General features: G+C 36.2%; 1 protein-coding gene across 5 annotated transcripts; it reads left to right on the plus strand.

Annotated features, from left to right (window-relative positions):
- Window positions 1–31,578: 31,578 nt before the first annotated feature.
- On the plus strand, window positions 31,579–45,379 carry LOC127814110 (uncharacterized). 5 transcript variants are annotated; one of them, XR_008026279.1, is made up of 5 exons: window positions 31,579–31,722; window positions 33,376–33,476; window positions 34,941–35,022; window positions 35,118–35,165; window positions 45,156–45,379. XR_008026279.1 is itself a non-coding variant. In XM_052355372.1 (5 exons), exons 1-5 carry the CDS (start codon window positions 31,645–31,647, stop codon window positions 45,178–45,180), a joined length of 339 nt encoding a protein of 112 aa, XP_052211332.1. In that variant the 5' UTR covers window positions 31,579–31,644; the 3' UTR covers window positions 45,181–45,378. The 5 variants fall into 5 exon arrangements, 3 of the variants coding, with proteins under 3 accessions (XP_052211332.1, XP_052211334.1, XP_052211335.1); XR_008026278.1 differs by lacking the exon at window positions 45,156–45,379 and adding an exon at window positions 35,324–35,808; XM_052355372.1 differs by having other exon boundaries at window positions 35,113–35,165; window positions 45,156–45,378.
- Window positions 45,380–72,089: the final 26,710 nt, after the last annotated feature.

Genomic DNA, 72,089 nt, shown 5'->3' on the forward strand with positions numbered 1-72,089 from the left:
GCATGTGTGTATTCCTATGTAGGTGTAACATGGCCTGATACTTGGTTTATGAGGTATAATACCCCATATTTTCGTAAGGTTGTCACGTATTTTATGTGAGTTTAAAATACCAAAAAATGGGCAACAAGTGACCAAATTAGTTGCAGGGAGTGCCCTAGAGCCGAGATGTCTAAAGAAATCAATATGGTATTGACAAGTGTCTCGAGGCGAGATTTATGATGCTAAAAGAAGTCAAATCAGAGACGATTTTTCGGTTAAGCTAAGTTGTAGCCTAAAAAGGCCAAATGATGGTAAGGGGCTTCCGGGAAATCGTACATATCGAGTAATTTTGAGTTATTAATTTTGAGATTTTAAGTATCTCGATAAATTTGATGTTTGAGGGTGTAATTGTAATTAGAGAATTATCCAAATGAAATAAGGATGAATTTAGGAGTTTATGTGGTAAACTAACAAAGTTTGGAAACTTGAAATAAGGGCCAAAATGTCATTTGGAAGAAGTTTGGGGTATTAGCTTGTATTTTAAAAATTAAATCCATTCTAACTTTAGATTTGAAAAGCCATTCAATTATATCTTTGAGTCTTTGGAATCCAAGTGCCATAATATGATTGGTTCAAGAAATCTATAAATAGAGACCATGAGTTGATCTCAAATCATTCCAAGAAAGTTTGAGAGTTGAGACATTCTAAGTGGAGGAGCTTGCTCTAGAGAGTGGGGAGGAAGTTCTGCAAGAAGGCGAGAAGAAATCGGAAGAGGAGCGGGGGAGAACGAGCCTCGCCGGAGTTGCGGGTCTTCACCGGAGTTCGCCAAAATTAGTTAGAAAAAAAAAAAGCCACTTAAGTCCATTTTTTTTTTTTTTTATAATCCTGTAGAGGGGGAAGAGAGGGTCGCGTAGGTTCAAACGGGGGTCGAATCAGAGTTAAAATGAGGAAGTTATGGCCGAAAAACCAAACCGAGGCGAAGCTGTTCGAATCTGGTAGGCTGGGCGTGAGTTACACATGCCAGGAAGTGGCTGCCCGTGAAGGCGCGTGGCCCACCTTCCCAGGGCGCGTGAGGGGCCCATGTTTCTTAAACTTTTCCAGCTTTGTCCCTAATTTAATGCCCCTCAACCCTATGTAAAAATATTTGAGGTTAGATTTACCAAAATGCGTGCTTTCTATAGAAACCTAGGCCGTTTGTTGTGAAATTGTATCTTCCAAGAGATAAACCAACAAGGTGAGACTCCTATACTCCAAATCCTATTTTTTCTTCTCTTATGAGAGACTTCTATTGCATGTGACGTATTTTGTGAAGTTCTTGTACGTAAACTCTTATTGTTCTCTTACGTGAAATCATGTTGCATATATGAACTGTATTTTTCTAAAAATATATGCTGTTGGCTTTTAACTATTGCATTTATAAAATTCGTGTGGCCATACTATTGCACTTATTTGTTGTTGGTCGAGGAAAAAAGTCAGATGTCCCCCGAGAGGTGCTATGCATGCACCATCGAGAAACCTCTCGTGGGGAAGACCGTGAGTGTAAGGAACAACGAATGTGGTGTTTGCATGAGTTCTATGAGGTCGGGCCGAGGTGACATGGTTAGGGACCTCCCGAGAGGTGCTATGCGTGCACCATTGAGAAAGCTCTCGTTGGAGGAGGCTGACATGTTCACGAGGCACTTCGGAGTAGTCCTCGTTATTTTTCTCATACGTTTTATACTTATTCATGCATTGATATAAACTATTTTGGAGTTTCTCACTAGAAGATTCATCTTCTAATTGGACTATGTCCCTGGAATATTCAAACGTTCCAGGATCGACAAGCGGCTCAAAGGGAAAGGAGGTAGCGGAAGAATAAGCTTAATTTGCTGCTTGTAGCATGTTTAGCATATCTATGTTTATGTGCAAATCTATGTATGTTTTGGATATGTTTAAGACGTTCAGTTATCACTTACGAGAGATGATGTCCATGTAATACATTTTGTAGACGTTTTGAACGATTTTATTTATGATAAATAAAGCATTATGGGTGTGAACCATATCAGGTTCGATCTAGCTTCCGCGTTTGAAATTTTAACACCTGTCTTAGCTATTCGATTATTGGGTTTGTTAGGCTGAGAATGTGATAATTAGGGTTTTTGGGAATTTATGTGATGTATGTCAGCGATTGTGTTAGGGAAAAAAAATTTATTCCTGAAATCCTAAGTTATAACAAACCCGAAAAATTTGGGGTGTTATAGTTGTTATCAGAGCCTAAGTTTTTTGGAAGACTTAAGTGACTCTGGTATAGTTGATATTAGAGCGGAATGTTATTTGGAGACTTAGGAGAAGTTTGACTTGGAGACTTAAGAGGATCAAATATTGATAGAACTAGTTAGTAGGAACCCCAAGTGAAGGCTTAGGGGAAAGAGACTAATGGTTCATAAGACGAAACCCCTATTTGGAGATTCGGGGATTGACAGCTGAAGTCTTAAAGGTTATGGATTTAAGTGTGGTGTAGTGAAAGTGCATGTCTAGGAAAGTTCTGGCTAAGGAAAGACTTGGTATTTAAGTGTGTCCATTTGTGACCCACCTCTCTTTCTTGAGAACTTACCTGGTGTACTATTCACATACATACACTATTCCAGTATACAGTTACTATTCTCAGCAAATAGTGGAAGCCTGATGGAAGTTAGTTCAAGCAAAATGATCTAACTATTGAAGTTAGGATCCGACGATATGATTCGGGTGTAAGGTTGACTCGGTAACCATGATTATGGATCCGAGAGATTTAGAGACTGTTGATTTGAGGTCACTAATCAAAATCCTCATAGTGAAAGATAAGATAACTGGTAGTTATTGAGGATGACCGAATCATGAATGATTAGTCTAATGTGGCATGGCTTAGCTGATAAGTTAAGGATCAAATGATAAGGATTTTTTTAGGATCATTTAGTGCCACGAAAATAAGATTTATAGATAAGGGATGCAATGGATTTGAGGGATGGCGTGTGAGTTACCTCAATTAAATGAGGTGATAGTGGTGCAACCGATGTGACTAGTAAAGACGGGATAAGAAACCTTAGTAGCATGACAGTACTGCTGGTTCGGTGTTTGCAGTGACAGATCTGGATTTAGGGACCTGCGTACAGAGGGCTGATGGATGGCTTGCAGTAAGGTACGGGAGGCCCGTCGACCGAAGCATCATAAGCAGACTGCATGGGAGACGATCAGATGCTAAAGATTTGAGAAAACCCAGTAGGGTCTATGCCTTGTAGAAGGGTTTAAAGTCCCAATGGTCTAGGATGCGAGATATGCCACTAGCTGTGATTGATCGAGGCTGGAAGTCTCGGGAATCTAAATGTGATGAATTGAATATAGACTGAGTGTCTTATTTAAAGAATTGTATCTGGGTTCGTGGTCATCTTGGGAATGGGTGACACGACAAACAGTGCAAGGCTTGAGGAGTAGAATACCTCGATGTCCAGTACGGTAATACTAAGTGAGATCATGGGATGGTCGTGTTTGTAATTGCCTTAGAGAAAAAGTTGGGTGGCGCGAAGGAAAAGCTACCCGATGTATGAAATGGACGGGAAAGATGCATGGAATCATCGGCCGCAATGAGGCCTAGAATGAATGTTCTTGCAGAAGGAGTTAGACTCATGGTAGCGACAACGATTGATAGTTCTTGGAGAACTACGATGGGACCATGCAGTTTCACCTGAGGCGTACCCGTGTGGGGGTCGACGCTTGGTGTAGGAGCAACCCTATTATGTGACCGGGTTAATGGTGACAACTTGTGTGCTGGCTGATGGTAAATGTAGTGCCTAAGAGAAACTAATTTGATAGTCGCAGGTCGATAGTCAGCTGGATCTAAAGAATGAAATACAAGAGTCAGTGAATTCTTGGTAAGTGAAATTTCAAGTAGTAGAGCATGACTAGCCTAAAGCCTTGACGATGAGTTGTGAGATGGAAATCTCAGTTCAAGGAAGAGTTTGTGTGCCAAAAAGGCAAGAGTTGCTTGATAGGTCGTAACAACCATAAAGGGAATGATAAGATACCTAGTCAACAGAATTTGTGACTACGGTTTAGTGTGCCAAGGGGGCTTAGAGATTTAGAGATTGTGGACTCAGAGTAAACCTAAGAGAAGGTTTACATGACGAATACCATAGAGGTTAACGTTGTTAGAACCTGATAAATGAGCAGAAAGTTGTATGTGGCTAGATGCACAAAGCCACTATGAATCTTGGGATTTAGGCCAAGAATTTTGAGGAGCCTAGTGAGTTCGAGGATTTGAAACATACTGAGTGTACGCAAGGAAGTCACGTCTCAGAGCTAACTTCCAATAAGCTGAAGGGCGACCCTAGCCTTGTGATCACCTATGCGAGAACCTTGGTAGTGTGATGGGGTGAGGGAGGTGTGATGACTTGCCCAAAAGTCTGGTAGGCCTAGAACCTTAGCCATGATAAGGTGAGGGAGGTGTGAATGCAGCCCAAAAGTCCTGTAGGCAAGGTGCGTAACCCCAGGTTCGTCATTTGAAAAGGGTATGTGTGAACGCTGGCCCTGGATGGGGGTGAGGGAGGTGTGGATGCCACCCAAAAGTCTGGTAAACCCGAAGAAGTTGGGGGAGAAGGTTTCTGAACTGTCTAAATTGAGGTAGGGAAAGTGCCTTGGATTTTGGAAATTGAGGTAAGGTTACTTTGAGGAAATGACTCATGGGAATGAGTTATGTCAATTTGTTGTCAACTTAGATGATGAAGTGGCCAAGGTGAAGTCTTGAGCCTCTAGAGGTTTTGAGTTGGAAATTTTGATTGTCCATGATTTGAGACATGACAATTTGATTGAGATGATAGTATATCCATGTAAGGAAGACACACAATGATCAAAAGTCTGGGTACGATCTGTGAGATGGGACATATGGATAGGTTATGCCTTAGGCAACCACATGGGACCCAAATCATTATCAAGATAGCCGAAAGGCAGATCTTTGGAAGATTTATGATTCTAAGGTATATAGCTCTGATCATAGTGAAATTTCGTTGAGAGTAGAAATTGAACCTATGGGAAGGAATATGGAGGCCTCGAAAGATGAGTAACCTAAGGATTGTTGATCCATGAGAGTTGGAGTTAAGTCTAGTACTGGAAGTAGTGTCAGAAGTGACAGAGGAAGGGACCATTGTAACTCTTGGAGACAGGATGGGAAGTTCTAGCGTAATGATAACACCATGGGTGTGTGGCTTGTAGCAGCAGATCTGAGCCTAGGGACCAAGGCAGAGGATTGGTGATGGGCTTGTGACGATGACCGGAGCAGCATGTGGGCTGGTTGGCGGTGGAGCTGTGAAGCTCTTGGGTCAGAGAGACACGGTGAATTGCGAAGACAGTTAGATACCAAAGCTTAGGTAACACTGTGGCTATTATGTTTGGACTAGAATCCAAGTCCCAAGGGACCAGAGCTTTGTGATAGGATCCCTAAACTGTCTATGAAAAGGTTAAAAGTTTGTTAAGATAGTCAGACTATTATAGAATATTCGTGAAGAGATTTTTCGGGATAGTTGTATCCACGACATGACTCGCGAGGTGAGTCAAGTGAAAGTGGTCTACCAGATACAAGGAGAGCTTGTGAATAGCTCAAAGGTTTGGGTTGCATGTTAATGCAACATGAATGAGTGATCGTGTGTGGATCACATCAAGGCACGAGGTGAACTACCCTATGTATGACTTGGAGCTGGTAGTTGAGGTATGTGCTCTTAAGGTTATGGAGGCACTACCATTATGATGAGACGTATGAAGTGCTCACGAACCACAAAAGTCTGAGGTATGTGTTCTCACAGAGAGAGTTGAACATGAGACAACAACGGTGGATGAAGTTCCTGAGGACTACGACTGCACCTTTTATATCACAGAGGCGTGCCAATGTGGTAGCCGGGTTGATGGCCTAGGGGTGGTCGTTGATTGAGGCTTTTATCTTGATGTCAATGAGTGTAGTGCCGAAGGGTTCGTTCGTCCTAATAGTTGGCCTAACGGTTTGGTTAGATCTGGAGACCGAGATACGGGAGGCTAGTGGAGGTGACCGGTGTATACATCTATGGATAGATGAGTGTGGCCAGGCCAAGGGTTTTGATTTTTGAGATGCGAGATGGCATTCTCAAGTTTTGGGGTAGGATGTGCGTGCCTAAAGTTTGGGAGGAGCATCTGTCGTGGGTAGATAGTTACCACGACAGTGTCGAGATCTCTCCTTATGAGGTTTATGGTGGAAGAGCACTATCGGTCGCCCGATGTACCAAAACTATCAACCATTGGACCCTCGATCAAGCAGACCCTGGGGTTGAACCGAGTGAATGGGGCAATCCATACCTATGCTGGGAATGCCAAGACTGCTGGAGGAGAGGAGGCCTCTGCCAGCTGGTGCATTGGATTCCTTGGGAGATGAGCGATCCCATATCAGGCCAACGGGCGGAATGCTAGATGCATGGGTACTAGTTGTCGACTGTTGAGGTATGGTTGTCGGTCGTTCTTGTTTGCTCACCATCGAAAATTTGATTGGAAATTTGGAATTTTGTGGATTATGAGATATGTCCTAGGCTGTGAAATGGCTAATTTTGATCTTCAGAGATTGCAAGCATGAGCCAAATTTCGAGGACAAAATTCTTTTAAGTAGGGGAGAATGTAATACCCCATATTTTCGTAAGGTTGCTACGTATTTTATGTGAGTTTAAAATACCAAAAAATGGGAAACAAGTGACTGAATCAGCTACAGGGAGTGCCCTAGAGTCGAGATGTCTGAAGAAATCAATATGGTATTGACTAGCGTCTCGAGGCGAGATTTATGATGCTGAAAGAAGTCAAATCAGAGATGATTTTTCGGTTAAGCTAAGTTGTAGCCTAAAAAGGCCGAAGGATGTTAAGGGGCTTCCGGGAAATTGTACATATCGAGTAATTTTGAATTATTAATTTTGAGATCTTAAGTATCTCGATAAATTTGATGTTTGAGGGTGTAATTGTAATTAGAGAATTATCCAAATAAAATAAGGATAAATTTAGGAGTTTATGTGGTAAAATATCAAAGTTTGAGAACTTGAAATAAGGGTCAAAATGTCATTTGGAAGAAGTTTGGGGTATTAACTTGGATTTCAAAAATTAAATCCATTCTAACTTTGGATTTGAGAAGCCATTCAAATATATCTTTAAGTCTTTGGAATCCATGGCTAAGCTTGTGACAAGTGGCATAATATGATTGGTCCAAGAAATCTATAAATAGAGGCTATGAGTTGATCTCAAATCATTCCAAGAAAGTTTGAGAGTTGAGACATTCTAAGTGGAGGAGCTTGCTCTAGAGAAAAGGGAGGAAGTTCTGCAAGAAGGCGGGAAGAAATCGGAAGAGAAGCGGGGGAGAACGAGCCTCGCCAGATTTGCGAGTCTTCACCGGAGTTCTCCAAAATAGTCAAAAAAAAAAAGAGAGATAAGTCCCCTTTTTTTTGATAATCCAGTAGAGGGGGAAGAGAGGGTCGGGTAGGTTCAAACGGGAGTCGAATCGGAGTTAAAATGAGGAAGTTATGGCCGAAAAACCAAACCGAGGTGAAGCTATCCGAATTTGGTAGGCCACGCATGAGTTACATGAGCCAGGAAGTGGCTGCGCGTGAAGGCGCGTGGCCCACCCTCCTAGGGCACATAAGGGGCCCATTTTTCTTAAAATTTTCCAATTTTATCCCTAATTTAATGCCCCTCAACCCTATGTAAAAATATTTGAGGTTAGATTTATCAAAACGTTTGTTTTATGTAGAAACCTAGGCCCTTTGTTGTGAAATTGTATCTTCCAAGAGATAAACCAACAAGGTGAGACTCCTATACTCCAAATCCTATTTTTTCTTCTCTTATGAGAGACTTCTATTGCATATGACGTGTTTTGTGAAGTTCTTGTACTTAAACTCTTGTTATTCTCTTACGTGAAATCATGTTGCATATATGAACTGTATTTTTCTAAAAATATATGCTGTTAGCTTTTAATTGTTGCATTTATAAAATTTGTGTGGCCATACTATTGCACTTATTTGTTGTTGGCCGAGGGAAAAAGTCAGATATCCCCCAAGAGGTGCTATGCGTGCGCCATCGAGAAAGCTCTCGTGGGGAAGACCGTGACCGTAAGGAACAACGGATGTGGTGTTTGCATGAGTTCTATGAGGTCGGGCCAAGGTGACATGGCTAGGGACCTCCCGAGATGCGTTATGCATGCACCATTGAGAAAGCTCTCGTTGGAGGAGGATGACATGTTCACGAGGCACTTCGGAGTAGTCCTTGTTATTTTTCTCATACGTTTTATACTTGTTCATGCATTGATATAAACTATTTTGGAGTTTCTCACTAGAAGATTCATCTTCTAATTGGATTATGTCCCTGGAATATTCAAACGTTCTAGGTTTGACAAGCGGCTCAAAGGGAAAGGAGATAGTGGAAGAATAAGCTTAATTTGTTGTCTGTAGCATGTTTAGCATATCTATGTTTATGTGAGAATCTATGTATGTTTTGGATATGTTTAAGACGTTTAGTTATCACTTGCGAGAGATGATGTCCATGTAATACATTTTGTAGACGTTTTGAAAGATTTTATTTATGATAAATAAAGCATTATGGTTGTGAACCATATCAAGTTCGATCTAGCTTCTGCATTTAAAATTTTAATACCTGTCTTAGCTATTTGATTATTGGATTTGTTAGGCTTAGAATGTGATAATTAGAGTTTTGGGGAATTTGTGTGATGTACGTCAGCGATTGATGCTGTACAAGCTATTACATTACTTATTTGTTACATTGCATGGTGAGGACGAGCGACCCTAAGAGGTAGGTGCAGCCCACACCGGTGCGTAAGCCCATGGAAGAGGGTCACGATAGCATCAAGTTATAGTGATGTGTTATATTGATGAATGATAGGAAAATGCATGTTATGACAGGAAAAGCCAATTGATGAATGACAGGAAAGTGCAAGCTAGGAGTGATTATATGGTAGCCTATAGTGAGCTACTAACAGGTTTGTATATGAGACTTGGGCATCAATATGTGCATCTTACGTAGGCCCCAAGGATCGTATGTGTGTAGTTTACCTTATGATTATGCACGTGAAGCTAACGCATGTATGGTTCATGGCATTGTGTGTGGTTGCATCGGCATGAAACGCATGTGGTATGGGGGGGGGGGGGGGGGGGAGGCCCTTTCCTTAGTCCAATGGCTTTCTTCCATTATACTTGCTAAACCTTACGACTCATGTTTGCTTGCGTCAGTGCAGGTAAAGGCTGGGCACTTAATGGAGGCACGCTAGACTGTGCTCAAGGTGGAGGTTTAGTTGTGTACAGAGCATCCCAACTATAAGGTCTTGGTGGTGTCATGTTCCGATAAACATTTTACATTAGAGTAACATGTCAGCTATTGTTTTATTCCGTGTAATTGAACTTAATGTATACCTAAAGATATGTTAGAGGATGTATGAGGCATTGGTAAGATTTTAGGTATCAGAAATATGTATGTCGGCTATGTTAATCACATTTAGACTCTGACAGGTGCCAACAATTCTGACACTTCCCCTTGAATTCCTCGACTGGGGTTTCCAAAGAAGAGGTTGCCATGAGTTTTTGGTAACCGTGCTGACATCGAGTCCCTGGGGAAAATATATATATATATATGTAACCATTGATTATTAATTAGGGGACCTTACAATTTTCTTTCAAAGGCTATTGTTATAGCTAATGAAGATATATCTCCATAATTTGATTTTTGTCTAATAAAAAAACTAAAAAGGTACCAAACAAAACGAAGATGCCACCATTTGTTTCATTAAAATATTTTTTACCTTTTCTTTTGTTTTTGTCAATAGCAATTTGTTTCTTTATTGTAAAACATTTCCATACATAATTAGTTCTTTTTCTTCATGATTTAATGGAAAAATGATTAAGTTATCAATGAATACTGTTAGAATATAATTTATATATGACTCCTTTTAGTATGTACAATTTTTTAAAATTTTAATTATTAACTAATTACATATCAATAAATTAGTTAAATATAACCTTGAAGCATTAAATTACAAATCATCAAAGTACATCAAAGAAAAAAAAATGGAGCCAACAAGTTGAAGAAAAATCTTAAAAGACTTATGCACGTAGGAATCGAATTTGTACACTCTATTGCAAATTTTAGTAACAGTAACATTTCTTCACAAAAGTGATAAACACTTTTAGGAAGAAATGTTACTAATTTAATCAAAGCATACCATGAAGTGTACGAACTCCATGTAAATGGAAATAGCACTTTCAATATAATTATACCAATTTTTTAATGAATAATAAAATATTTCTGTGATTTTTTGGTTGGATATGAGAGACTTAAGTAGCTAAGTAATAATATAAGACATATATAGGTTAAAGTTAGAATTAAGATGCACCAAATAAGAAATGCATGCATATGAATTTCTAGTTGTCAAAATTATAATCATATTCATAGAAATTACCCATTACCACGTCGTTAATGAATAATGAGATGATTTGTGTTGTTGCACGGCTACAACAATAAATTTATGTATAGGAAACCGTCTTAAGATGGAAAAAGAATGGCTTGTTCTGGCGATGAATGACTAACCAAGGGGAGGGTGACAACGATGAGTGACTCACTCGGGGAAGTGTGATAGCGATGGATGACTTCTCCAAGCGATGGATGACTCACTCGGGGGAGAGTTACAATGATGGATGGCCCTTCCAAGCGATGGTGACTTGTTTAGAAAGAGAATCGGTTAGGGTCGTGGCTATGGATAGCCATGTAGACCCTCTGATGCCTAAGTTAGCCTCTTAAAAGTATGGGATAGTTGAATGAAAGAAGGAAGTGTGAGTGTCATAGATTGCATACCCCATGGGGAGAGGACTCTCCTATTTATAGCGATGGAAAAGGAAACTAAGTGTCATGTGACTTGATTTTTTTGGTGAGTAACTCAAAGCTGGTCTTGATTGGGTCTTGCAGGAGTGATGGCGTGCGGATCACCGGAGTGCCCATGGCACCCCCAAGTGAGGGTCATTGGGTGAGGGTCACTCGGGGGGTGCGTGTGGGACACCCCCCGAGTGAGGGTCACTAGGGGTGCGGGAGCAAGCATGCGCGAGCTGCACATGGCACCACCGAGTGCGGATCACCTGAGGGCGCTGGTCGTGAGGGCGTGCAAGCACGGGTTAGCACGGGAAGGCACATGGGGCTAAGCAGTAGTGCAGTAGCGCTGGCGCACGTGGGGTTAATGCAGTTCAGAGCATGGGCACATAGGGCTGGGTGGTGATGCGGTCGTGCACGAGGTTGCTGCATTGCTTGCGTGGCGGGTTACGACCATGCATGTGGGGTCCCCCCACCTGGCCATGTGGCGTTTTCTCCTTCTTTAGATTCTTTTGTTTATTTTTGCTAATCCACTTGTTTTCAGGGCACATCAATTTGTATATAAAAATTATAATATGTGGAATGGCAATTTCCCATGAGAAATATATGAATAATGAATACTTGATAAATTCATTAGGTTGAAAATTTTCTTAGAAAATCAAAATTAAAGTGCATAGCTTAAACGACCAGACAACTAGGTAGAGCAATTAGTCAAATGGGTAAAAAAATTTCTTAATATAGAAAACAATAGAGAGAAAATATATACATTCAATGGGTGGCCTAATTTAGCATTGTTTTTTATATAATTGCTTATAAAAGAACAATGTGACCTGTATATATAGAGCATAGTGGAGAAGACAATTGCATGTACATCATCATTCATCATTCATAAAGCTTTTTGTATACCCGATAATGGAAATTTTAAGCAAGAAATTTTGAATGAAGCACACAAGAGTCATTATACTATTCATCCAGATGTTGCGAAAATGTACCACGACCTGAAGCGACAGTATTGGTGGAGTGGTATGAAGAAAGATATAGCTAAATATGTTTCGCAGTGTTCAGTATGCCAGCAAGTTAAAGCGAAACATCAAAAACTCGCAGGTTTATTACTTCCACTGCCTATTCCAGAGTGGAAATGGGATAATGTTACTATGGATTTCGTGATGGGTATACCCAGGACGACTAAAGGCTACAATGTTATATGGGTGATTGTTGACCGTTTGACTAAATCAACCCATTTTCTTCCTATTAAGAAGACTTATCCATTGAATAGATTTGCTAAAATATATATTGAGGAGATCGTGAAGTTACACGGTGTTCCATCCAGCATTGTATCAGATCGAGATCCTCATTTTACTTCTCACTTTTATGGAGCTTTGCACGATGCATTAGGATCTCAGTTGAAGTTCAGCATGGCATTTCATCCGCAAACAGATGGTTAGTCAAAGAGGACTATCAGGACTCTTGAGGACATGTTGAGAGCTTGTGTTCTAGATTTCCAAGGTAGTTGGGATGAGCATCTACCTTTGGTGGAATTTGCCTACAATAATAGTTTCCATTCAAGTATTAGAATGTCACCGTATGAGACTTTATATCGGCGACACTATCGATCACCAATATGTTGGGAAGAGATTGGAGATAGGGCTTTATTAGGTCCTGAAATTGTTGAATAGATGACCGGAAAAATTCAAGTTATCAAAGCAAGAATGAAGACAACCCAAGATAGACAAAAAAGTTATGCAAACAAACGACGATGAGACCTAGAGTTTAAGGTAGGCGACCATGTTTGGTTGAGAGTCATGCCTATTAAAGGTGTGCAAAGATTTGGCGTAACAGGGAAGCTTAGTCCAAGTTACATTGGTTCATTTGAGATTTTGAGACAGATAGGGACTTTGGCATATGAGTTAGCTTTGCCACCTCAGTTATCCCATGTTCATAACGTGTTTCATGTTTCAATGTTAAGGAAGTATGTGCTAGATCCTCATCATGTGATTGATTTTTAGAATCTTGAAGTTAGAGAAGATGTGTCTTATGAAGAGATGCCTACCAGTATTTTAGAGCGAAAGGAAAAGACTTTGAGGAACCGATCAATTCCTCTTGTGAAGTGCAATGGCAGCAACACTCATCTGAAGAGGCGACGTGGGAATTAGAAGAAGAAATAAGGCGTCTTTATCCCTCATTATTCGAGTAATCAGGTACGAATTTGGAGGACCAAATTCTTTTAAGGAGGGGAGAAATTGTAACGACCCATTAGAGGGTCTAGATTTTATTTAGACATTATTTAATTTCTTATTTATTTTATTTAAGAGATTTTGTCAATTAATAGTTTAATGTGGAAATCTAAGGATTTCTTGAGTGAGAATTAACATTTAGATGGCATTTATTTAAGAGGAAATAAATGCAAAAGCATGAAGGTAATTGAGGAATTTAAGGATATTTATTCAAGTAATAATTCCTTATTGTTAGAATTATTAATATCATGTGATATTAGGAGATTAATGTTTCCGTGCAGGAGTTTGATTAGGAAGAGTCTCCGAGTTTTAATAGGAGATTGAGATGGCTTCTAAGGCTCCCTATATATTATCCATAAAGCCTTAGTTTTCTCTCACTCTGTAGAAAGGAAGATTTGTGAAGAAGTAGAGGATTAAAGAAGTTTCAATAGTGAGACTTGCATAGGAGAAGTTAATTACAATTGTGCGATTCGATCAGAGTTTTATAAGGCAAATTCTTCTCCCCGTAATCCTTTCTTGCGGGAGTTCGTTTAGCATTCGTTATCAATTCATTCAAGTCTCTTTGATTGAGTCCTCAGATTTATGTAACAGACATCAGATACGTAAATATATATATATATATGGGTAGAACTGTGAGTGCATGAAGAAGATATGCATAATTCTTTATAGCGATTCTTATAAATATGATCTTCGAATCATGTTAACATACGTTTTAAGATTTAACGAGACACTTCGTTTTTGTTCCCAGATCTTTATCAGTTTACATGCATATGTATATTCGTAGTTATATCATTATCCAGTGAGTTATGATAAGCTATGCATAATTTTTACAGTGTTTTTATTTCAGAAACGATTGATTGATCCATCTTGATATTATTCTATATCAATTGGGATTGTTCTCCTAAGATTTCTTTTGGAATGGTGTAGTAATGTTAAGTTTTTGATTCAAGATATGGTCTTTGTTATTGTAAGCTTTGTTTCGTATGAGTTTTTAGTCATTCGAATGAGCCTCTTTGTCATTCGAATGAGTCTAGTAGTATCCGAATGAGTTCTTAGCGTTATCGTATCATTTGTATGTGTTCTTGAAGTTTTGAGTGTGTCATTCGAATGAGTTTTCTTGTCATTCGAATGAGTCCTTGAAGATCTGAGTAAGCCTTTGCTTTGTATCGTGTAGCATTCGAATGAAGTCTCATTGTCATTCGAATGACCCGTGAGAATTCCATTCATTCATTCGAATGGGGTATTGTTGCATTTGAATTAGTTGCTTTCTGCCCATTTAAATGCTTGAGAATTGCCAAATTCATTCGAATGAATTTGTGAGTCATTTGAATGAGTCCTTAAAAGATCCAAATAGCCTTTGTTATATATCATCTATCATTCGAATGAGTTTTTGTCATTCAAATGACCTTGGTGTAGTCCATTTATTTCATTCGAATGGGTTGCTGATGCATTCGAATTTCTCCCTTATGCATCAGCTGTCATCCACATAGTATCATATGGCATCCGAATGACCCATATCCCATTCGAATGCATCTCCAGTGTTATACCTTATATTCGAATGATCTTCCTTGCATTCAAATGACTCTCTTGAGACATCCGAATGACTTCCAGTATTTCCTTAATGCAAATCATTAATTTAATATAAATATTGAATTTTCATGCTAAGATATTATAAAATCCAATACCCCATGCCCATACTCAAAAATTACAAAATCTTGTATCTCAATATAGCTGATGAAGATCATATACCATGTTTAGCAATTATTATGGCATATTCAGCATTATTTTGTAAGATTATGTGCATACATATTTGTATGAGCATTGAGCATAACTTTATATGGAGCACTACATATCGTGTGCTAGCATTTATATGAGCATTGCATTATGCGCACCAGGAGGCTTGTCTGCGGGGATCCCACTAGTATCAGTTTCAGTTATATCTCAGTTATGAGTTGCTCACCTGATGTCAACCAGGGGGCTAGGTCTTTGCCCATAGTATATGCTTATAGTTTTTATGTTGTAGGATTCAGACCAGTCAGCTATGTATTACAGTTATGTGGGCCTATGAGCCAAAGTTGCATTCCTACATTTACTTTACAATTTATGTGCATTACATTTTGTAAATGCAACCTTACATTGATTCTTATATCTCTCAATACAAGGATAGTTATAATCTTTATGAGTATCGATATTTCTTGATTCAGCTTCAGTTATTTTTACTAGCTTATTACTTGCTGAGCTTTGTAGCTCACCTTGTACTCTTCACCATTCTAGGTCCTAGCGGGGGAGTACCATATGTGGGGCCTAGCAGCAGTGGTCAGTAATGTGTGTACGAGGAGCCACTCAAGGTTAAAGATGTCTGGGAGTTTGTTAGTTTATGGTGTTTGTCAGTTTAATATTAGTTTATATTTTGGTTGAGGGATTTTCCCTTAGACAGAGTTTATGGTTTTCAGTTATTTAACTCAGAGTTTTTATTTCAGTTGATTGAGATATTCACTTATGGTATCAGATTTCAGTTTATCAGTTAGTTTTATGTTATTTCCCCATAGCACTTCTTCTCGGGCAGTTCTAGGAGAAGGGGGTGTTACACCTACCCTTACACCACTTCCCACACCTGCTACTCCAAGGGAGTCTACAGTAGAGTTATGACAGGAGGTGAGTAAGCTGAAAGGTACAGTGGCCACCATGTTGAGACATTTTGAGACCTTCATGGAAAACTAGGAAAGACAGGGTCAAGTACCTTAGGGGGTAGGAAATGAACCAGCGTTGAATGAAAATAATAATGGGCAGACTTCAAACCTAGTGAATCAGGGAATGGAGCCCCAGGGGACAGATGGACATGCGGGAAGCCAGCTGGTAAGGAACTTTATGACTCTCAAGCCTCCAGAGTTCCATGGAGAGGCAGATGTATAGGTAATAGAGGACTGGATGTTGTTTATAAAGAAGCACCTCCAGACTATAGGGTGTAGTGATGCTCAGAAGGTCCAATTGGCGACATTTCCGTTACGAGGGGATGCTCAGAGGTGGTGGGAAACCACTAGGCAGAGATTCAGGGGTAGAGAGCCATCATGGGCAGAGTTCAGGGAAGCATTCAATGGTACTTATTTTCCCACCTGGATCCGTGATCAGAAAACCTACGAGTTCATTGAGTTGACTCAGGGGAATAAGTCAGTAGCACAGTATGAGGTGGAGTTTACTTCTCTAGCAAGGTTTGCTCTAGACTCAGTATCTATAGATGAGAAGATGGTAGCGAAGTTTCAGCACAGACTACGTGTTGAGATTAGATATCAGTTGGCAGGTGCTCAACTCACAGATTATGCTATAGTGGTGCAAATGGCCTACATAATTGAGACGGAAAGAAATGAGTTGAGAGCAGCACATGCAGCTTCACGAGGAGCTAGTTCATCTCATGGACAGGGCAGTAACAAGAAGAGAAATGGTGCACCAAGTTCTACAGGTAATGCATCTGATACCCATGTACGACTTATGGTAGAAAACACTGAGGTCAGTGTTGGACATGTTACACCTACGGGCAGATTGGGCACCTATATAATGATTGCCCACAAAGTTCAGGCATGACAGGCGACAGAGAGTTGATTTGTTACCAGTGTGGCTGGAAGGGCCATAAGTCCAATGTTTGTACTCAGCCACCACAATAAGGAGGACATAAATCTAGGAATCAAGGTTACAGGCAGGGTTAGAGATCGACAATACCTAGAGTTCAGGGGACGGCTCCACTTTTGGCACTACCACAGGGACCGTACATCGGGGATGCTGGCAGACCCTATGTTCAGGGGCGAGTGTTGGCTTTGACTACAGCTAATGTTGAGAAAGGGAAGGAAACGGTGCAAGGTATTCTCTCCTTATATGATATTGATGTGCATGTTCACTACAAAAAAATTGATGTTTTGCAGAGGTTTCAAAACCATCGCAAAATATGTTTTTTGTAGTGGTTTTTTTAAAACTTTGCGGGGCTTTCATAAAATCGCTGCAAAATTCAGTAAAACATTTAATTTTGCGATGATTTTCAAAGAACCGTTTCTAAATTTAAAAATAATTAAATAATTAAAAAATTAAATTCAATTTTGTGGTTGTTTTTGAGAAATCGTAGCTAAATTCAAAAAATTAAATAATTCAAAATTAAAATTAAAATAACATTTGCAGCGATTTTCAAAAATCGCCACAAAATTCATTAACAAATTAAATTTGGCGGTAGTTTTGGAAAAATTGCCACTAAATTCAAAAAAAATTAAATAATTTAAAATTAAAATAATATTTGGGGCGATTTTCAAAAGCTACCGCAAAATTCATTAAAAAATTAAATTTAGCGGCGGTTTTTCAAAAATCGCCACTAAATTCAAAAAAATTAAATAATTCAAAATTAAAATTAAATTAACATTTGAGGCGATTTTTATAAACTGCCTCAAAATTCATTAAAAAAATTAAATTTTGTTTAAGAAAATAATTAAAAATTAAATTAATAAAAACAAATATAAAATCTTAAAAGTAAATTTAAAATTGAATTTAAATTAATAGAAAAATTCATTAAAAATTTAATTTAAAAAAATAAAAATAAATTTAACAAAATTTTAATAACTCTTGTTGCCAAAATACAACAATCTATTTTTAATTGGGGATAGACGCAAGAGTCTCGGGAGTCGTGCCTTCACTAATGGGAATCTTGACGAGCAACTGGATCTGGCAGAGGTCCAAATCTGGTAATCCAACAGAGCTGATGGTCTGACTAGACTGATGATCTGGTGGCCTAAATAATCTGGCGGCCAAATGATCTGGTGGCCTAAATGACCGAGTGACCTGAGGGTGACGAGTGGCCTTGGTGACCGAGTGGCCTGAGGGTGATGAGTGGCCTGAGGGCGACGAGTGGCCTTGGTGACCGAGTGTCCAAGGTGATCGATTGGCCTTGGTGACCGAGTGGCTTGGGGGTGACGAGTGGCCTAAGGGCGACGAGTGGCCTTAATAACGAGTGGCCTTGTTGTCGAGTGGCCTGAAGATGACGAGTGGCCTTGGTGATGGGTGGCCTTAAGATGACGAGTGGCCTTGGTGACCGAGTGGCCTGAGGGTGACGAGTGGCCTAAGGGCGACAAGTGGCCTAGATGACGAATGGCCTGAAGATGACGAGTGGCCTTAGTGACGAGTGTCCTGAAGATGACGAGTGGCCTACAAAACGAGAGCATCGTTAGGACCCGGGTGGGGGTCCCCGCGCAAACCCTCCGATACTTGAGTCAGATCTCAAGAGAAAATGAGAAAATTGTACTTCAATTACTCAAAATTGCATACCTTGTGATGAAGGCATGGTCTCATATTTATAGCGAAGGAGAGAGAGAAGATGTGCGAGAATCAGGGCGAGAATCTCGCGGCCCATTTTGATGATTTCGCGGCCCATCCAAGAGGGAAAAGAGGAGAGATTGGCCCAAGCCCACTCAACCATGACCGAGTGGGGGGGCCACTCAGTCATGACCGAGTGAGGGGCCACCCGATCATGCTTGCTTTTGCCCTTTTCCTTGGCTCAATTTTGAGTGGTTCCCATATCTCAAGTTCAAGCCAGATTTTCACATTGATTCAGCTCGAATCTCTCAATACAAAAAACATAAAAGTTGTATATAATTCTATTATCTTTCCCTATAACTTTAAATCATCTCAATCAGAGCTCGTATGAGAAAGTTATGGCCGAAAAACTAAGGCAGTGTCATACTCACTCGGCATAATCGAGTGGGTCATGAAAAGTAAGGGAAATTCGGTCTCCCTATGACCGAGTGAGGGTCCACTCGGTCATAACCGAGTGGGGGGCCACTCGGTCATGCCTTCTTTTTGGCTTTTGTCTTGGTTCGGGTCCATCTTCCTTCAATACTTGACTCTGAGCCTTAACAGTGCAGGTGCATCAACTTCATACCCGATTTACACCTTGATTCAGCTCGAATCGCTCAAAACTCAAAACATGAAATTGTAGATAATTATATTATATTTCCACAGGACTTTGATTCAGCTTAATCGGAGCTCGTATGAGAAAGTTATGGCCAAAACATTAAGGTAGTGTCGTACCCACTCGGCATAACTGAGTGGGCACTCCCCACTTGGTCTCGGCTCGACCTCTTGCTCCTTCGGCTTATTTCCTTGATCTCCTACAACCCATTGGGCCTTTGGCCTTCATTTCCATGTCTTACAAATTTTTTAGGTCTTGTAATACTCCAAGTTTGCAAGGCATATCAATTGCTCCCTACTCTTTTAGCCGGAAGGTTCGGGTGAAAGAGTATCTTATCCTGTAAACTTTTGAACATTACTTCTATTTTAGCTGTTTCATCTTCTACACATCCTCTCGAGCTTGTTTGCACACCATGCTTTTAAATTTATGGGCTCTAGTGATTTTCAATTCCTTTGCAGAAGTTTGAGGTAGATATACTAGTAAGTTCTCTTTCCATAGATGTCTAACTGTGCACCGAACAATGAGTTTGATTCTACTCCCAGTTATGGTGTTGTCCATAGGACAGTAAATTTGCACTTTCTTTTCCTTTGTTGTCGGGCGGTGAGCAGGACAATGGGTTTGAGTTCTTTTTTCCCTCATTGCCGGGCTGTGAGCAGGGCAAGAGGCTTGAATGTACTTTTACCTTATTGTCGGGCCGTGAGCGGGGCAATGGGTTTGAATGTACTTTTACCTCGTTGTTGGGCTATAAGCGGGACAACGGGCTTGAATGTACTTTTATCTCATTGCTGGGCTGTGAGCGGGACAATGGGCTTAAATGTACTTTTACCTCGTTGTCGGACTATAAGCGGGACAACGGGCTTGAATGTACTTTTACCTCATTGACGGGCTATGAGTGGGACAATGGGCTTAAATGTACTTTTACCTCGTTGCCGGGCTATAAGCGGGACAACGGGCTTGAGTTTATTTTTCCCTAATTGTCGGGCCGTGAGCGGGGCAACGGGATTGAGTTTATTTTTTTCTTATTGCCTGGTCGTGAGCGGGGCAATGGTCTTGAGTGTACTTTTACCTCGTTGCCGGGCTATAAGCGGGATAACGGGCTTGAATGTACTTTTACCTCATTGCCGGGCTGTGAGCGGGACAACGGGCTTGAGTGTACTTTTACCTCGTTACCAGGCTATAAGCGGGACAATGGGCTTGAATGTACTTTTATCTCATTGTTGGGCTATGAGCGGGACAATGAGCTTAAATGTACTTTTACCTCGTTGCCGGGCTATAAGCGGAACAACGGGCTTGAGTTTATTTTTCCCTCGTTGCCTGGCCGTGAGCGGGGCAACGGGTTTGAGTTTATTTTTCCCTCATTGCCGGGCCCTGAGCGGGGTAATGGGCTTGAGTTTATTTTTCCCTCGTTGCCGGGCCGTAAGTGGGGTAACGGGCTTGAGTTTATTTTTCCTGTAAGCAGAGCATAGCAAACAAACTTTCATAAAGCAATGTGTAATGAAAACGCTTACATTTTTTAAAATAAGTGAGTACATCCACTGTTTCATTTTGGGTCTTATTGTTGCCTCTGAGCACGAAATGTTTAGTTTCTCGTTCTTTAACATAGGCTCTCTTCGATGTGTCTAAATTTTGCTCCCAATTTTCACTTTGATGGCATTAATGGTGGACGACTGCCTTCTTCTAAGGGCATGTCCTTTCATGGCTTATCTTGATGGAATAGGAGGAGTCCCCTGCCATAGTTTCACCGCCCGAGATGACATGTATGGGCTTATGAACTGGTTCATTGTCTGGAGGTGGATTCTCTCCGTAATCCCTTCCTCTCTCTTGACATCTCTGATTTGATCTCCCCCGCTCTTCCTGTTTATCTTCTCCTCTTCGAGGCTCACTATCTTTGACCTGTACGTACCTTTGAAGATGTCCTTCATGAACTAGCATCTCAATCTAATCACTTAACTCTCGGCACTAGTCAGTGCAATGACCACGGGTTCTGTGATATCTACAATATTCTTCTCTATTCTTCCCCATGGGATGGTCAACCTTTTTCGGGAGTCTAATGAGACCTGACCCTTCAATGGCTGCAAGTATGGTTGACCGAGGTTGGAGAAGTTTGGTGTAATGGCGGAACTGGGGCTGAGGTATATCTGATCCCCTAACCCGCTTGGAGTCCTCTTCAACATCACTTTCCTTTCTTTTTCGTTCTCTACCCTCATTCCCACCTACAGCTCTCATAACTTTCGTATGGAGCACGTATTTATTTGCTCTAGTAAACAAATCTGCTAGGGAAGTTGGTGGGTCCAAAGATAATGATTCTTGTAGGGGAGTTAGTCGTGTTCCGTGTAACATAGCAGACACTGCCATTGCAATTGGTAAATCATGAACTTCGAGGGTGGCGTTCCAAAATCTATCCACATACTGACGTAGAGTTTCCTTGTTTCCCTATCGAATACTGAGCAAGTATGTGGCGTCCTTTTTTCTTCAACTATTAATCATAAATGCTTTAATAAATTCTGTTCTAAGCTGACTGAATGAAGAGATAAAGGCCTCAGGTAAACTGTTGAACCATGTCTGGGCATGCCCTGATAGAGTTAAGGAGAAAGCTCGGCACATTATGTCATCGTCCCATTCGTGCAATATCATCAACGACTCATAGCTTTGAATGTGATCATAGGGATCATCCTTGCCGGAATAGGGGGTGATTTGAGGCATCTTGAATTTTCTAGGCAGTGGTTTATCTAATAAATCTATAGTAAATGGACATTTTCTACGTTGTTGCTCCTCCGTAGCTGGGATCAATTTCTTTCGTTCAAGTACTTCTTCAACTACCCTTTTCATGTCATCTCGTATACTTGCTTCTGTTTGGTTATCATGTCTTGTTGGCGTGCCGGCCCCAGTTTCATGGTATCTCCGTCTTTGGGCACTTCTAGCCCTGTTTTCCTTTCGTGGGCTCTCATTTCTTCGGGGCATGGCGTGAGGATTCTTCCTTGGTGGTGGTGATCTATCCTCCCAACAAGGAATGGATCGGAAATGAGAATCGGGAGTGGCCTCTTGATAGGAATCAACTCCCACCTCAGGCTGAGGCTCAAGTTGTGGCATAAACTTTTTCAAGGTATCGGGCAACGTCCCTCTAAGCATCATACCTTGGAGTATACCATCCATGTCTCGAAGTGCCTGCATGCCCTCAACGTGTTGTTGTCTCAATGCTTCATACTCTTCCCACTAGACGGTACGTGATGGCTGTCGTGAAGTCCCCGCTTGATCAGTAGGAAGTGGCCTTGAGCCAATGTTAAGTGGAGGTGGGACTGATTGGTTCCCCACCTGCTGGCTCGGGGAAACGGAGTGATCACCTCCTTGGGGTTGAACATTATGACGGGGAAGAGGTGCTCCTAGTGGGTGAGAATCGAGAATAATGGGAGGCGCTCCCTATTGTTGAGAATTCCATGGTGGTAGACGTGTTTCTACGCCTTGAGAGAGAGTTCGTCAGTGTCCACGGGTGTTTGCCATTCTTAAGTTGACTTTTTGTCTTGCATTTCCCATAGATGGTGCCAATTGTTGTTGCCAAAATACAATAATCTATTTTTAATTGGGGACAGACGCAAGAGTCTCAGAAGTCGTGCCTTCACTGATGGGAATCTTGACGAGCAACTGGATCTGGTAGAGGTCCAGATCTGGTAATTCAACAGAGCTGATGGTCTGACAAGGCTGATGATCTGGTGGCCTGCTAATGATCTGGTGGCCTAAATGATCTGGTGGCCTAATGATCTGGTGGCCTAAATGATCTGGTGGCCAAATGATCTGGTGGCCTAAATGATATGGTGGCCTAATGATCTGGTGGCCTAAATGATCTGGTGGCCAAATGATCTGGTGGCCAAATGATCTGATGGCCTAAATGATCTGGTGGCCAAATGATCTGATGGCCTAAATGATCTAGTGGCCAAATGATCTGGTGGCCTAAATGACCGAGTGACCTGAGGGTGACGAGTGGCCTTGGTAACCGAGTGGCCTGAGGGTGACGAGTGGCCTTGGTGACGAGTGGCCTAAGGGCGACGAGTGGCCTTGATGATGAGTGGCCTGAAGATGACGAGTGGCCTTGGTGACCGAGTGGCCTGAGGGTGACGAGTGGCCTAAGGGCGACGAGTGGCCTTGATGACGAGTGGCCTTGGTGACGAGTGGCCTTAAGATGACGAGTGGCCTGAAAATGATGAGTGGCCTACAAAACGAGAGCACTGTTAGGACGCAGGTGGGGGTCCACGGGCAAACCCTCCGATGCTTGAGTCAAATCTCGAGAGAAAATGAGAAAATTGTACTTCAATTACTCAAAATTGCGTACCTTGTGATGAAGGCATGGTCTCATATTTATAGCGAATGAGAGAGAGAGAAGATGTGCGAGAATCAGGGCAAGAATCTCGCGGCCCATTTTGATGATTTCGTGGCCCATCCGAGAGGGAAAAGAGGAGATATTGGCCCAAGCCCACTCGACCATGCCCGAGTGGGGAGCCACCCGATCATGCCTTCTTTTGCCCTTTTCCTTAGCTCAGTTTTGAGTGGTTCCCATATCTCAAGTTCAAGCCAGATTTTCACATTGAGTCAGCTCGAATATCTCAATATACAAAACATAAAAGTTGTAGATAATTCTCTTATATTTCCATATAAATTTGAATCAACTCAATCGAATCTCGTATGAGAAAGTTATGGCCAAAAAACTAAGGTAGTGTCGTACTCACTCGGCATAACCGAGTGGGTCATGAAAAGTAAGGAAAATTTGGTCTCCCCATAACCGAGTGAGGGGCCACTCGGTCATAACCGAGTGGGGGGCCACTCGGTTATGACTGAGTGGGGGGCCACTCATTCATTCCTTCTTTTTGGCTTTTGTCTTGGTTCGGGTCCATCTTCCTTCAATACTTGACTCTGAGCCTTAATAGTGCAGGTGCATCAACTTCATACCCTATTTACACCTTGATTGAGCTTGAATCACTCAAAATGCAAAACATGAAAGTTGTAGATAATTATCTTATCTTTCCATAGGACTTTGAATCAGCTCAATCAGAGCTTGTATGAGAAAGGTATGGCCGAAAAACTAAGGCAGTGTCGTACCCACTCGGCATAACCGAGTGGGCCCTCCCCACTTGGTCTCAGCTCGACCTCTTGCTCCTTCGACTTATTTCCTTGATCTCCTACAACCCGTTGGGCATTTGGGCTTCATGTCCATGGCTCACGAATTTTTTAGGTCTTGTAATACTCCAAGTTTGCAGGGCATATCAATAACTTTTAAAAAATATATAAAATCTTCTTTTTATTTTTAATCAATTAATTTATTTAATTTAACTCAATTAATTTATTTTTAATTTATTCCATTATTCTTTTAAAAAATAATCAATTAATAAATGTTTTTAATATAAATTAAAAAATATAAAATATAATTCTGAAAATTAGTTGTTAGATTAGTATATAATATATATATATATGCGCATATATGTCAAGGGGGCTTCACAGATCAGTTAGTTCGCGCGCGCATGCGTTTGCGTAGAAGAGATCCTGGGTTCGAAACTTGAGGAAGGGAAGGCTGGGATTCAATTTTCAGCATCTCCACATGGCGCGCAAGGGCCAGCGCGCTCACGCAGGCTAGGCCTGGGTGACCCGGTGTAGGCTAGGCTGGTCACGCTTGCGCACGAGCTTAGCAATTAAAAAATTAATTTTTATTAATTTTTGTGGTAGTTTTGAAACCGCAGCTAAAATAAAAATTTATTTTTTATTAATTTTTGCGGCAGTTTTGAAACAGCCGTTAAAATAATTTTTTTTTTTAATTTTTTGCGGCGATTTCAAAATCGCAGCTAAATATTATAAAAACTACCACAAAATAAGTGATTTAGTGACGATTTTTTAAACCACCGCAAAAAATATAATTAGTGGCTATTACTCCAATGATTGCTGAAAATTGCCGCTAAACGCTCCGTGACGACTGACTTAGCGGCGATTTTGAAAACCGCTGCTAAATGCGAAAAAAATCATCGCTAAATGCTGATTTTTTTGTAGTGGTTTTATTTGACATAGGAACCACCCATTCTTTTGTTTTACCACGAGTTGTATGTCATATTCCAATTCCTAGAACATTACTGCCATATTATTTGATTGTGTCTACGCCGAGGAATGTGGAATTGGTTTGTAGTAGTTTATAGGCATTGTAAAATTATGGTGTATGATAAGAAGCTACCAAGAAATTTGATAGTATTGGACATAAAAGATTTTAATCTTATTTTGGGCATGGATTGGCTATTTCAACATTATGCCAAGGTTGATTGTTGGCACAGAGTAATTCATTTTGAGTTGCCTCAGCAGTCGATTATAGTGTATCGAGGCATCAAGCGTATGATCTCCACACCCATGATTTCTGTAATGAAGGCAGAGAAGTTTGTGCGACACGGATGTGAGGCATATTTGGCTTTTGTGATGACAAATCAAAAGAATAGGACAGAGTTGTCATACATTCCTGTAGTTAAAGAATTTCCAAATATGTTTCCTGAAGAATTATCGAGATTGCCATCACTGAGGGAGATTGAGTTTTCTATAGAGTTGGTGCCAGGTGCGCAGCCTATTTCTAAGGCCCCTTATAGAATGACGGCTAATGAATTAAAGGAACTGAAGGTGCAATTGCAAGAATTGATTGAGAAGGGATTCATTCGCTCGAGTGCCTCACCTTGGGGTGCTCCAGTGTTGTTTGTGAGGAAGAAAGATGGATCCATGAGACTATGAATCGACTATTGACTGTTAAATAAGGTGACATTGAAGAATAAATATCCTCTCCCACGTGTTGATAATTTGTTAAACCAACTCCAGGGAGCCTAATCTTTTCAAAGATTTATTTGAAATCAAGGTATCATCAAGTGAGGGTTAGAGAAGAAGATGTGCAGAAGATAGCATTTTGCACCCGATATGGCCATTATGAGTTTGTGGTCATGCCTTTCGAGTTGACGAACGCCCCAGCAGTCTTCATGGATTTGATGAACAGGGTATTCAGGGAATACTTGGATTGTTTTGTTATTGTGTTCATCAATGATATTCTTATTTACTCACTGAGTTTGGAAGAACATGAGACCCATCTCAAGGCAACCTTGCAAAGGATCAGAGAAGAAAAGTTGTATGCAAAATTCAGTAAGTGTGATTTTTGGCAACGAAAGTTGGGTTTCTTGGGACATGTAGTGTCTGGCGAGGGTATTGCAGTGAACCTTGAAAAAGTGAAGGCAGTGGTTGATTGGCCCAGACCAACTACTGTGACTGCAATCCGAAGCTTTTTGGGATTGGCAGGCTATTATAGGAGGTTCATCGAGGGATTCTACAAATTATCCTTGCCTATGATCAGATTGACTAGAAAGGGAGTAAAGTTTGAGTGGAATGAGACATATGAGAATTGCTTTCAAGAGTTGAAAAAGAGGCTGACAATGACTCCAGTGTTAGTTATTCCCAAGAGTGGGGAGAAGTTCACTATCTTTAGTGATGTTTCACATTCTAGATTAGGATATGTTCTAATGCAGGATGGGCGAGTGAATGCCTATGCCCCAAAACAGTTGAAGAAACATGACCTGAACTACCCTACACATGACTTGAAATTGGCAGCAGTGGTATTTGCACTCAAGATATGGAGGCATTACTTGTATGAGGAGAAGGTAGATATTTATACAGATCATAAGAGCTTAAAGTATCTCTTCTCCCCAAAAGATTTGAATATGTGACAATGCAGATGGATAGAGCTTTTCAAGGACTATGATTGTGAAATTTTGTATCACCTAAGGAATGCTAATGTGGTGGTCGATACGCTTAGTGGTAGGGGAGCTTCCGTAGCAGTTATGATGGTCCAAGAATGGACGCTATTAAGGCAAATGGGTGAGATGTCTATCTCTAGTCCTGATGAGAGGCATATTGTGTGTTGTACTTACATGAGGGTGCAATTTGATTTTATTGAGCAAATTCAAGTTTAGCAGCCACATGATGTGAAATTGGGCCAGATTTTGGCAGATGTGGAAAAGTTTTCCTTAGTGGGATTCAGTCAGAGGAGTGACGGCATGTTGCTATTTCAGGGGCGGATTTGTGTTCCCGATGATGCAGAGATTAGGAATGGAATCTTGTCAGAAGCTCACAAGTCTCGTTATACTATCCATCAGGGCACGACAAAGATGTATCAGAATCTCCGACTACAGTTTTGGTGGGATGGTTTGAAAAGAGATGTGGCAAAGTATGTTTCGCAATGTGCGGTATGTCAACAAATTAAGGCCGAACATCAGAGACCATCTGGTCTCTTATAGTCATTATCTATTTCGGAGTGGAAGTGGGATAATATATCCATGGACTTTGTGACGAGTTTGCCTAGGACGGCAAAGGGGCATAATACCATATGGGTAATAGTTGACAGACTAACTAAATCAGCCCATTTCTTGCTGATAAAGAAGACTTACCCTCTAAACCGCTTGGCGAAGATATACATTGAGGAGATCGTGAGACTGCATGGTATTCCATCAAGTATTTTATCGGATCAAGATCCTTGTTTCACTTCACATTTTTGGGAGGCTTTACATGGTGCTTTGGGCACTAAGTTGAGATTCAATACTGCATTTCATCCGCAGACTGATTGTAACACCCCACTTTCTCGGACGTGTTATAACTTAGGACAATTCTGGGATAATAAATTTTTTTCTTTCAAACTTAAAGCAAAATCATATCATTCCTCAAATCTATCCCAAAATTTTCATACATTTTGTAACACCCCCTTCTCCTAGAACTGCCCGAGAAGAGGTGCTACGGGGAAACAAAATAAAATAACTAGTAAACTGAAGTCTGATACCGTAAATAAATATCTCAATCAACTAAAATGAAACTCTGAGTCAACATAAACTGAAAACCATAAACTCTGACTAAAGGAAAATCCCTAAACTGAAATATAAAATAACCTAAACCGACAAACACTATAAAACTAACAACTCCCAGACATCTTTGGTCTTGAGCGGCTCCACGTACACACACTACTGGACACTGCTACTAGGCCCCACATCTAGTACTCCCCCGCTAGGACCTGGAATGGTGAAGAGTACAAGGTGAGCTACAAAGCTCAGCAAGTAATAAGCTGGAAAGAATAACTGAAGCTGAATCAAAAAATATCGATACTGATAAAATACTTACTAAACTTATACTGAGTATAATCACTGTCTTTTTGCATTCATAAAAATGTAATGCACATAAACTGTAAACTAAATGCAGGTATGTAACTTTGGCTCACAGGCCCACATAACTGTAATACATACCTAACTGATCTGAATCCTGCAAATATCAAAACTATAAGCACATACTGTGGGCAATATGCCCCTACCCCCCTGGTCGACATTAGGCGAGCAACTCATAACTGAGATATAACTGAACTGATACTAGTGGGATCCCCGCGGACAAGCCGTCTGGCGCTCATAATGCAATGCTCATATAAATGCTGTCACACGATATGTAGTGCTCCATATAAAGTCATGCTCAATTCTTATACAAATATGTATGCACATAATCTCACAAAATAATGCTGATCATGTCATAATTAACTGCTAAATATCTTTACAACAGATTTTGCTATTAGTGACAATTTTTTAGTGGCGCAATGAATTTTCGTCACAAAAAGTACTCTTTTGTGACGATATAAGCATTCTGTCACCAAAATTCGTGAACTGTTATCTTTTGGTGATGATTTTGAGATTTCATAAAAAAAAAAAAAACGTCATGCATAAGTTGGCACCAATTTTTAGCGCCAACACCCGATTGCGAAAAGTGATTTTGTGACGCTTTGTATATGTAGGTGACGAAAAATAAAACGTCAGCATATTAATATTACATTGGGTGATGATATGTTTGTGTCACAAATAAATGGATAACCATTTGTGACGCATTAGATATTGTCACAATTGTAAATAGTATTAAGTGACATTAACTTTGGTCACCCATTGATAGTAATATTTTAGTTTGTTACATAAGATGACGACTTTAGGAATGTCACTAATGAATGTTAGATTTGGGGACGAAATGATATCCGTCACGTATACAAGAATAACCCATTTGTGATGCATGATATATTGTCACATTTGTGAATAATATTAGGTGACATTCAGTTTCGACACCTATTGTTAGTATATTGTAGTTTGATGCATAAGGTGACGACTTTTGAAATGTCAATAATAAGTATTACAGTCGGTGATGATTTTCTTTCTGTCATGTATGCAAGAATACCTATTTGTGACGAATTACATATCGTCACATGTGTGAATAATATTAGGTGACATTACATTTCGTCACCCCTTGTTAGTAATATTTTAATTTGATGCATATAGTGACGATTTTAGAAATGTCACTAATTAGTATTACATTAAGTGATAATTTATTGCATCACATATTCAAAAATACCTATTTGTGACACATTACATATCGTCATATTGGTGAATAGTATTAGGTAACGGTGAGTTTCGTCACCCATTGTTAGTAATTTTTTTAGGTTGATATATAAGGTGAAGACATTAGGTGACGATTTATTTGGCATCAAATATAGAAGAATACCTATTTGTGACACATTACAAATAGTCACATTTGTGAGTATCATTGTGTGATATTGAGTTTCGTCATTAATAGTTATTGATAATTTTTGTGTTGTGTACTCAATATTACGTATCGTATTAGGTGACAAAAAAATGCGTCACGTATGGTTATTCGTCAAAAAATGAGTAATTAATTACTTATTAATAAATAATTATTAATAATTTTTTGACTATTAATACTAAATTTAAACAAAATATTAAAATTTATTCTAAATAGCATTTATATTATTTATTATTTTATCCAATCTTAATATCTTTTAAATTTATTAATATTCATGTTGAAGTTTCTTGTCTTTTGTCTAAAACAGAAACAAGTGAAACGAATAAACAATGACGTATTGACAATAATATAATTTTATTTTATAAAATAAACTTTAAGTTGAATGACTAGGGTAATGTTTAAGTATCGATAAATGTATTTTTTGTTAGATTATATGCATTTATTGTATTTTATTTTCAAAATTGAAATAATTTCATTGGTTAATGATAAATATATTATGATTTAAATTATTTACTTAACTAATAGAATTATTCGAATGTTAAAAATAATATGCAATAAATGTATCTTATTTAAAAATAAAATTAATTTATTGTTATTAAGCACACTTGACTTTGAATAGTGCACTATAATAACAATAATAACTACAAAAATAATAATAATCCCAAAAAAAATGGAATGAGTTTTAAAAATTATTATTATTATTATTATTATTGTTATTTTAGAATGAGTTTTTACCATAAGCTATAAAAATGAACATATCGCCATGTCATATTGTTTTAAGTTTAATTTATTTATTTTAAATCATTTTAATTTTTGGATATATAAACCGTTGTGATTAGTGGAATCCAATGATTAATTTTGATAATTGGAATCACCACCTTATTAGGTGGCTGACAACAACACAAAGGCTAGACTTTAGTTCAGTTTGTTTGGTTATTTTGTGGGAAAGTTCGATTCTTGATTCAATTCAATTTTTACAAATTTTGTTTGGTTAATTATTCAATTTTGGTTAGTTTGATTATTTGGGATTTATTGGTCAGTTTGATTCGATTATAATTACATGCAGTTCAGTTATTTTCGTTATTATTTTTCAATCGATTCGATAACCGAACCAATTGTGTGCATGTGAAACAAAGCTATAAATGGATTCAAAATTTTTAAATAATATTAATTTGATGCAATAATTTAAATTATTTTATTATCATATTTTATATTATTATGATAAATTATTATTTAAATAATTTAATAATTATAATAATTTAAATTATATTACACAATTATTATAATTTGAAATTATTTTATTTTTATCAATCAAATAATTATTAATATTATTTTTATAATTTGTTTTATTTTATTTAATAACTAAATAAAAAATAAAAATATATATATAAAACAATAAAAAAATAGTGATAAGAGATTTCCTGTCTTTTCCCCTTACCAAATCCCTATTGCCCATCTCCCTCAAGCATAATTTAGTTTTCATTGACATAGTTAAAAAAAATCTTTCTCGTCATTATTGACTAGAATTTTTATTTCTAATCATAAAATAAAAAAAATTAAGATTTAACTAACATTATATAAGCAACTCCTAATATAATTATATTTTTTTATAAATGCATAAATATAGTTATTAGACTATTATAATTGAGCATTAGTTATTTATTGATAATAAGATATATTAAAAATTATATATTAAACTAATTTATTATATTTAAATTATTTAATAATTATCATAATTTAAATTATTTTTTCAGTTATCATAATCTTAAATTATATTATTTTTATTAATTAAATAATTATTAATATTATTTTTTATTTAATTATTAAATATTAAATATTAAATATTAAAAACAAAACCAAGGGAAAGAGGCGGGAATCTTCCTGCCTATTTCCCATGGCCAAATACAACCCCCCCCCCCCCCCCCCATATCATACCCCTTGGGCACCAAAATCCCTAAATCCTTCTCTGTGTCCCAAAATCCCTAAATTCTTCTCTCATCCTTCTCTATGTTCCCCAAGCCGCCGCCGCTCCAGCCCTACCACCACTGTCACTCCCATTGTCGCCAATCGCATCACTTGTATAAGGTTTGATTCTTCTCGCTTGCATTTTATTGCGGATACATAAATCTGATTGTTTCTGAAATCACTAGGTTTGTAGCTGTACTATTCTGATTGTAATAACATGAACTCTTTGAAGCTTTTATTCCCAACAACAGATGCTACGCGCCCATATTAGATGCTTGGACTTGGGGACACAGTTATCCCAGGTGTGATATTCATGTTGAACTTGAAAATCTATCTTTCTGAAGGTTGGCCATGTAGCGTATTTAAATGTTTGAAAATCTATCCTAGATGGCTACTTTTGAGAAATTTTGTCCACAGTACATGGATACGCACTCATACACATGCATATTGGATGCAATTCCTATTTGCATGTCAAGACAACAATTGATTTTGTTGAGACATAAAAAGTGAGAGGAGATATGTCAATTTAATTATACAAAATGTAGTATTCCAAAATTTTGGAAATGAAATATATATATATATATATCAATTTCTATATTTGAGGAAAAAAATAAATTTAGGTATTTAGTTAATTTAATTGGGAGTGCAAGAAATGCAAGAAACGGCTGTGTAAAGAAAAGCTCATAACCCTCTCCTCATGATCTTTAATTCCCGTGAAAGACCTCGTGATTTCTCGTATTTTATCACCTCCCTTACTTTAATTTGGCACCTAGCCTTATTTGTTGAATTATTATTCATTTATTTTAATTTAAATTAAATCTGAGACTTCTAGAATTTTATTCGTTGTGAGCCTATGGGAGTTTGTACCGCCCCCACTCCTTTTGGGAATGATACTGAACCAGCCTGGGGACTAGGTTCCTAGACATGCGGGTTTATTTACGATTTTATCGAGTTTATTTACTATTTTTCTCGGATTTATTTATGGTTCGATTAGAGCTATCGAGCAGTGGGGCAGGGGTCGGTTGTTGATGACGTTGGGGTAGACTATTGTACGGCCTTGATGTGGACCGTCGGGTGGACACTCCTAGTCATTGCCGTTGACTGGTGCCAGGCACTGCTGACTAGCTCTACCAGTATGTGATTTATTGCCCGATTACATTCATTATATTACTATTCATGATTTGATATGCACATGGGTACGGGTTGCATGTTGGGATACTCATTTATTGAGTATGCTTGGACACAGACATTCTAGCTTGATTAGGTTGCATCCAGCACGGGCATATGCATCGCGTGTGGTTTACTATGTGAGTGGAGCATGGCCTGATGCCTGGATGTATAGGCGCCAGTGTATCACGTTGATGCTTATTACGCCATTGCATTTTTATGTGCATTGCATAGCTACTGGTAGTATATAGTTCTCGGACGGGAGTACCGTTCCGAGGGAGCCTATGGCTCGGGTGTCGGGAGTACCGACATGGACGGGTGACGGGAGTACCGACCCGAGACAGCGCACGCAGGTTTGTGGAGATTTATGTTGCCTTTCCGGACAACGGTAGGTTGGTATGGGACTTGGGTGTCGTGTGTCTTGTGTGGGCCCCAAGGACCGGTATGTACTTTTATTATGCTATATTATTGTATTGTAGCGTCTCATGGCTTATGTGTACCTGGGATGAGTGTCCTGGGAGAGTTAATTGGATTTATACAGCCTTCAGCCTTTCTTTTCTTATGCTTGCTGAGTCTCTTGACTCACTTTGCTTTCCATCATTCCAGGTAGTGGCAGCGTGGGCCATGGCAAGGGAGTCAGCTTTTAGGGACAGAGTCGGTTTGGTGTACAAGCAGTCCCGTCAATCCCTGTCAACTCTGATGGTTGAGTAGGATTTACTCTATTATTTTTTTTTACTGTGCCAGGTCATCCCTCGAGTCTCGTGTATGTTGGCACAGGAGTCTATTTTCATTTATTGATCTTGTGACTGTTGTGCTAGCGGTGTTTCCGTAGTGCATGCATGTGTTTAGCTTTGCTTCCGTTGCTCTCATTTTTGAGTATGCATGCTAGGGTAGTTTTGGTCTCGTGTTTCATTCTTTCTCCTTCCGTAAGTGCTCCCATTCGGGTAGTCCGGGTGGTTGGGGATATGCGGGCGGGAGTGCTTACACAAAAAACAAAAGTACCTCTTTAATTATATTTGTTGAATCCACACCATTGCAAAAGGGAAGGAGACAATCTTGTCCTCTCTTCACAGTCCTTTTCTTATTCATGCTTAATCAAATATATATACATAGGCACGCACACACACATATTAGTTTTATTATAGTAAATAGTGACTTATTAAATAGGGTAAGTTATATGAATTTTTGGGATTTAGTATAAATACATAAAGAATTACAGATTATATATATTCTTAACTGTTAAATTTATATTACAAGTGGTACTCTAAAAGTTATGTGAAATTACTAGGATTTGTTAATAATATCTGGTTGAAGTTTTAAGGGTGTTGAGTGTGATTAATCATATTAAATATATTTTAAGAATAAAAAATTCTATAAATATATTTTATTTCCCTTCTGTTAATTATATAATATATCATTTAATGTTAAAATTAGCTAGCCAAAACCTCATAATCAAGTAATCTCGTGGTTTATATAAATATTTGTCACTTCAATATTAATTTGTTAATAAAATTTGAAGGAAAATTAAAAGAGTTGTTGAATTTTAACAAAAATTAAAATTTATTGGTTATACTGACCAAAATTAAAGCATATAGTTTGATCACTTTGTTATGAAGTGAAAAATTTAAAGAATAGTAATATATTTTAACCTTTTGGAATCAGTAACCTCTCTAGTATGAGCTTACATTTACCTAATGCACGTAATTTACTTCAATTTGTTAGGCATGCATGCCCAATTCATTTACAGCAGTGACAATAAGCGATCTCATATAACCGCCTTAGCTAGCCTATATAGCGATGGTTATAATGGTGCTTTTAATAATTACACTTGTTTGTTTTCTTTTGGTTATTTTTAGTGTTTCCTCACACCCTTTCTTGTTAGGCATTTTTGTAGCACTAGCATTGCGTTTTGATGTCTCCTGGGAAAAGCAAGCCAGCATTTCAAGAGTGCTTTTCTCGAATACATTTTTGGTTTGGTCCTTACCATTATAGTTATGAATTGGTTCCAAGCTACACAAGTGTGTAGCTTTTGCCTTCGCCATTATATAACTGGTCATTGCCTTAGCCATTTAAGGTTTAATTTTTTTATTTTACTCTGTAGTCGGATCATTTCTATTCCTTTTCTCCCCCAACTGTTCTAAGGCTTATATACATTTTATTTACGTGTTCAGGCTGCATTACTATATATATAGTACCAGCTGTTATTGGATTTTTAGCAACTCATTGCATGTGGAATGGTGTGATGTCAAACAGGTTTGTCCACACCTGATTCTGTGATTTTTGTTCTGTTGTCTTTCCATTTTTGTTGGACAATTACAACCAGTTACTATATTTTTTCATTAGTTCAGAGATCCAACTAGCTCCTTCAATTCTATCTCCTTTAACCCCAAATCAAGGTAAGAATAAAATAACTAATTTTCTATTTACTTTATTGTTAAATAAACTTTATATGTGTCCAACTTGATAAAAATTCTATCTTACATTGCATGTTTCTATCCTTCCAACACAATTACCACTATGATCGCAATGCAATTACCATTGTGATTGATTTTAGGTTCAAATGAATGGTACGCATAATCAACTAAAGGGTTTGAGTGAAGAGATTGAAGTATATTGTGGTGGTACTTGTATCGTCACATTTGAACAAGTTTTGTAAAATCCACTTTTTTAATTTAGAACTTTTATTGAGATACTAATTAGATGTTAATTATTTTTTATATTTTTGGATGTGTCATATTGATATTTATTTTTTGTGACAGAGATTTATTCATCATATATCAATTCATTTTGTCTGTAATATGATTTTAGTATTTTTAATTTCAAATTTTAGATTAATTGATAGTGAGTATAATATTTGTTAAAGAAAAAAATTACAGGTTTATACAATTTGCTACAAAAATAATTGTCACTTATTAGATTGTGCAATATTGGGTGACGACTTGTTTTTGTCACCAAATTAACAAGTTTAATTTATGAATTTATGATAATAAAACTTTGGCCACCATCTATACATACAATTTTGAGTGATATTTTGTTTTGTTGTCACTAAAGATAATATATAACTATATGAATTTAAGACATTTTTAAATTGTCATCAATTGGTTATCCTATTATTTGACAATTTTATTAGTGTTACAAAAATCATGCCTATAGTGACGAAAAGGTCTATCTATGACAAATTTTCTATTTTTTGTGACAATCTTATAAAAAATATATATATTTGATAGGTGATGATATTTATGCATCACCAATTAAGATACTGACCTAATTTATTAGTGACAAAATCAATATTTGTGACAAAAGGTAGTTGCCTTTCGCAACGATCTTTTGTGTCACTAATTACATGATATTTTGTGACGTTTTAGTTTGCATCATCAAATCAAACTTTGATCAAACTATTCAGTGACGATTTGATCTAATAGTGACGAAATATAAAAAGACTATAGTGACGATATTAACGTCACTGTTGTCACAGTATTTAGTGATGATAGGAATTTTGTTACTATAAGAAACCCCATCACAGTAATTTTGTGACGATTTGAACTCTAAGATGACGCAATTTTATTGGTTTTCGTGGCAAAATTATGCGTCACTAAAGGAGATTCCTTTGGTGACGACAAAAATTTAGTCACTTTTCCTTTATGTATTTGTAACGAAATATAAAAAACATCACTAATTACTTTTCCCTGCAGACCTAACATGACGATGACTGTGACACTATAAAATCGTCACCAATATAGTTTTGTGACGAAATTCTAATCATATGTGATGATTTTGTGTCGCCACTAATGTCCAAATTTCTTGTAGTGCATGGTATATGATTTTTATCAGCTATATTGAGATACAAAGATTCTGTAATTTCTGGGTACGGGCATGGCATATTGAATTTTATCATATCTTGGCATAAAAATTCAATATTTGAATAATGGAATATTTATATTAAATTTAAGACGTGCATTAAGAATTTAGTGGAAGTCATTCGGATGTCATATGATACTATTTGGATGATTGATGAAGCATAAGGAGCAATTTGAATGAAGTAGCAGCCTATTCGAATGAAAAAATAGACTACAGCAAGGTCATTCGAATGGTAGAAACTCATTCGAATGACAGAGACTCATTCGAATGATAGATGATATATAACAAAGGCTATTTGGATCTGACCAAGGACTCATTCGAATGACTCACAAATTCATTCGAATGAATTTGACAATCTTCCAACTTTTGAACGGGTAGAAAGCAACTCATTCGAATGCAACAGTACCCCCATTCAAATGAATGAATGGAATACTCAAGGGTCATTCGAATGACAGAGAGACTCATTCGAATGCTAGACTATACAAAGCAACAGCTTACTCAAATCTTTGAGGGCTCATTCGAATGATAAGAAAACTCATTCGAATGACATACTCAAAACTTCAAAAGAACACATACGAATGATACGATAACACATGATTCATTCGAATGACAAATGACTCATTCAAATGACTGATACATTATAAGGAAAAAACTTACGATAACATTGAGAATTCATTGGATGCCTCAAAACTCATTCGAATGACACAAGACTCATTCGAATGACTGGAATCTCATCAGAAATAAAACTCACAATAACAGAGACGATATCTTGAATCAAAAAACTTAACATTACTACACCATTCCAAAAGAAATCTTGGGAGAACAATCCCAATTGATATAGAATAATATTAAGATGGATAAATCAATCGTTAATGAAAGAAAATGCTATAAAGAATTATGCATAGCTTATCATAACTCACTGGATAATGATATAACTACGAAGATACATATGCATGTAAACTAATAAAAATCTGGGAACAAGAATGAAGTGTCTCGTTAAATCTGAAAACATATGCTGTCATGATTCAAAGATCATATTTAAAAGAATCGCTATAAAGTCTCATACATATCTTCCTCTTACACTCTCTGTTCTATGCATATATTTATATATATATACACTGGAACTAATATAAATCTGAGAACTCAATGAAGAACTGGAATAATTGAATTCAAAACTGATATGAACCTGTAATGGAAAGGATTACAGGATGAATACTTACTTTATGATCGATCAGATCAACGATTGCAACTAACTTCCCTTATGCAAGACTCACTGCTAACTCTCTTGAGCTCTCTCTCTGATCTTCCTCTATGCGGCGTGAAAAGAAAATTAAGGCTTATGATCTATACATAATGGCATGGGAAGCCCTAGAAGCCATCTCTCAATCTCCCACCTGAACTTGGAGACTCTTAAAACCTTCTCCTATTGGGACTAGGAGACTCTTAAATCAAAGCTTTCATACGCATGGATTCTCATTCTCAATATAACTTTAATTAAATAATTAAATTCTAATCACAATTTGTTAAATGACCCTCATGTCCTAGCATTTAATTTTCACAATAAATAACTAGAATTAAATGCTCTTTAAATGCTATTCTCTCAATGAAAATTCTCTAAATTACCACATTAAAATTTAATTGGCAAATTCTCTTAATTAAATCTCAATAATTAATTAAATAATTCTAAATAAATGTTGGGCCCTCTAACGGGTCATTACATATTTTCTTGAAAGAGAATCATTATACACATCAAATGCGGTAGCAAGGATCAAACCTTAACTTTAATCTTAACCATAAAGGTTATAGATCATCGTTCCTAAAAAAATGTCAATCATAAATCATATCTTACATCATGGACTCTCAAAACGTTCAGATTTCAAAGTAACAGAACTTAAATACATGGGCTATATATCATACATTCAACTCATCATTCATTCATCATGCACTTTGCTAAGTGTCATTTCATGTATCATTCATCCTCATTCTGCTACAATCTCCATCTGGAACGTTTGAATATTCCAGGAGCAAAGCCCTAGTTAGATGATGAATCATCTAAGTAAGGGAACAATAAACATATTTCATGCATGAATGCAAAATGCAAAATGTCCTTTCAATATCATTTCGGTTTGAGTCGATTACACCCAACTGCTGCTCCCCATTTTTACAGCCTCCTTACCAGGCCGAGGTGTATGGGTGCACCCTTGGTAGAGAAGCGGTGCCAGTCCATAATCCCAAACCCTTATGCGATGCATGATCAATAATAGCATCATGTACATACGCACATTTCATCATAACATGTAAATGCAATCTACATGACATATTCACATCAAGACATGACAATATGATGAAATCATTTATTTTAAATCAAGTTTTTTGGTGGAATCACTTACAAACCAAGCATTTTTCATAAAACTAAATCTAGTTGGGAAGTACCACTTACCTTCTCAAGTTTATCGCGCTACCTCGATATCTATGCCTTGCCTCAAAATACGTGCATCATCTAGATTTATGTGCCAACCTCAAAATTCGCACAAGTCACTTCAACTTAAGACTCAAAGCACACTAATCATCATATTTGATTAAATAAGTATTAAAACCTATTTTTTCATAATTTCATGCATTATCTTTATATTTCTCTCTATTTCTTCCTATTTTTTCTCAATAAATCCAAACTAAATATTTCTCAAATATTTCACTATAATAATTCATAAAATAATATTCCTGAATTTTTGAAATTTTTTAGAAAATTTTACTTACCTTAACTTAGCCTCTCAAGGTTCCTCGGTATGCGTGATATATGCTCAAAACGTGTGCTCACATAATTTACTTGACTTGGCATGCTCCTCTAATCCCAAATAAATTCCTAGGACGATTCGGGATTTTTCAAAGAAATTTTCCCATTTTTTCTATTTTTCTTCTATTTATTTTATTTTCTTTTCTTTTCTTTTTTTCTTTTTCTTTTTTTCTCCTTCTTCATCACTTCTTTTTCGTCCTTCCACTGCAACACACTAGCACCTGCGCACGCCCTGCCTAGCCCTCCCATCAGCCACCGCGGCTTGCCAACACTGCCGCGCATCGCCTCCGACCACCCCCGCGCGCATCCAGTCTCCATGCTTACTACTCGCGGCTCCGTGGCTGCCATGGCTACTTTCGCCCACGCCGATAGCCTCCTCAGATGCCCACCAATTACCGTCGCACCACTGTGAACCACCACGACCCACCTTCCTCTGCTCCGCCTTCGACCGAGCTGTCATGGCTACGACTTGCTATTCGTGGCCATGGCCGCTTGCTGTTTGCTTTCTTCGGCCACCATCCACGATCAGCCCTCTATTTCACTCTCTCGATCTCTCTCTCTTGCTTCTCTCGGATTGCACAACCCAAGCTATGACTCTTTCTCTCTCGCATCTCTCGACCCTCGGCTTGCTCTCTTCTTCATTTCTCTCTAACTCTACCTCTATTTATAGGCCCTTAACTGCTCCCTCACCTCACTGCTCATACCTTCTTGCATGAAGATCACCGCAATTTAGCCATCACAATTGCAAGGCATGGAGTTGCAGGGCATGGCTTGGAGTTTCCAGAGGCACGGCTGCCATCCCACCCACACGCAGCACATGCATATACATATATAAAACTATATATTATACTTTAAACTAAGGAAAATTACACATTAAACCCCAATTTCCTTCTTAATTTCACTTGATAAATTCCCTTATTGCAACTATATAGGTCCTCAAACATCCAATTAATTTGCATTTCAATACCGAAAACACAAAATTAATAATCCAATATTACTCAATAATGATGATTCCGCCCCAGTATCCTTATCGGGCTATCATTTCATCCTGAAATCACTGAAGGATTTCTCATTATGAAAAACCAGAGCCCCCTCAAGCTTTCATTGACTTCCCGGAAGTCCCCTATAATAATCTAATTTTGTAGCCTAAATAGTAGTTGTATTTTAACTGTATCGAAAACCGACTCAATTCCAATTTCTTTTATTACTATAAATCTTATCTCGGAATGCTCATCGAGACCATATCATTTTCCTTAGACAATTTCACTTTGAGGCACTCCTTATAGTCGATTCGGTACTTATAACTACTATTAAGCCAATTTTTCGGTATTCTAAACTTGCCTAAATTACTTGGAAACCTCACAAAAATATGGGTTCTTACACTAATGGGCAGACTGAGAGGACGATCCAGACACTGGAGGATATGTTTAGGGCATACGTATTGGATTTTCATGGCAGTTGGGACGATTATTTACCGTTAGTGGAATTCGCCTACAATAATAGTCATCACACGAGTATTGGGATGCCACCTTATGAGGCATTATATGGCAGGCCGAGTAGATCGCTCATTTGTTGGGAGGAATTGGGAGACAGAGCATTGTTGAGACCTGAGGTCGTTAAACAGACGACAGAAAAGATCCAAACTATTAAGGCTCGAATGAAAATAGCTCAAGATAGACAAAAGAATTATGCAGACAAGAGACGACGTGACTTGGAGTTTGATGTGGGTGATCATGTATGGTTGAGGGTAATGCCCATGAAGGGTGTGCGTCGATTTGGAGTTTCAGGGAAGCTTAGTACCTGTTATATTAGACCGTTTAAAATTTTGGAGCGAGTTGGGACTTTGGCATACAGATTAGCTTTGCCACCTCAGTTATTCGGTGTTCACAACGTCTTCCACATGTCTATGTTGAGAAAGTATGTGCCGGATCCCAAACATATTATTGATTATTAGACCATAGAGGTCAGAGATGATGTTTCTTATGAGGAAATGCTAGTCAGTATACTGGAGCGGAGAGAGAAAGTATTGAGAAATAGGATGATCCTGTTTCTGAAAGTCCAATGGCAGCGTCACTCTCTAGATGCTACTTGGGAGCTTGAGGATGAGATGAGACATCTATTTCCCCAATTGTTTGCGTGACCAGGTATGAATTTAGGGGACTAAATTCTTTAAAGGGGGAGAAATTGTAATGACCTGTTGGTGGGTCTAGATGTCGAGTGGTATTTTCTTTCGAGCCTTAGAATTTTTTAGTCTTTATTGAATTAAGTGTTGGAAATATTATATGTGTTGGTAATGGGGGCAAATTAATGAAGATAATATTTTGTGGGAAAATAAATGTAAGTGGACCAATGTCTTTGTGAGTATAAATGAAATGTGTGGAAAAGTCTCAAAGTTGTGGGCTAAATGGGTTTGGGCCTTATTTGAATTAGGCCATTTATAAGTATTTAAATTTTAAGTGTAAATGAATTGGGTTGAGTCCAAATTTCAAGAAAAGTCCATTGGGACTTAGTTGGGTTGGGCCATATATTTGGACTTGGGCTTGGGCCATGGGCATAGAGAGTGATATCTTAATTAAAAAAAATTAAGAAAATGAAAAAATGACCTAAAGGGCAACAGATATTTGAATTATGTGTGGGTTATGTGGGGCAAATTAGGGAAGCCAAAAGAGGGGTTGGATTGGAGAGAGGTGGGAGAAAACTCCTCCCCCATTTCCTCTTTTTCTTCTTTCTTGCTTTCTTGCTCCCTTCTCCTTCTCCTGATTGTCTTCTTCTCATCCTCCTTTCTTCTTCTTCCTCCATTGTTAACCTTCATTGGAGTTTCAAACAAAAGGATTTTCAAGAGCTTCATCAAGTTCTTCTTTGGATTTCACCTTCTAAGGTAAGTTCTCTTCCTTATTGTTTCATATGCAAAATCTTATTCTCCTTCTCATTATAATTGTGCAAGTTCTTCAACCTTCTTTCCATCTTAGAAGGCTTGTTCCCTTCAATTTTAAGTTTTTTCTCTTAATTTCATATTCATTGACCATGTTGTATTCTTTGGCCTATAACTCCTTGTGTTTATATCCAAATTGAGATCGTTTGTTGGGTTGTAAACTAGACATCTTAAGCTTCATTTTAGACACAAGAATCGAATTTTTTGATTAATATTTGAGCTCGTGATAGCCCTACAAATCCCTGCTAAGATTTGGAAATTTTACTGCTTTTGAGTAATTGACCTTGCTTTGGTTTTTAGGGTATAACTCTCTGTGGTTATATCCGATTAAAGATTCATTTGTTTCTGTGTAAACTAGACTCGATAAGATTCATTTAATGTTTTTTTTTTTTTTTGTAATTTTTGGTCGCATTTTGAGCCTACAGAAGCCTTATTAATTCTTGCCTAGAATCTGGAAATTTTCTACTCTGTTTCAGATAATCTGTCATTGCTTCAATTTTTGGGGTATAATTCTCTTTAGATATATCTGGTTTGAGATCCGTTTATTTCTATGTAAACTATACATCATAGGCTTCGATTTGATATAAGATTTGAAATTTTTGACTATGATTTAAACCCATAACAGACTTGTTGAATTCTATCTAGAATTCTGAAATTTTGCTATTATAAATTCTACCTTGTTTCAGTCTTTGTGGGATATCTCTTTGTGGTTATTTCTAATTCTGGATCTGGTTGTTTTTTCACAAACTAGAGATCCGAGGCTTTGATTTGATATATGATTCATAATATTTGACTGAGATATGAGCCCGAAATAGGCACTTGAAGTTAGACTTCAAAATCTGGAAATTTTCTAAAATTTTACCTAATTAAATCCTTTTATGTTGGCTATTTTTTCTATAATTGAGGTGATGTTTACCTAATGTTTGATTTATGCACAATTAATTCGGGTAAGTATACCCTAGTCAAATATGTATATAGTGATTAAAAGAGTGTCGATCCCACGAGAACTAGATCACAATATCAAAATAATTTTAATTAGCCTAAGTTGAACTAATTAATTAATCGAATCAATAAAAATAAAAATAAATGGAAAATGGGATTGTTTATGGGAAAAATTAATTAATAAATGCACTAGGGTTTAGATTTCATTTAATCTAGGTTATAGAATTATCTATTCAATTCGATTCAAAACCACAAATACATTTACAGTATTTTATAATTATTTACATGTGATGGTGGATTTCCCTCAATTAATTAATAAACTTTCTTAAGTCATATTAATCCTTTATTAATTCAATTTCACTGTCAGATTTCTGAACAGATATCAACGAAATAAATAAGCATTGAACTCTTTGAAAACCTCTAATCTCATAAGGGAATTTGACTCACTAAGCTTCCTCGATTCCCACACATGAGCTAATCATCTTTCGATCTCATAGTCAAGCATATGATTTATATTGCCTATGGATCTAATTTATGACAATCTTTTAGTCAATCATACATAAATCATTAAATTATTAAAAGGTAGCCAATCTTTTAAAGCATTAAGCACAACAATATAAAATCTTCACGTAAATAATAATCGAGTTTTGAATCAAACTAAACAAATAATCACATAATCCTAAAATTAAAATCCATCCAAACCCTAACTAAAATAAATTAGTTAGACATTATTAAAATAAAAATTAAAACAAAAATTAAAAAGAGAAAAGAGGATGCTCCCTGCCCATCTAAAATAGATCTGGTTCACAATAAATATGCTTCAATTGCTGCTCATGGGCGTCTCTCTGTCTTCCGATCTCGTGCGCCCTTCACTGCTTTTGCTTCAATCTCCCAAAAATTTCTTCATTGCACCGCGTCAGAAGCTTCCAATCTCCATTCCGCTGCACAGAGCCTCAGAAGCCTCCAATCTCCCCCCTCTAATCTTCTCTTATTATATATATATATATATATATACACGCACATGGCATACCTTATTCTCCATATTCACGCCACTGCCAGCAACAAATAATATTATATATATAAATAATATAAGATAATATATATTATATAACCTAATACATATATATATAGATATTATAATTTAAAATATGATATAATATATAACATTTTAATATACTATTAATTATAATAACTTTAATTATATTATAATTATAATATTAATTATTTAAATTATTTATTTATTTTATTTATACTATAATATTAATTTTAAAATTAAATTTATAATAAATATTTTTGTATGCCCAAATCTTCAATTAATGTCATTTGTTGGGTTTCTAAAAAAAAATATTAAAATAATATAAAATTCATATAAATACACATTTATGTAGGAAAAATAGCGTAAGATTAAGATGAAAATTAGATAAAAATCTATACACAATTAAGCCCTATCATTACCCTTGATCATTTTTCTTAAATACTTGAAGTATTCTATTCAAAAGTCTCGATAGAGTTTTGTATCACCCTATATTTCTTAAAAAATAACACATTTATTGATTAAGATCTAGAGTCTTGTAAGATTTGGTGTTTCTTGCATGTATAAATTTTGGTTCTTTGCAGTTGTTGTTGGGGTAAAAATATACCGTGAATATTGGTTAGGCATTTCCATAAGTTTGAGTAAATAAATATATTGAAATTTACATGTGATCATGAGATAGTGCACACCTTAATTTATGTAATTGTGCATGATAAGCATGATTTGAGATTTTTTTAATTATCGAGGATTGATATGAAATTGGGATATGCATGTGTGATGCATGATTATTATCTTTGCGCGGCGGCTACGTCCATGGGTGAGAAAAGGATATCCTATGAGTGCCTGATGTAGGTGAGGTGACCATCAACCTAGTAGGCGAGGCTCAAATTGTTATTGCTTGTTAATGTATTTTCATGATGCATATATATTCATGTGTGGATATATTGGTCGTGGGAGCCTTGGTAATTATGTGGAAAATTCCTTACTATTGGTGCATGTGCATGATCATGGAATTGACTATATGTTATGTATAATAATCATTGCATGGGAAATTGACGTGAATGGAAAACTTATGAGTCGTGTTATACTAATATCTTCTCATAGACACTACAAGAAAATTAGTGTTTAGCGACGGATATCGACGGAATTTCCGTCACTAATTTTTTTTAGATTTTTTTTAATTTAGCGACGGACAAACCGTCGCTAAAAAATAAAAGAAACTAAAAAAAAAACTTAAATTTAGCGACGGGTAATACACCCGTTGCTAAAAAATAAAAGAAATTATTTTTGAAAAATTAAAGTTAGCTACGAGTAATACACCCGTCGCTAACAAATAAAAGAGAAAAAAAATTAAATTAAAATTAAAATTTAGTGACGGGATACCCCATCGCTAAAAAATAAAAGGAAATAAAAAAATTAAATTTAGCGACGGGTATACCCGTCGCTAAAAATAATTAAAAAAATAAAAAACAAATTTAGCGACAAGGCTGAGCTCGTCGCTAAAAAGAAAAGAAAATTAAAAAAAAACAAATTTAGCGAGCTAAAAAATAAAAGAAAATAAAAAAATTTAAATTTAGCGAGGGGTCTACCCGTCGCTAAAAATAATTAAAAAAATAAAAAACAAATTTAGCGACGGGGCTAAGCCTGTAATACCCCATGTTTGTACAAGGTTGCCACGTAATTTTAATAAGTTTAAGATACCAAAAAATTGATTTTATAGCAATTTCAGGTATCGAATCAACTGCAGGGAGTGCCTTGGAGTGAAATTGTCTAAGGAAAATGATACAGTCTCGATGTGCATTTCGAGTTAGGATTTATGGTACCAAAAGAAATCGGATCGGGAAGAGTTTTTGGTACAGCTAAAATACAATTGCCATTTAGGCTGTAAAATCGAATTGTCGTAGGAGGCTCCCGAAAAATCAACGAAACCCTAGGGGGCTCCGGTTTTACGTAATGAGCAACTCTTCAGTGGTTTCGGGATGAAACGACAGCCCGGTAAGGACACTGGGGCGAAATCGTCCTTTTCAACTAAGATTTGAATTATTAATTGGGGATTTTTGGTATTGTAATGTAAATTAATTTGAGATTTAAGGCCGTAATTGCAATTAGAGAATTGCACTAGTGTAATAGGGATAAAATTTGGGGTTAATGTATAAATTTTAAAATTAATTATGCATTTTTTATACATATTAAAATAGTATATAATTATATATATGTATGCGTGTAGCAGGCGCCCTTGCAATTCCACCATGTTTTGTAACCCCATCACCTGCAACATTTGGATAGATTTACACGCATCGGCCACGCCTCTGCAAAATCTCCATACCCTGCAATGTAATGGCTGCCAGCGGAGTGTTCTTCACGCCAAGACAATGCAAGAAAGTGATGGTGGAATCGGCTATAAATAGGAGATCGAATTAGAGGGAGCAACCATAGAAATGAAGAAGAATGAGCAAATGGCCGAAAGCAAGTAGCGATGAAGAAGAGAGCAATCCGAGAGAGAGAGAGAGAGAGAGCTAGAAGGGAGGTGGGCCGAATTCGGCCATAGCAATGAGCTGGGCAGCCATGGCAGCAAGCTTAGCAGAGCAGGGCAGCTTGTGGGGCGATCAACAGCAGCCAAGACGACGTCCAACAAGGTCGCCGGGGTAGCGGGAGGTTGGAGCGTCGGCCGGAGTGACTGAAAGGCGGCCAAAGCTGGACGCACAGCAGCGGCGGCCATGGCCGCAAGCTGCTGCAGCAAGGCAGCAGCAACTGCGGCTAACGGCGACCGCGTGCGGCTGCCAGCAGCGGCACGACGAGCGCGGTGGTGGCCGGGGAAGTCGGTGACGGCCGGCGGAGGGGCGGGTGGAGGCGCGCGGTGGCACTAGCAGTGGCGACAGTCGCACGAAAAAGAAGAAGCAAAGGCGGGAGATGCAGGGGAAGAAGAAGAAAGAAGAAGAAAAAAAGAAAAAAGAAAAGAAAAAAAAATGAATAAAGGGAGAGGAAAGGGAGAGGAGAAGTGCTGCTCGTGGGTTGTAGAAGGAGCCAAGGAAGGAGAAGATGAATAGGAAGAAGAAAGAAAAAAGAAAAAGAAAAGAAAAAGAAAAAAAATGGAGAAAAAATAGAGAAAAATGTCAAAAAAAATCCTAGAAAATTATAGAAAATAGGATTTGAATATTTATGAATATTTCAGAGATTTTGGGCGAGAAAATAGTTCGGGCACGTGTTTCGGGAATAGGGCACGCATACTGAGGAAGCCGGAAAGGCTAAGTCAAGGTAAGTAAAATTTTCTAGAAAATTTCAAAAATTCCAGAATATTATTTTATGAATTTTTGTAGAAGAATATTTGAGAAAATATTTTAGAAATATTTAGTTTGGATTTATCGAGGAAAATTAGGAAGAAATAGAAAGAAAATTAAAGAAAATACCAGAAATTATGAAAAAATAGGTTTTAATGTTTATTTAAATAATTATGGTGATTAGGATGCTTTGAGCCTTAAGTTGAAGAGACTCGTGCAAATTTTGAGGTAGGCACGCAAATCGAGGCAAGGCACAGATATCGAGGTAGCCCGATAAGCTTGAGAAGGTAAGTGGTGCTCCCCAATTAAAGTTAGTTTTATGAAAAATGATTGGTTTATGTTTCTCAAAAATATTGTCATCATATTGACATGCTCTGATATGAATCCATCACGTAGACTGCATACATGACATGACTATGAAATGCATAAATACACGTTGATATCATTGATCACTCGCATTTGAGGCCGTAGGGAGTACGAACTGACACCGCTACTTTACCAAGGGTGCACCCATACACCTCGGCTTCGAAAGAGGGAGCCGCAAAAATGGTAGCTGGCATGAGGGGTGCAGTTGACACCTACGATGAAAGACATTGCATTCATGCACGAAATATGTTTTCTGTACCCTTACTTAGATGATTCATCATCTAACTTGGGTTTTGCCCCTGGAATATTTAAACGTTCCAGGTGGAGATTATAGCAAATTCGAGGATAAATGAGACACGAAATGGCACTTAGCATGGTGTATGAAGAATGAAATGTATGTTACGTAGCCCCTATAATTAAGTGTTGTTACTTCAGATTCTGAACGTTTTGAGGAATGTTGAAGATGTAAGAATACATGATTAATGTTAAGATATCAGGTTTCGATCTTTGCTTCCGCATTTGATGTGTATAGTGATTATCTTTTGAGATTAATAGATGGAAATTTTGGGACAGGTTCGAGGTATGATGTGATTTAGAATTAAGTTTGAAAGAAAAAAAAATTTATTGTCCCAGAATTGTCCCAATTTATAACGCACCCAGAAAAGCGGGGCGTTATAGAGCCCGTCGCTAAAAAATAATTAAAAAAAATAAAAAAACAAATTTAGCGACGGGGCTGATCCCGTTGCTAAAAAGAAAAGAAAATAAAAATAAATAAATTTAGCAAGCTAAAAAATAAAAAAAATTAAATTTAGCGACGGGGTCTACCCGTCACTAAAAATAATTAAAAAAATAAAAAACAAATTTAGTGACAGGGTTGATCCCGTCGTTAAAAAGAAAAGAAAATAAAAAAATAAATTTAGCAACGAGGTCTACCCGTCACTAAAAATAATTGAAAAAATAAAAAACAAATTTAGCAACGGGGCTGAGCCCATCATTAAAAAATAATTAAAAAAATAAAAAACAAATTTAGAGAGCTAAAAAATAAAAGAAAATAAATAAATAAATAAATTTAGCGATGGGGTCTACTTGTCGCTAAAAATAATTAAAAAATAAAAAACAAATTTAGTGATGGGGCTGAGCCCGTGGCTAAAAAATAATTAAAAAATATAAAAAAAACAAATTTAGCCATGGGGCTGATCCCGTGGCTAAAAAGAAAAGAAAATAAAAAAATAAAAAAAAATTAGTGAGCTAAAAAATAAAAGAAAATAAAAAATTTAATTTCAAATTTAGCGACTGGTTAACCCCATTGTTAAAAAATAAAAAAAAGTTCAAAATTTAATTAAAAACTTTACATTTAAACATAACATAATTCTTGAATGCTAATATAATAATTAATAAAGTTTCCCTTTACTAACATTAATATTAAAAATAATATCATTAAATAAGTTTGAGAAATTTTGTTGTATAAATATAATTCTAAAAATATATGAAAGATAATACAATAAATATATTTTATATACATCAATAAACAAGAGAACTTCCAGATTGATAGCTCGTGCGTAAAATTTGGTTATGAGAGAGTTGGGGGTTCGAATCCAATAAAGAGTCTGAGATAATAACTGGGAGTAATATTCCAGCGCTACCATGTGGCGAGCAGATCTGTTAAAAAAGAACCAAAAATATAAATTTAAAATTAAAAAATAGTAACGAGAATGCATCCGTCGCAAAAAAATAAAAATAATATAAATTTAAAATACAAAACTTTAGCGATGGGAACGCATTTGTCGCAAAACTTTGGTAGTTCAATTCGAATGTGCAACACTTTTAATTATTGTTAAGATTAATATCCCAGCGCTGCCACGTATACGACGTGCTCATGAGGGGAGGGTAGGACCTGACATGTGTTCAATTTTGGGGCATCCACTGAATTTAGCAAAGGAATTCGTCGGTAAAAAAATAACAAACTTTAGCAATGGAATAAATATGTCGCAAGAAAAAAATAAAATAAAATAAAATAACTTGTAATTTCAAAACATAATTTTTACACTTTACAAAATGTGTAAAAATTTGAAAAAAAATTATAAAATATGAAATTCAAACTTTAATTTCACATTTTAGTAATTAAATTTATATTGTTGACGCAATAGTACATAAATTTATGTGTACAAAAAAAATGTAATAGTACATAAATTAAAATCTAAATGTGCCCTATATACACATACATTTTTTAAAGATATTGATCTTCATTATTGAGTAATATGTTATCCTTTAACGAATACTCATTTTTTTAAATGAATAATATGCAGATAAAATAAAAATAATAACCACGATATTTAGATGATACGTACGTTTCACTTATTTTAAATTTTATCATTAACTATATGATGTCATACTATATAATTCAGCAATTTAGTAATGTTGCTAAAATTAATGTTTAACAAAATATTAATAAAAAATTAATTAATTGTTAATTTATTAAATATTTAAATTAAATTTAAAATTTGTTTTGAAAATACAATATTTCTCAATTGAGATAATTAATATGAGAATTAAATTTCTTAGTGACAATATTTCTCAATTGATTGAAGGCTTACAAAATGAACATATAATAATGAATGCAACAATAGTAATTGAAAAATTGTCTCAATTTAAAGCATTAGAGATAAAATATAGGAACTCGTAAGTTAGAACACTTGAACACTTGTAATGAATATTCTCTAACCCTATAATTAATTAATGCTGCAACATCTAAGTATTTATAGTTGACAGTTAAAATACTGAAGACAGTTGAGCTGCATTAAATGTACTTGGAATTAATAATTACTCTTTAGTATTTTATTTCTATTAATTTTTTTCCCTAATTCTTTATCTTTTATACTTATTTTATTAATTAATATGAAGTCGTAAAATCAAATATCTATAAAAGAACTATATTAATTTTATTAGTTAAAAAAAATAAATTAATTTTTAAAAATTTATTTTCCACCGACTAACAATCACTCGACACTAATTCTCCATCTGTGATGGGTGACTGTCCGTCTCAGATGATTGTTGGTTTTAGTTTCCTCTCAAAATACTTATCATTTTTAGTTTACAAAATATATGTAATTTTTAATTTAAATTAATTAGTAAAATTATATTTATTTATAACATAAATATTATTAATCATTTAAAAATTTAAAAAATACATTTTATCTCTTCTTCTACAATTAATAATAAGTTTACAAATTCTTAAAAAATATTGTATTTATTTTTTGGTCATATTCTTTAAATAATTGTAATTGATTTATTTTTATTAATGTTTTTTCATTTTTCTTCTCTCTTGATTGTAAAATATTTTTTTCTTGATTAGTTTAATGTTGTAAAATTAAATAACTATAAATTAATTATATTTTAAAGTATTTTAAAAATATATATATTTATTTTTAAATATATTTAACAAAAGTGGGGTGCAGTACACTGCACCCCCTGCAGCCAGCAATGGGCAGAGCCCGTCGTTGGCTGGGGTGGGCACCGCTCGCCCCCCCCCCCCCACCCCCCTTCCTTCCCTCCCTCTCCCTTTAAAGCTCTCCCTCTCCCCCTTTCCCTCCGATCCTCACATCTCTTCTCTTCCTTTACTCCTAATTTGCTTTCCTCTTCTCTATCTCTTCTCCATTCTTCACTGTCTCACTTTCGCTGATAGTGATTTTATTTTAGTGTGATTTACATTCGAAGTTGATCAACATTTGAAGGTATTTTTTATTTTTAGTTGTTAATTATTTAAAAATTAAATTACAGTATTGAATGTTTGTTATATAATAGGTACTATTTGATTAACTGTTAAATTGTAAATAGTTGTTAATGTTAATATTTCTGTTAATGTTATTAATATTAATATTTTTGTTAACTGTTTACATAATATGCACTATTTGATTAATTATTAAGTTGTAAATAGTTGTTAATGTTAGTATTTCTGTTAATGTTGTTAACGTTAATATTTCTGTTAACTGTTAATGTTAATATTTATTATAATACTAATTAACTGTTATTTATTAATGTATTATGTGATTTAATACATTAAATAATAATATTAAATCTGTTATTTATTTCTGTTATTTATTTAATAATAATAACAAATCTGTTAGTATTATTTATAACAGATTTATAAATAATCTGTTAGTATATTTTCTGTTATAATTTTAAATATTTGTTAGTATTATTTTTGTTATTATTTATAAATTATTATTATGTATTATGTGATTTAATTAAATAAATTAAATTTAAAATAGTATATTATTAAAAATTGAGTGACTGTGTTGGGGGGAGGGGCGACTGTTAGGGGAAGGGTTTATTATAATAAAAAAAAATTATTATTATGTATTATGTGATTTAATTAAATAAATTAAATTTAAAATAGTACATAATAAAAAAATTGAGTGACTGTGTTGGGGGGGGGGGGGGGGACTATTAGGGGGGAAAGGGTTTATTATATATTTTGTATTATTATTATGTATTATCAGAGTTGGCCTTATCGTAAGGCCAGCAAGGCGGCCGCCTGGGGCCCCCAAATTAGGAGGGCCCCAAATTTTAAAAATTTGTTATTTATATATATATTTATTTTTTAATAATAAATATTTTATTAAAAAATTAAATATAAAATACAATTTGATGAAAATATCAATAATGATAAAACACAATCTATTGAAGAATCCTTTAGAGTTGATTATTTTATATACACGATTGATCAAGTCCTTTATTCACTTCGAAATAGGTTTGAGTAATTTGAAATATATATAAAAAAAAATTATATTTCTAAGCAATTTTAAAAAATTAAAATCAATAGATGAAGATGTTTTAAAAAGATATTGTTTGAATCTTAAAAATGTTCTTAAATTTGATAGACTTTCTAATATAGATGGTTTAGATTTATTTTTAAAATTAAGAGTGTTAAGACACTTTTTAAGAGAAAAAAAAATAGTACATTGAAAATTCTTCACTACATCAAAAGAGTCGATTATTTTTCAAATGCATATATTGCTGCTTATAGAATATTATTCACAATTCTAGTTTCAGTGGCTTCTGCTATAAAAAAAAATTTAAAATTGAAATTGATAAAGTCATATTTGAGGTCAACTATGTTGCAAGAAATATTGAATGGATTAACTATATTATCTATTGAATATGGTTTATTAGATAAACTTAATTATGGAGATTTAATTAACGATTTTGTATCTTAAAAGGTAAGAAAAATTAATTTTACATAAAACTGAATATAGGTCAATGCATATTTGTGGAATAAAATTTGTTCATTATTGGTGAACTTTACCTTTTTAATGTTATCTGTTTAATACTTTATTTTGTTTTCTTCTATAAAAAAATCAGGAATATATAGTTTTTTACTCAAGTTGCATTGACTTTCTTAGAGTTTTAAGAAAAAATTAGTTTTGTTTTTTCTTTGTTTATTATAGTAGGTTGTTTAGCATTTTTTAATTTCTGAGATATTATATTTTAGTTAAAAATTCACTATCATTAAGAAATTATTAAATTTTCTAGTTGATTGAACTTTAACTTTAATTAAATAAAATGATAAAATTTAATGAAATGATAAAATTTTTTAATAAAAAAATATATTATTTATTTTTTTATAAAAAAAATAATACTCTTAAGAAGGCCACAAAATTTTTTTTCTCCTCGAGCCCCCAAATTGGTTGGGCCGGCTCTATGTATTATATATTTTGTATAAATTATTATTATGTATTTTGTGGTCTAAATAAATAAATTAAATTTAAAATAATATATAGTTCAAAACTTTGTGACTTGGGAGGGCAGGTGTTAGGGGGTTAAATTAAAAATAAATGTTTAATATAAAAAATATTATATTAAATAATTAGTAAAATAATTAAAAATATAAGAAATGAATAAAAATAGGAGTTTTATTATAGGAAATTAAATAATTTGTAAGAGTTTTAATAGAGAAAAAATTAGAGTTTCTTCTTATTGTGCCTTTTATACGTTAGATTTTAGATTATAAGGAAGATGAGAAATGAATAAAAATACGTAGATGATATTTTAAATAGATAAAAAATTGTAAATAAAAAAATATAAGAGTTTTTTGTAATTATTATTTTTAATATCAAAAATAATTATTCAATCTAAAAATAGATATAAATTTTATAATGATTTTAAACAAATTTAAAAAAATTAAAATTTTTGAGTAAATTTTCGTCTAGAATTTTTTTTTGTTTCTAAGTTAAAACATATTTTTTTTATTTTTAATTTTTTCGTGGATGAAACTGTTTTTAATTTCATTTTTTTGACAAATAGAATGAATAATAAGAATAGGAGTTTTAATTTTTAATAATATATGTATATTAGGTGATTTTGTTTAGTTTTTAAGTGTTGAAAGTTTAATCAATATTATTTTGGCAAATTAGAATTAAAGAAAAATCAAAACATTAAACATTAGAATTAAAATGAAAACATTAAATGAGTGGATTCTTGAATGTTTTAATTTAAAATTTATGATGTGATTTAATTTATAACTCAAAAAGGATTTAATTTGTGATATGATCATTTAATTCAATACTCTAGCCACTGGCACGACAAGCACTGAAATCAAACATAGAATATTCCATGTTGATCCCACTATAATTGCAGTTGCTTGCACAAAATTTATAAATTAATTTATGTTTGGCATTAAGTGTGGAGTTTTATTTATTTTTGGCATGTTGACTGTGAGGGTTATGAGGTATCAAATTAATTTATCTAATACTCAACATTTTTAAATGCTAATGAATTGCGATGCCAAAAATTAATGGCAAAGTTTGAAGAGTTATATAATTTTCTTACATGTCTCATGTTTTGGGATATATAAGATATATGGGGTTTAATAGTTAAATAATTTTAGTAGGATTAAATAAAATTATTTTGCACAATTGGGGTTTTAAATGTATAATCTTAATAAAATTAGATAATAATATATAATTTTAATTAAATTAATAATAATCACAATTAGGGTTTTAAATGTGGTGTGGTCGTGGCTTTGGTTCACAGGTTTGGTTAATTGTAAATTTGGAATAAAATTAAAATTTGTAAAATAATTTATATTAAATTTTTATTAAGTTATATTTATTACTATAAATTTGGTTGTTAAATAATTTTTTTAGGGCCAAATCAATATTTTCTTAATTAATTTTGACTTTAATTTTAATTAAAATAATTATTCACAAAAAAAAAAATTGTGTATTAGTATTGTTCTTAAGAATATAGCCTAATTTTCTAACTTTATTTTTTTATTAAATCTCTTATTAGAAATTAAAATAATTTAATTTTTTAATTTTATTAATTATATATTATAAATTTAAAATATTAAATATATGTTTTTTAATTTTTTAATAATAATGGGTGGGTTTCAAGATTTAAGTAGGGGTTAACTTTAGATTTAATGAAGACTAATCTTAACAAAATTATACAATAATACATAATTGAAATAAATAAAAACTTGTGGTCTAGTCTAATTTAATTGAAAAAATGATTAGTTTAACGATAAATAATATGTTTAAATATAGCAGTTGAATGTTCGATAATATAGTTATCGAGTTAGTTATTTATTTAATACAATTTTAAAATTTTAACTACAAATATAATGTTATTAATTATTTGGTTAAACTTTTGTTACATAGTAAAAAATTTAAAGTTCTGTACGTCAGAAAGTGCAATTATAAATTACATACTAAAGGATGGTTTTGTGAATTTTCAGGATAGTTTTTTTCGTCATACATATTATTTAATTTAAAATAAAAATTTCGTTGCATCGTAAGTGGATTGATAATAGGTGTAACCCAAGAAGGGGCGGGATTACTAGAGAATTTTATTGAGGGTGTCGATGAGTTCATTCAATTTGTGTCTACCCAAGAAAGTTTTATAAGATTAGAAAGAAAGTTAAAGTGTCATTGTATGAAATGCGAGTGTCTAAGGTTTAAATTAGTCAATGAAGTGAAAAGAGATATTTGTAAACCTGGATTCATGAAAAGTTATTATTATTGGACGCATCATGGTGAAGAAATGTCCGTTGTGTCTCATTTAGTTGTTGAAAATAAATATTATAGAAAAGACAATTTTAGGGATCAGTTTAATTCATATGAACATATGGTAATGGATGCGGCTGGGCCATCAAATGCATCATATATAATGCAAGAGACTGGTACTGGAAGTGGTTATCAGACTTACAATGTAGATGAAACACCGAATTAAAATGCAGCTGGGTCATCAAATGGGCTATATATAATGCAAGAGACTGGTACTGGAAGTGGTTATCAGACTTACAATGTAGATGAAGCACCGAATGAAAATACACAAGCATTTTATGACATGTTATCTACTACACAAGCTCTATTGTATCCAAACTGCGAAGTAGAAAGTGAACTTTCTGCTGCAGTTAGGATGTTGAGTATAAAGTCTGATTACAACATTCCCGAAGGTGGATATAATGAAATCATGCAGTTTATGCATCAAACAATGCCAACTGGTAATCGGGTGCCAACTGATTTTTATCATACCAAGAAATTGGTTTCGCAGCTTGGCCTCGGTTATCAGAAGATTGATTGTTGTTCAAATGGGTGTATGTTGTATTACAAGGATGATGAATCCGGGATGAGTTGTAAGTTTTGCGGTCATCCTCGTTTTAAACTTGTAAGAAGTGGGAAAGGAAAATTTAAACAAATTTTTTATAAAAAAATGTGATATTTACCTCTCATACCAAGATTGCAGAGAATATATGCTTCTACGATTACAGCTACGAGTATGAGATGGCATCATGAAAGTCCTCCAAAGACCCAGGGCATTCATCTTACTCTCCCGAACAACGGATCGAGTCTAGCCTTGTGAACTCTACTCCCCCAGACAGGGAATTGAGCCATTCCCCAATTGGATGCTCGTTAGTGCTACTTGCCCACACATACCTTCCTTTCTCGCAAATTTATGCTGCATTGTTTCTGAACAAATAAATTCAATTGTTATATTTTAGCAATAACAAGTTTTTATAATATTACTATCTTCTAACATTTAAAAATAAAAATTAAAAATAATATTTGACAAAAAGATGTGTTATGTTATCATAACAAAAACTATTGCTCTATAAATTGTTTTGTGTTTGCGTCTTTTAATTTATGATTTTAATTGTTCTCTGTTGACTATTAGATGTTAAAACATTAAGCACTTCACAACACATGAACATATATATAACAGTCACTAATATATTTAAGTTCTTCAAGATAAATTTTTTTTTATTTAAATTATAAATAGATTCATTTAGTATTCATTTTTTTCCAATAAGTTTCACAATCTAATTTACAAATCATGTGAAAGTTTAAAATATGAAAAATAAAATAATGTTAAAACTCAAGAGTGAAGAATTTTAAAATATAAAAAATTATTATTTTTGAATAAAAGAGATCGACCTGTTAGGCCAAATCCATCAAGGTTTTTGGGTTGGCCTAAGCTTTTCCCATATAAAAAGTGTCGGGCATAGTCCTATAAATAGGTTGACCACAGTCTAGGCTAAGTCAACCCATATGTGATCACGAAATATGAGTTATGGTTCCAAATGATAAGGGTAAGATGGTGGTTGCAATGGCAGAAAATACAAGCTTTATTTGTAAGGTCCCTACCCAAGTCCCCAAAGAACTAGAGCGAGTGCCTTCTAAAATAGAAGCCACTTGGGACCTGATGAATACTAGGAGAAAAAAAATGGAGCCTATCAAATGGAGCCTACGATAATAATAGACCATGAAAATGTTGGCCAAATGGGTTGAAATCTATAACAAACTGAAGCCTATCGAGTCTAGTTTATAGGCTTCAAACGGTTCGTGAATCCGATATTTTTACAAGAAGTTATGCTCAAACTAGTAGAGCATGCGCAGGCTGTCCAAGTCAAAAACGGTCGACCAATGGTAAGGAAACTGTCGACCGACAGAGGCTTTTTAGCCCAAACTGTCGACCGATTAAGGTAACAGTGGACAGAAAGAACCCTCTACACCAAGACTGTCGACAGATTATGGAAAATGGTCGACCGGTAGCATTGTTTAAGCCACAAACAACCCACATAACACAAAAAATACATGCAAACAACACCCAATTCTTGCATGCCGCTACATCCCAACAACAAATATGTCATTTCTTTCAAGAAAGGGGGAGAAACAAGTCCCTGTTAAGATGATACACACGACTAACCAAAACTAAGAGGAAAATGACACGACACGTAATCAATTGGGTTTCTTAGGAACCCCTCTTCAAGAAAGAAGATGAAGGGATTTCCACACAAAAGATGGACGAATCAAGACTCCCAACGAAAGGAGAAAACCAAATATTACTCCAACGAGGCTTGAGAAAGAAGTTCACCAAACCAAACACGCAAACACAATTGTACCACAAGAAGAAAGATGAAGAAGGAACTTTCCTTAACTAGCTTCACCTTGGATACTTGGTTGAAGGAAATTGCCACAAGGAGGAAGTCTCCTAACCACCACCAAAACAAGGGAAAAACCACGCAAAGAAGAAGAAGAAGAAGAAGAAGAAGAAGAAGAAAATAGCTACGGGTTACGCAAATGCCCCAATTTCTCCCATTTAAACACATTTTTCTTCCTAATTTGCCCTCCTCACTTCTTGCTTAATTTGTAACACCCCCTCTCCTAGAACTGACCTAGAAGAGGTGCTACGGAAAATAAAATAAAACTAACTGATAAACTGGAATCTCATACTATAATGAATATCTCAATCAACTGAAATAAAACTCTGAGTCAACAAAAACTGGAAACCATAAACTACATCTAAGGGAAAATCCCTAACTAGAATATAAAATAAAGCTAAACTGATAAAACACCAACTAATAAACTCCTAGACATCTTTGGTCTTGAGTGGCTCCACGTACACACACTACTGGACACTACTGCTGGGCTCCACATCTGGTACTCCCCCGCTAGGACCTAGAATGGTGAATAGTACAAGGTGAGTTACAAAGCTCAGCAAATAATAAGCTGGAAAGAATAACTGAAGCTGAATCGAAGAATATCAATACTAGAAACATACTTACTGAACTTGTACTGAGAGATATAATAATCATTGAATTGCATTTACAAGATGTAATGCACATAAACTGTAAACTAAATGCAGGTATGCAACTTTGGCTCATAGGCCCACATAACTGTAATACATACCTAATTGATCGGAATCCTGCAAACATAAAAACTGTAAGCACATACTGTGGGCAATATGCCCCTAGCTCCCTAGTCGACATCAGGTGAGCGACACAAACTGAAACTGAAATTGGTGGGATCCCCGCGGACTAGCCGTCTGGCGCGCATAATGCAATACTCACATACATGCTAGCACACGATATGTAGTGCTTTATAGAAAGTCATGCTAAATGCTCATACCAAGATGTATGCACATAAACTCACAAAATAAGGCTGATCATGTCGAATTAAATGCTAAACATGAAACTGATCTAATATTTTGGAATACAACGATTTACTTGTATTTTCCCTTGAATTGCAATATTTTTTAACATTTATTTAATTATTTAATGATTTATTTATTGCAACATGAACACTTCCCAGGAAAGTCACCCATCATAGAATTGCCCCCACCCGAGCACGCTTAACTTTGGGGTTTTGAAGATATTGGAACCAAATAGGAGAAAAGATGGAATTTCGATGTGAGTGTTATACACCCTAGGCCCATTGGGATATGAATTTCACCCATCCGAATACAAGACACATGAGTTTGAATTGAATTGTGAGGGACATCCAGATGAGTAAGGTCTCATCCGGATATAAGACTCATGAGCTTTGGATAAGTTGTGAGAGACATCCGGATGAGCAAGGTCTCATCCAGATATGAGACACAAACATATTTGGACACATCCGGATACAACACAAGGTATCTGGATATCACTCTCAAAAAGCCTTAGACTCATCCGGATACGACACAAAGCATCCAGATATCACTCACAGATAACTTAGACACATCTGGATACGACTCAAAACATCTGGATACTACTCACAATCACTGCTGGACGCATTCGGATATGAAAACGAAGCATCCGGATATCACTGGACCATCCGGATATGAACAAGAGCTATCCGAATGTCACTCACATAAAACTTATTGACTCATCCGGATAGCCTCTAACCTATCCGGATGCTACTCACGTACTCTGAAAAATCTATCTCGACATGAGGGAACCTATTCGGATGTCTGCAACTTTTAAACCCAAAGATGAACACTCACAGAGACTCTGTTATTAAACAAATCTTAATAAAACTACACCATTCTGAATTAAAACTTGGGAAAACAAGTCCCAACTGATATGAAACAATTATAGAGATGAATCAACGATGATATTAACTTGAATCGCTGTAAAGAGTTTATGCATGAACTGTTATGTCTCACTGTAATTGCATATATATATATATGTATATACAAATACATGCACTATAATATCTGAAACTCAACAAGACTAACATGGATCTGTAATGAAAGGAATTACAGGGAAGATACTTGCCTTGATATTGATCGAATCGACGCTTTCAACGAAGATCTCCCTGTGCCAAGACACTGTTGCAACCCCTTCTTTCTTCTGCTCTTCACATGACGTGAAAAAAAGGCTAATGAGGTTATACATATATACATATGCCTATAGGAAGCTCTAATGCCCTCTCCTTCTCCTACTATATCTAGGAAACTTAAATCCCAATCCTCTCACGGATGGGATCATCAATCTCTTAATAATAATAACTCTATTTAATAATTAAATTTTAATAACAAATCCTTAAATGACCCTCAAGTCCTTGCATTTAATTTCCACAATAAATAAAGAATTAAATGCTATTTAAATACTATTCTCACTATTAAAAATCTAAATTACCACATTAAATAATTAAATGACAAATTCTCTTAATTAATTACTTTAATAATTAATTAACTAATTCTAAATAAATACTAGGCTCTCTAATGGGTCGTTACATAATTCCCCAGATGTCCCTCCTTAACTCTATATATATACACAACTTCTTCTTCCTATTTTCCTTTTATAAATGGGCTCAAGCCCAAACCCATTCATCCTTCACATATAGTTTAAACCCAATCTAACTTCATTAAACCCTCAATCTATTTGATTTGTTTTCAAAATAATTCCATTATATATACACATATACACCAACCTGAAATAAATATCACTAATAGCATAGACCCGATAACGAGTCGTTACAAATGCTCCCCCCTTAAAAGAATTTGGTCCCCCAAATTCGTACCTGATTGCTCAAAAAGTTGGGGATTCTCGCGCTTCGTTTCTTCTTCCAGCTCCCAAGTTGCTTCTTTGGGCTCGTGCCGCTGCCACACATAGGGAATAGAGCGATTTCTAAACACTTTCTCCTTTCTGTCTACAATACAAATCGACGATTATGTGTATTAGGCGTTCTCTTTCACTTGGAGGGGATAGTAGTCTATGATAGAATTGAAATGCTATGGCACACACCAAGATGGGGGTGAATTGGTATAATAAAAATAATTATTTTGATAAACAGGGATGTTGTATGTGAAGACCACGGATTCGTTAAACCTCAAGACCTTAAAATGGAACGATGAGGTATAAATAGTGTAAAGACATTCTCGTCTTAAGTAATGTATATGAAATATTTATGGATGAGAGGTTAAATATACAAATTAAGTAGTGGATATGAAGACGCTAATAATAGCAAACAAAGACAGAAAGCACAAGCACAAGGGACGCTGATTTATAATGGTTCGACTTTCCAAGCCTAGTCCAGTACCTTTGTTGCCCACTAAGGATTTTGAAATAAATCTACTAACAACCCCCTACTCAACCCAAGTAGGTCCTCTAGTCCGTGACTAGAAAATTTACAAACCTCCCAATCTAATGGGCCCTTTAGCTTACACGAGGTGAAATACAAGAAAAATGAGAATGAGAATCTAAGAGTACAACTCTTAGTTACAAGCTCTCTCCAACTAAAAAATAAAGGCTTACAATGAATGTAATAGTGTAGATACAAAGCCTCAAAAATATAAATACAGAGAGAAAATAATTTAACGCTCGATCTAAACTTGAATGCTCGGTAGTTGAAGATATTAAATGTTTCCAACAGCTTTCAATCGATTCTCCCAATCCCTATTTATAGTTGATGGTAGATAAATACAAAAATCCAACCATTGTGGTGGTTGAGCGAGCATTAAATGCGCCAAAAACTAGTCGTTACAGCTTTCTGTGAAACAAACTGCTGACAGACAAAAGAGGTTAGTCGACTATATTTTTGAATAAAACTAAGGCATAGTCGACAGATATGTAAGCATAGTCGATAGATGAACAATCAAATCTACTGATAGTCGACAAAACCTTCACATAGTCAACACATCCAAAATATGAAAATGATCTATAACATCATACACACAAATAGTCGATACAATAATTTTCATAGTCGACAGAACCTGCACAATAGTCAATAGAACACAACATAGTCGACAGATGCTTGGGTATAGTTGACAGATGCACAGCACATAGTCAACAGACCAATCATGCATAGTTGAATATTCACTTGGAAAAACTCAAACTAAATTAATAACATGTAGAAGAACACTTGATTGATATAAATGTGACTTCAAACATAAAATTCTTAATCATTGAACTCTCTTAATCTTTTATTCTTTTGAGATTATCAAAAAAACATTAATTTTGAACTTAAACACTCAAACTTACTTCTATAGTGTTTAAGATTTATTTTCATAACTTTGTGTCATTATCAAAACTATTTTAATTTTCAAGAGTAAAATATCAGTCTATAACTTGTCTAGGATCCGTGATACATTTGCCTAGCATGGAGACATGAAAAAAGTCATGTATGAGAGCTAACTACGGTGGCAAAGCTAAATGGTATGCTAACGGCTCAACACGCTCTAAAATCTCAAATGGACCCACATAGTGCAGACTTAGTTTACCTGAAACTCCAAAATGTCGAATACCCTTCATAAGTATGACACGAAGAAATATGTCGTCTCCAAGTGAAAACTCCAAGTCCTGACGCCTCTTGTTTGCATAACTCTTCTGACGATCCTGGGCGGTCTTCATTTGGGCCTTTATCAATTTGATCTTGTCTGTAGTCTCTATCACAATGTCTAGTCTAAACATGGAACTGTCACCAACCTCAGCCCATCATAATGGAGATCTGCAGGGTCTGCCATACAACGCCTCAAAATGTGGCATTTTAATGCTACACTAATAGCTGTTATTGTAAGAAAATTCTATCAAAGACAGGTGCTCATTCCACCTACCATGAAAGTCTAACACGCAAGCCCAGAGCATATCCTCCAAAATCCTAATAGTCCACTCTGTCTGCATGTCTGTTTGGGGATGAAATGCAGTGCTGAAAGTCAGCCTAGTCTCCATGGCACTCTGCAATGCCTCCCAGAAACGTGAGGTAAAACATGGATCTCGGTCTGACATAATGCTGGTTGGCACTCCATGGAGTCTCACGATCTCATCCACATATAATTTGGCTAAGTGGTGCATAGGGTATGTCTTTTTGATCGCTAGAAAATGTTCAGACTTAGTCAACCTATCAACAATCACCCATACTGCATCGTGACCCTTGCTAGTATGTGGAAACCCCAAAACAAAGTCCATAGCAATCCTATCCCACTTCCACTCTGGAATAGACAATGGATGAAGCAACCTTGCTGGTCTTTGGTGCTTAGCCTTCACCTGTTGGCACACTAAACAATGAGACATAAACTTTGTCACATGTCTCTTCATACCACTCCACCAATACTAGTGGTGCAAGTCTTGATACATCTTGCCTGCTCTCGGATGGATAGTATAACGGGAACATTGTGCCTCTGATAGTATCTCTTGTCTAAGTTCTTCATCCACTGGCACACAGATTCTGCCCTGATATAACAACAAACCATCATCCCTCAGATAGTACCCCAAAGGCCTAAATCTATCCATGTCCGCCATGATATGCATCAACCTCTCGTCATACTACTGTCTTCCATGGATCTGGTCCACCAAATCAGAACAAATAGCCGTGAAAGCACAATAAATACCAGGAGCACTACCCGAATCTCAGATAGTGAGCTCGCTCAACTGCTCCAATAGGGACCACTCCTGAACCAACACCACTGTAGTGGACACTCCTCGGCTACTCAAGGCGTCAGCTACAACGTTCTCCTTACCTTGATGGTAGAGTATCTCACAGTCATAGTCTTTGAGTAGCTCCAACCAACACCTTTGCCTCGTATTTAATTCCTTCTGAGAGAACAAGTACTTTAAGCTCTTGTGGTCAGTAAAGATCTATACTTTCTCTCCAAATAGATAATGGCGCCATATCTTCAAAGCAAGCACCACGAAAATAAGCTCCAAGTCATGGGTAGGGTAATTTATCTCATGTTTCTTCAACTGCCTGAAGCATAGGCAACAACACATCCCTCTTGCATCAGTATACAATCCAGACTCAAATATGAAGCGTCACTGTAAACGGTAAACAACTCACCACTACTGGGAATAGCCAATACCGGGGTAGAGGTTAAACGCTGCTTCAGCTCTTGAAAACACTACTCATAGGCATCATCCCAAATGAAAGGAATTCCCTTGCGCGTCAACTTGGTCATAGGAGAGGCTAAACGCACAAAAACCTCAATAAAATGCCTGTAGTAACCTGTTAGCCCCAGAAAATTAAGTACCTCAATCATCGTAGTAGGCCTTGGCCACTCTAATACTGCCTTGATCTTCTTAGGATCTACTGATATGCCTTCCCTAGAAACTACGTGACCCAAGAATATCACCTGAGGCTGCCAAAACTCATATTTAGAAAATTTGGCGTATAATTGCTTCTCTCTGAGTCGCTGCAACACCATCCTTAAATAAATCTCATGATCTGTTGGGGTAGGCAAGTATACCAAGATGTTATCGATGAAGACAATGACAAAGCTATCTAAATAATCCTTGAACACCCGGTTCATTAAGTCCATAAACACCATTGGTGCATTAGTCAACCCAAATGGCATGACTACAAACTCATAATGTTCATAATACTAGGTATAGAAGGTAGTCTTGACTATATCTTCATCCCTCACCTGGACCTGATGGTACTTAGAATGTAGATCTATATTGGAAAATACTAAGGCGTCCTAAAACTGATCTAACAAGTCATCCACACGAGGCAATGGATACTTGTTCTTGATTGTTACCTGGTTAAGTTGCCTATAGTCAATGTATAGCCACATGGAGCCATCCTTCTTGCGCACAAATAACACTGGCACTCCCACGACGAAGTATTGGGTCGAATAAAGCCCTTATCTAAAAGGTCTTGTAATTGCACCTTCAACTCTTTTAATTCGTTGGTAGCTATGCGATAGGGAGTCTTAGAAAAGGGTTGAGTGAGTGGTAGTTATTCAATGGAAAAATCAATCTCCCTATAGGGTGGCACGCTCATCCAAAAATACGTCCGAAAAATCCCAAACAATAGGAAGGTCGGCCAATTCCTTCCTCTCCCTAGCACCAACAATCACAAATTCCAAATATGCTTCACACCTTTACCTTATTAACTTCTTTTCTTACATAAATGAGATCATTGGCATCGCTACAACTAGTTTTACTCCCTTGTATATCATCTTTGATTGATTTGGAGGCTTAAAGGTAATGATCTTGTGTCGACAGTCAACATTGGCAAAATGGCGAGATAGCCAATCCATGCCTAATAAAAGATCAAAATCCTGAATAGCTAACACAACCAAATCACCAAGCATAACTCTGTCATGGACTACAATCTCACAACCCGGCACCATTTCCCTTCCTACCAACATACTACCACCCGATGTCGTGATAGATAAGATGTACGGTAGATGACTATCGACAATAGGTACAAAATGCAAAACACGTGGTGCGATGAAGGAGTGGGTGGAGCTTGTGTCAAATAAAGGACGAACATCCGAGCCATAGAGTGAGAGAATACCCTACACATTCTCATTACCTCCCTCAGCCTCTGCTGCTATCACTACAAACACCCTGCCTGATACCTGGGGTCTATTAGTAGTGGCAGGTCATGAAACAACTCCCCGCCCTCTAGTAGCTGTAGATCTAGGTGCTGGCCTCTGACTTGAATCCTCAGTCCTCTATCCCTCAACTGGTGTTGGTTGTGTGCATACACTGAACTTGTGACCTAGCTGGATGCTACACTTGATCTTCGTGGACAGTCTTTCCTCATATGACCTGGCTGCCCAGAATGGTAGCACACATTACCTTGTGCCACCCTACACTATCCTCGATGCCATCTCCCACATGTCTTGCAATCTATAGCCTTAACTGATCTATTACCAGAATTGAACTCCCATCTCCTATTTTTGCTACTACTTCCACCTGTCTTTCCTGTAGCAACTATCTTGATTGACTACTCCATTTTGGCTTCTTGAATATTCTTTTCTATTACTTGAGCGTGTCTCGCCACCGTAGGAAAATCATCTACCCGGACACCAGCCATGGCATGTCTAATCTCTGATCTCAAGCCCTTCTCAAACTTACTAACCTTGCGGGCCTCCAGAGTCATCATTTAAGGGGCGTATCTGGACAAGGAAATGAACTCCACCTCATACTAAGCAACTATCATATCTCCCTACTACAAATCAATGAACTGGTACACCTTTTGCTCGTGCACCCAGTTGGTATGTATGTCTCACTGAACAGTGCCTTGAATTTTGGCCATGTGGGTGCTCAGTCCCCAAACTATCGTCTAGTGGTCTCCCACTAACGCCATGCATCTCCTTTCAGTAGAAAAGTACCCACTGAACCTTTTGATCTTCTGTGCATCCCATGGAATGCATAAGCCTCTCAACCTTAAGTAGCCAATTCTCTACCTCAGCTACATCCGCTCCTCATCTGAACTCTGATGGTCCAGTGCTATGTAAGTCTTCAAAAGAGTTACCTCGGAACTACTTTGTCTGCCGATGCTACTAGCTAATATGCCTCACCTCACCCCTGTTGCCCCTAATCCCATTGCCCCTGCCTCAACTGAGTAGCAGTCAAAGCCTCCACGGCGCGTGCAAGACTCGCCAAGGCAACCTGCACATCGGGGGTACCCTGTTGTTTCGCCACCCCAGCATCTCTAGGAGCATCAGGATGAGGTATACTCCGCCCACGACCTCTTATACACAGTCATCCTCATCCTCGTCCACTATGCGTATTCATACTTCTTACATAAAGAACAGCACTTAGAAATAGAATACAAGCTCAATGGTTAACTTAACAACAACACAACCTAACTCTACCTGACATCCTAGGTGTACAAGGACATCTTATTCTTAATAACTCCAAATAGGCTCTGATACCACCAAATGTAAGGCCCCCACCGAGGTCCCCAAAGAATCAGAGTGAGTGCCCTACTAAAATAGAAACCACCTGGGACTTGATGAACCTGTCATGCATGCAACTGATGAATACCAGAAAAAAAATGGATAAAGGAAACTTGCCATCCCTGCGTGAATATCAAAACCTCAACCTACTACACATCAACTAATCTATAGGCTTACATAGCCCAGGCATGCATAACATACATCATTGGCACATCAACCACAAAATAAGCATAATCCATATAGACCCAAATAAACTGAAGAAAAATACAGTTCGGAAGCGACAAATGCATAAAAAAGAACCCACAGGTTGACAACTGCTAGGTCTGCATGGCCTTGTACACTGCCTAACCCCAAAGTCGAGAACCACTAGACTCGCCCACAATTGGGTCCTTGCCTTTACCTGGAATGAAGAGAAAACAAGATGAGCCCAAATGACTCAGTAAGCTCATAAAGAAAGGAAGGACATATAGAGTAGGTGCTAAGAGTAAAGTTGTATCTCAAGTGCATAACAAATCAAAACTCATGTATAACATGCCATGTAATCTCATAAACTGACATAGGCACCAACTGCATAAGTAACAATGCACATATACAAGATCTTGGGGTCCAAATAAGGAATGCACTAGCACCCAAGTCCTATCACAAACATACTACTGCCTTGAAGACAGACTGTACCTGTACTACGAGTTAAACCTCACTTGGGTGGGAGCTACAACACCCGCTGGCACGCATAAGCATCCAAGATAAAATTAGGCACACCGAGGCATCCCTAAATAACTCAGTTCAAAAAACTCGACACCGTGTAGTTGTATCTCCACACTGGCGCCATGGCTTGAGAAAATGCAACAAATAAGGGGTGGCGTAGTAGACTAGACAAGATATAAAGCCCCCATAAGCCCAGCATCCCACCAGGCCTTGCCTAACTAGTAAAGCACGCACTAAATGCAAATGCTCGTGCTTAAGAACTAATAAATAAATTTCATAGTCGTGTGACAAGCACCCAAGTCACATAGAGCCCTCAGTGCATATTCCAAGCTCTTGCATGCATATGAATTGACCATGTACTAGAAATAAAAAAAACATATACAGATACTCTAGGCCACAACAACCTCTACGAGAACCTACCCTCAACAAACTAGCTTCATTCCACAACAAACAAAAGGGATAACTGAGCCCTTAAAAGTTCATAATAATATACTGTGAAAATTTTGGTCAAATGGGTTTAAATATATACCAAAATTAAGCCTATCGATTCTAGTTTACAATGCTTCAAACGATTCATGAATCCGATATTTCTACAAGAAGTTATGTTCAAAACAGTAGAGCATGCACAGGTTGTCCATGTCAAAAATAGTAGACCGATGGTAAGGAAACTGTCGACTGACAGAAGCTTTTTAGCCCAAATTGTCAACTGATTAAGGCAACAGTCGAATGGAAGAACCCTCTACACCAAGACTGTAGATAGTCTATGGAAAACAATCGACTGGTAGCACTGTTTAAGCCACAAACAACCCACATAACACTAAAAATACATGCAAACAACACCCAATTCTTGCATGCCGCTACATCCCAACAAAAAATACACCATTCCTTTCAAGAAAGGGGGAGAAACAAGTCCCTGTTAAGATGATACACATGGCTAACCAAAACTAAGAGGAAAACGACATGACACACAATCAATCAGGTTTCTTAGGAACCCTTCTTTAAGAAAGAAGATGAAGGGATTTCCAAAGAAAAGATGGACGAATCAAGACTCCCAACGGAAGGAGAAAACCAAATCTTACTCCAACGAGGCTTAAGAAATAAGTTCACCAAACCAAAGATGCAAACACAATTGTACCACAAGAAGAAAGATGAAGAAGGAACTTAACTTGACTAGCTTCACCTTGGGTACTTGCTTAAAGGAAATTACCACAAGGAGGAAGTCTCCCAACCACCACCAAAACAAGGGAAAAACCATGCAAAAAAGAAGAAGATGAAGAAGGAGAAGGAGAAGAAAAAGAAAACAAAGAGAAGAAGAAGAAGAAGAAAAAGAAGAAGAAGAAGAAGATTAACAAGAAGAAGAAGAAGAAGAAGAAGATAGCTACGGGCTGTATAAATGCCCGAATTTCTCCCCTTTAAACACACTTTTCTTCCTAATTTGCCCTCCTCACTTCTTGCTTAATTCCCTACATGTCCCTCCTTAACTCTTTATACATACACACAACTTCTTCTTCCTATTTTTCTTTTATAAATGGGCTCAAGCCCAAACCCATTCATCCTTCACATATAGTTTAAGCCCAATCTAACTTCATTAAACCCTCAATCTATTTGATTTGTTTTCAAAATAATGCCATTATAAATACACATATACACCAACCTGAAATAAATATCACTAATGGCATAGACCTGATAACGGGCCGTTACATTATTGATAATGTGGATTGCTATGTCTAGTTGCTTCTTAATATAGGTCTTTAATGTTTCATATATTAAGGCTCTTGGATCTATTGGTGCATATACGATCGATGTAGCCATGTCTAGAGAGATGGTGGCAAGTTAATTAGCTCATTTTTTTACACAGTTAGGTTCTTATTTACTTTCTCAAGTTGTTGAAAGAGGGGATTTCCTTTCAAAGGCTATCCCTATAGCTATTGAAGATATATCTCCATAATTCAATTTTTGTCTAATAAAAACACTAAAATGTACCAAACAAAATGAAGGTGCCACCATTTGTTTCATTAAAATCTTTTTTACATTTTTTTTTTGTCAATAGCAATTTGTTTCTTTATTGTAAAACATTTTCATACATTATTAGTTCTTATTCTTTGTGATTTAATAGAAAAATGATTTAGTTATCAATGAATATTGTTAGAATATAATTTTATATATGACTCCTTTTCGTATGTATAATTTTTTTAAATTTTACTTATTAACTAATTACATATCAATCAATTAGTTAAATATAACCAATTGAAGCATTAAATTACAAATCATCAAAGTACATCAAAGAAAAAAAAAATGGAGCCAACAAAAGTTGAAGAAAAATCTTAAAAGAATTCTGCACATAGAAATCGAATATTCTTATATAATTAATGTTATTTCTGTAAGAAATTTGTACACTCTATTGTAAATTTTGGTAAAAGTAACATTTCTTCCTTGAATGAATAATAAAATATTTCTGTGTTTTTTTTATTGGATATGAGAGAATTAAGTAGCTAAGTAATAATATAAGACATATATATAGGTTTTGGATTATATTATCAACCTGATATATATATTAAGGTTAGAATTAAGATGCACCAAATAGGAAATGCATGCATATGAATTTCTAGTTGTCAAAATGATAATCATATTCATGGAAATTACCCATTACCACTTCATTAATGAATAATAAGATGATTTGTATATAAAAATTATAATATGTGGAATGGCAATTTCCCATGTGAAATATACAAATAATGAATACTTGATAAATTCATTAGGTTGAAAATTTTCTTTTTGTTTTTGCCAATAGCAATTTGCTTCTTTATTGTAAAACATTTTCATACATTATTATTTCTTTCTCTTCTTCATTTAACAGAAAAAAAGATTTAGTTATCAATGAATGTTGTTGGAATATAATTTTATATATGACTCTTTTTCATAGTTACAAGTTTTTTATATTTGAATTATTAATTAATTATATATCAGTCCATTAGTTACATATAACCAATTGAAGCATTATATTACAAATCACCAAAGTACATCAAAGTAAAAAAAAAAAAATATGGAGCCAACAACAAGTTGAAGAAAAATCCTAAAAGAATTGTGCACCAAGGGGTTGAAGCTACATATATTATTAATATTATTTCTATAAGAAATTTGTAAAATCAATTGTAAATTTTAGTAAAATTAATATTTTTTTTCAAAAAAGTAATAAACACTTTCATGAAAAAAATGTTACTAATTTAATTAAAGCGTGACACTAAGTGTACGAATTCCATGTATGTTCAATATAATTGTACTAATTTTTGAATGTGTTGTGGGGTGCCCTATAAAAATCAAACTCAAAAATCCCAAAAGTCCTAGAATTATCCCAAGAGGGCTGAAAACCCGGATGACCTCGAAGAGTCTTTCGGAGACTCTAAAGAGTCTCCAGGACAACCTAACCCTTAGCATCACAGAATCCTAGGACTCATTTGAAGAGTCTTTAGGGTCCAGACCATTCGATTACTTTGAGGAGTCTCCAGGACCCTTTCGGAGGATACTCTTCAGGGCATTCCATTCTCGAAGGTACTGTAATACCCCAGATTTTTAAACTCAAATATGATGTAATACCTGAGATTATTCGGTTCTAATACTTGAGAAAATAGGCCATTTCAAGGGATTGTAGAAGCCTTGAGACAAAGGTTCAGTTTCTGAGCCAGTGGCAAAATCGTAAATACTGAAGTTCAGGTAAAAGTGTAATTTACCTAAAAATCTTGGGGTATTAGTGTAATTTATCCATTTTTCGGTGACCAAAAAGTGCAATTAAAAATGGCTTGGGACCAAGTTGCAAAGGGTCTAAGTGTAGTTACGTGAAAAGTTCGGGCCAAAGCGTCGTTTGTTGAAACCTTAAAATATCTCTTCAAAATATCTTGGATTTCAAACTCAAATCAAATGGAGCTTTGGATCATTTTGAAGTCCAAGTCCAAGTCTTTGTTAAAGTAAGTCTTCTTCAAGTCTTTGTTAAAGTAAGTCTTCTTTAAGTCTTTGCTAAGT

This window comes from Diospyros lotus, chromosome 12, assembly GCF_014633365.1.
Source record: "Diospyros lotus cultivar Yz01 chromosome 12, ASM1463336v1, whole genome shotgun sequence".
Classification (NCBI taxonomy): Eukaryota; Viridiplantae; Streptophyta; class Magnoliopsida; order Ericales; family Ebenaceae; genus Diospyros; species Diospyros lotus.

Coding starts and splice junctions, on each gene's coding strand:
- LOC127814110 (XM_052355372.1), top strand. CDS start 31,645: ATGTTCCCCAAGCCGCCGCCGCTCCAGCCCTACCACCACTGTCACTCC. Junction 35,023..35,112: donor AATGGTGTGATGTCAAACAG/GTTTGTCCACAC, acceptor TTTTTTCATTAG/TTCAGAGATCCAACTAGCTC. Junction 35,166..45,155: donor TCCTTTAACCCCAAATCAAG/GTAAGAATAAAA, acceptor GGGTGAGAAAAG/GATATCCTATGAGTGCCTGA.